This window comes from Cervus canadensis, chromosome 18 (assembly GCF_019320065.1).
Source record: "Cervus canadensis isolate Bull #8, Minnesota chromosome 18, ASM1932006v1, whole genome shotgun sequence".
Lineage (NCBI taxonomy): Eukaryota > Metazoa > Chordata > Mammalia > Artiodactyla > Cervidae > Cervus > Cervus canadensis.
The window spans coordinates 26,249,915-26,314,290 of record NC_057403.1 but is presented as its reverse complement, the minus strand read 5'-3'; the positions used below and the strand labels follow the sequence as shown (position 1 = coordinate 26,314,290).

Here is a 64,376-nt window from a genome sequence, read left to right as displayed (position 1 = left end):
AGCCCTGCCCCTCAGACAGTGATAGCTCAGGGCGATGAGAGACTTGGTGAGGAGGGAAGCCTAGGAGATGGAAGGAGCCCCCAGAAATGTGTCTGAGTCAGCCTAGGGTGTGGTCAGGGAGGGCCTCATGAAGGAGACGTGAGCTGAGAATGACATCTGAAGGAGATAATGGGGCAAAGAGCAGAAGGAAAGGTATTCTGGGCTTAGGGCCAACACAAACAAGGGCTTAGGACATGCAGGGCACTGGGGGCACTGCGGTAGAAGTGAGGCAGGAGGCGTGGGCAGGGTTCAGGACCCCCAGGCTGAGGAGCTCAGACTCTGGCCCGATGGTTTTGGGGAGTCATGGAGGAGTCTATGCAAGGGAGGGAGAGGGTCAGGTTTGGGTTTTAGGAAGATCTTTCTAGCTGTCAGGACGGTGGATCAGAGACAGAGACAGGCTGGGAGCCTGAGGAAAACCAAGTCAGGAACCTGGGTGGGTGAGGACAAGGCTGGACCAGGGGCAGGCGTGGGGGAAAGCAGCAGAGGGTGGGTGAGAACGACAGGAAGCTGAGTGGATCCGTTTTGGAGCTGAAGGGCTGTGGGGGAGGGAAGTGTCCAGGGGAAGGCCCAGGGCTCTGACCGGGGGAGGGACAGTGGATCTGCCCTGATACAGGACCAGGGAGGAGGGGCAGGTTTGAGGACGGTACTGAGGCCAGTGTGGGACTTGGTGGACATGGAAGGCAGCCATGCTCACCACTGTCCGACCGATGCCACTGGGACTTGTTGAATGTAGGGGTGGGGGCCCAGAGGGTGGGCATGCCATCAAGGGATGGCAGCCAGGAGACCACTAGACCCCTAGTCTAAGACCAGAGCTAGGGACAGAAATGGGGGCTCTGTCAGCGGGGATGGGTCATCAGACTCAGGTCATCAGACTCTCCATATTTAAGGGACAGGAAAATAAATACCTGGGCTGAAAAACAAAGACTGAACAGCAATAGGTGGAGGGACGGAGTGAAACAAACCAGGCAAATCAGAGCCAAGGACTCTTGTGTTTAATGATCTCAAGGCTGTGGTGACCTCAGCGAGAGCTGTGTAGGGGATTGGCTGGGCAGCTGCCAAAGCCAGCTGATTTGACAGTAGGAGGTAAGAAACTATAGACAGGGAGTATAGACCCTGTGGTCCTGTGGGCCTTGAGCCTAGTTCAGGTTGATTGGGGCCTTTCTGCCCCTGTGTCTCTCCAGGGTTTGTCCTCGTTCAGTCTAGATCTGCCCTAGGCCTCCCCTTGGATACCAGGCCTGGAGGTTTGCACGATCAAACCGTGGGTCTTAGAAGTGTCACTGGAGGCCCAGGAATGGATCAGCAGTAGGAGGACCAGCACTCCCTGACCTCAGACCACCACTGGTACCACCTCCAGAGGCAAGATATGGAGGGAACTCGGGTCCTGTCTTTCTTCCCTGCTGTGTGAGGGGTTTGATGAAGAGCCCAAGACTGGATTGGCCATGCTCATGATCTGGTGCACATGACTTGTCCTCGTGGAATAACATCCTAGATCCTGGCACACCTTTCTTGGTTGGGTGTAGGCCTTGGAAATGATCCTCCATTGACCAAGGGAACAGCCTGAGTCCCAAGGACCTGACCTGATCCCCCAAGTCCTCCAGCAGCATCACGAGGTCCTTCTTCTTGTTGTTTGTTACCCTCAGTGGCAGAGGTCAGGTGAAGCCATCAGGGAGAGTGAGGTGTTTTGGGGAAAGGGACCTAGAGAATGGGAGGATGGGATGGATACCTAGTGCCTGCATCAAAATACCACTTACTGCCATAAGGGGGAGCCAGAGCGTGCCATCCTGCAATCTTCCTTCTAAAATTTGAACAATTAATGCCTGTAGTACTAGAGCATTAATTAATGCAAAGTACTAGGGCTTCCCTTGTGGCTCAGTGGTAAAGAATCCCCCTGCCAATGCAGCAGACACAGGTTCAATACTTAGGTCCAGAAGATCCCCTAGAGGAAGAAATGGCAACCCACTCCAATAGTCTTGCCTGAGAACCCCATGGACAGAGGAGCACCGTGGGGCTACAGTCCATGGGGTCACAAAGTGTCCAGCATGACTCAGCAACTAAACAACAGCAACAAAAAGGGATTCGATACTGAACAAACATAGGCCCGTCCTGCCCTCCCATATCTCACCATTTGGTGAGGGAAACAAGCGTCAAATAAGCAAGTGGAGAGCATGTATGGTGACAAGGTGGGTCACGCAGGAGAGACCCTTGGAACTATGAGACCCTACAACCAGGGCGCTTGACCCAGGAAGAGAGTTTAGGGAGTCTTCCTGGAGGAAGTAACACCTGCTGAGATGCTCAAGCTAACTACTCAGTGGGTGGAAAGGATATTCCATATAGATGAAACAGCACTGCCGGAGGCTGCAGGGCTGGCATGGGTTGGAGGGGAGGAAAAAAACAGTGATCCTGTGTTTAGGTTGGAGAGCTGAAAGGGGCAGATGATGAAGGACCCTGTGGACAACTGGGAGGATCCCGGATTTTATTCTCAGTGGCATGAGAAGTCATTGGAGGGTTTTGACCCATAAGGAGAAGAGTCCTCCCTGATGTCTAGGAAGCTCCAGTGGGGGTTCTGTTTACATGCTCATGACAAAGCTGACGCAGGGAGACCAAGGAGGAGGCTACCGCGATGGTGCAGGCAGAAAAAGTGGCCGGACGAGGTTGGGAGCTGAAGTGAGTGGATTGAGAGATCTGAAATACTTTACCCAAGGCCTCCATCCTCTACACAGAAGGGGACAGTGGGGACCACTGTCCAGCTGCCCCATTCTCAGGCAAGATTGCAGAGACTGGGGAAGAAGAGTTGTGGGGCCTCTGTCTCTGATACCTGGGATCCACCCCTTAGATGAGGAAGGTGACTTCTCTATAGTACAGGAATTAAGGACCTCTTCCAGGTTCAAGAGCTAAGACTGAGGCTGTGGCCTGTGGGGCAGGGGAGAGGGGGATGTGAACCCAGGAAATTCAGTCCCAGAGACAGATGCACACCCACACAGGCAGAAGTAGTGAGGTGGGAGGAGGCACACGGGGGCAGGCTGGTTCCTCTAGCATGGTCCCCTTCTGCCTCCCCAGAAAGATACATGGACCATCCCCCAACCCCATGCAGAAACAATCCAACTCTGGGCAAATGATCATGTGTCTCTGTAGCTGAAAGTTAAAATGCCGCTTGTCCAACATTGCCTAGCTGGGTCCACCAGTTTTCTGAGCTCAGGGAGTGCTACTCTTTCCACTGTCCATCCCCCATCTGGCTTGGAGGATCCCCTGCACATTTTTGAGACCAGCTTTCCTGGCACCAAAGCTCCAGGCTTCTGGAGCATCTTCTTGAAGACACTGTAGTTCTGATACCAGGACTCTGTCCCCTGTCTGCCTCCTGCCAGATCCTGGGTGTGGCTAACCCATGGTTCCTGAGTGCCTGGACATAACTGTGATTAAATGAGAGGCATCGGCTAATGCCAAGACTTCATAATGCTACCTGGATGTGTATGTGGGAGAATCAGATGAAGGGTCCTCTGAAAGGGGATGTTTCTTTGCTAGACTGAACTTGGACATGGTTCCTTCCTGATCACACCTCACAAAAGCAAGGATAGGTATCAATGCTCAGTGTTGCTCTGACCTGTGCAGAATGATAGGGGCCTCCCTGCTGGCTCAGATGGTAAAGAATCTGCCTGCAGTGCAACAGACCCAGGCTCAACCCCTGGGTCAGGAAGATTTCCCCTGGAGAAGGGAATGGCTACCCACTCCAGTATTCTTGCCTGGAAAATTCTGTGGACAGAAGAGCCTGGCAGGCTATGGTTCATGGGGTGGCAAAGAGTCAGACATGACTGGGCAACTAACACTTTCACTTTTTCATGCACAGCGATACTGGGAACAGAGTGGTAACCAACAGCCCCAGACCCTTCCCTCATAGAGTTCAAGTCCGGTGGAGCAAATAAATACTCACCAAACAATGGCAGCCCAGAGTGGTCAAGGCTGGGATGGGAGAAGCACAGGCAAGAATGATTAGGGCCTGTTTAAGCTGAGGGGACTCTGGGAGCCCAGAAGAGGATCCTAACTGAGCCTGGGATGGGAGGTGGGGAGATTCCAAGATTCCCCGAAGGCAGGGCCAGCTTCATGGCAGTGTGATCTGCAGGGATGCCCAGCGCCCCTTGTTTAAAAGGACCCCATGCTGGTTGATGCCCCACTGTCACCATCGTGAAATTCTTAATGATTTTTGAACAAAGGACTCTACATTTTCATTTTGCACTGGGACCCCACCCCCACCCCACATACTTGAAGGATACACGGAGAAAGCTGGGAGAAGAGAGTTCTCCCAAGAAAGAAGAACACTGTATGCAAAAGAGAAGCAGGAGAGAGAGAGGATGGGCACTTGGAGAGCTGGCCAAAGTTCCCTGTAGCTGGAGAACAGAGTGGGAGAAGAGGGCGGGTGACGGGGAAACTTAAGAAGTGGGCGGATGCCTGCTGCCAGGCTGAGGAAGTCTAACTGCACACCAGAGGCACGGGAGCCATGGGAGGGGCAGGGTCTGGTATGGACTTTAGAAAGACCCGTGGTGAGGAGGGTTGCTAGGGGCACAGAGCAAAGAACAAGGTTGGGATTGGGGGCTCATTTGCCTTAGGAGGGCTTGGGACTGTCTGACTGCTGTGGGCAGGCTTATGAAGAGCCTTGAATGCATGGGTGACTGACACTCCGGTGTACCGGGAGACTGATCAAGGAGATTCCACGGCTGAACCCAGAGAACCTGAACCCATTTTCACTGTTGAGGGTGGGAGGGGAGTACACAAGGGTAGGTTCAAGGGTGTTCCTGGTAAGTATTTGAAAATCTTTTTATATGAGAACTCACATGGGTAGACTGATGGAGTTGAATGCAAAATTGACGAGACTTTAGAGTATAAAACGTGACACTTCAGAGGACTTTATTCTGGGTATATTCTGGCTTCAACTCTCTGTAGAATCCCTGGGGTACACTTGACTCTGGATAAAACATCAGTTCTTCGGGAACTTCCTCTTCATCCACAGCCCTGAATGCTGTGGTCCTCACCACCCTCCTGCTTCTCCACTTACCTCTTTCTGGGGCATCACCCCCAGCACACCCCAAAGCTTCTTTTTTCCTTCTTCACTGAGGACCTCCACACCTGTATCCCGGCCCTGGGCTCTCCCCTGAACCCTGGGCCTGGCTTTCCTTGGCTTCCTGAACATCCGCCTGGGGCCCCTCACACCCACGGGGTCCAACCCTAGCCTCAGCTTCTTCCCTAAACTGCCTCTTCCTGAGTCCTGTCTCAGGGCAACCCCCATTCAGCCTCCTGAGCAGCGCCCCCCACCTTCCTCCATTCTCTGGCCCCATTCTGTTCTAACTCTGGCCTCACCCACATGGGTCCCTGTACCTCCTCCCCCTGGGCTTCTGGCCTCAGTCTCACCCTCTGGTCCAGGGAATCTTCCTAAAGCCAAACCCGACCCTCCTCTGGGCTTCCCAACTGGCTCAGTGGTAAAGAATCCACCTGCCAATATAGGAGACACTGGTTCGATCCCTGGGTCTGAAAGGTTCCCCTTTCAGGAAATGTCAACCCACTCCAGTCCCACTCCAGTATTCTTGCCTGGAGAATCCACACAGACAGAGGAGCCTGGCGGGCTACAGTCCATGGGGTCACAAAGAGTCAGACGCGACTGAGCACCCATGCACCCTCCTCTGCATGGAAACTTCCATGGCTCTCCAGGGGGCCCGGGACAGAGTCCCAGTTCCTCAGCCCGGCAGCGGAGGCTTTGCCCCCTCCCCTGTTCCCAGGTCCAGCTCCATCTCTAGCACGTATGTTCCCCATCTCAGTCTGGAAGGAACTCATTGCTCCCGGAAAGACCCTCACCTTTGCACTCCCACACTTTGTTCCCTGTGCCCTCGGTGGAGCCCCCCTCACCTCCTCTGCTTGTGATGAAGAGCCCGGGGAGGGATCTTAAGCAGGTGAGAAATGAAGCTACTGAAAGTCGGTTCCTTCTTGAATTCTCCTCCTCCTCCTCCCACCCAAAGCAAGGGTTCTGGGCGGAAAGAGGCTAGGGGGTGCACATTCCTGGGACCTGGGAGAACGGAGGGGCTGGAAACTATATCCAAGGTCTCTTGCTTCTCCCTGTCTAGAGCCCCAGCCTTGTCTTTCCTCCCAGATCCTCCCTCCATGGACGGTGAGGCTCCACTGTTCTCTGGTTCAGGACGTTCTAGGAGGATGAGAGCAACCGGAAGCCATTGTCTTCCCATGGGAGCTCCACCGTCAGATCCTCCAGACCTCCACGTGGTGCATGTGTTGCCCTCTCCAGTCACTTTCACGACCTGGAGCCCAGCCTCCACCTTCCCCAGGAGTTCAGGTCCCCGGTCCTCCTCCCTCAGACTCAGGAAATCCAGTCTCCATGCTCGCTCTTCTGCAGAATCCAGGTGTCCAGGCACCTGGCACCCTCCTTTCCAGGACCCCAAAAGTTCAAGCCTGAAGCCTCTCCTTCCTCACTCCTCAGCAGGCTCAGGAACCCTGACCCTGTTTTCTTAGGATCCATGATATTCTCTCTCTCTCTTTTTTATTTTTTTTGCCACACTGCGTGCTAGTTCCATGACCAGGGGTTGAACCCATGCCCCCTGCAGTGTAAGCGCAGAGTCTTAACCACTGGACCACCAAGGAAGTCCCAACCATGGTATGCTAGTCTTACCCACTTCAACCCCCTGATTTGTAATTTTCTGTCTTAAACTTGGGAGACTTCACCCCTCCAAACACTTGAGGGCCCTCTGAAGGAATATCTTTCTTGTCTGTCTTTGGGTCTTCACATCTCTCCACCACTCAGCTCTCTCTATCTCTCTGACTCTGCCTGTCTCACTCCCCACACCCATCTCTCCATCTCACTGCAATTTTCTTGTATGTTTTCCTCTCCCTCTCTCGGTGTCTCTGCTCAGCTCTGTCTCCCCCGTCTCCCCTCCCTGTCCTTTCCCCTCCCCTGTCTGTCCATCTGCCCCTTTTCCTTGACCCTGCCTGCATAATGAGGCCTCATTACTATCGATGGCAACAGGTCAGGCTGGAGCCAGTGCTAATGGGGACCTCAGTGTGCTAACCCAGGGAGAGTGCTGAGGGCCAGGTCCAAGCATGTGTGTGTTAGTTGCTTAGTCATGTCTGACTCTTTGAGACCCCATGGACCATAGCCCACAAGCTCCTCTGTCCATGGAATTCTCCAGGCAAGAATACTGGAGCAGGTTGCCATTTCCTCCTCCAGGGGATCTTCCTGACCCAGGGATTGAACCTGAGTCTCCGGCATTGCAGGCAAATTCTTTACCATCTGAGTCACCAGGGAAGCCCAGGCATTTGGAACCATAAATGCCCCCACAATGTGCCTGGCCTCATTTCGGCTCCTTGCAGGTAAGCCCCCATCTTACCTTATTCCCTGGGCTCCGAGGACTGCGTTCTTCTCTGGGATTCCTCTTGCATCCCCTCTGTTCCTGCGGTAGGAGGCCTGGAGGGCAGACTGGCAAGAGAGACTGCGGTGACTAACCGGGATCCACCCACTCCCTCTCCAGCCACGGGCGCCCTCTCACCTGCCCCACTGTGCCGCGGCGCCCTGAGCTTCCAGTGGGGTGAGTGACCCGTGGGAGACCCAGAAGGCGGGTGAGTTGGTCTGAATCAGCATCAGAGAACTGGCAGTGCCAGCTGGGGCTCCTGGGCTGCCTGGCAAGTTCTGTGACAGGGGATTGGCCATAGTGGAGTTTCTTGGGGCAGGGCCCTGGCCAACTGGGGCAAAGGACTATTTGGGCAGGGTCTGTAGCAAGGGATTTGGCCAAACTGCTTGTGAGAAGGGGACCAGTCGGGCCTTTCTGGGATGACCGCCCAGTGGAAGCAACTTTATTCTAAGTTAATGTTTATGTACCAGACATTGTTCTGTGCCCTTTACATACATTATCTCATGTAATCTTCCCATACCCCTGGGCTAACACCCTCTCTTACATATGAGTCAACTGAGGCCCAAAGAAGTGAAATACCTTGCCCACGCTCACATGGCCAGGGATTAGGTGGCGACAGGATTAGAACATTATGTGTTTGGCCTCGAAATCCACCAGATAATACTGATTCCTTCCTGTCCCCTCCCAGTTCCCTCTGGCCGGGTGACTGCATGTGTGGGTTTCCAGGGATGTTACTACATCAGGATTTCTTGGAGGACTGGTACTGAGAAGCCCAATTTCCGGCTGTACCTGTCGCCACCGCCCAAGGGGCCCCTGACCACAGTGCTGGTGAGGGCGCACTGGTGGACTCTGTGGGCGCGCTTGTGCTGCGCTGTGTAGCTGCGGGGCCCTCGGAGGGCGGTGGGTGGCCAGGTGCACGTAGGGGCGTCCAGGCCGATGGGAGTGACAGTGATGACCCTGGGTGGGCACGCCTCCCTGGACCCGACGCTGGCTCTATCGCGCCACCTGCTGGGTACTCGCCCCGTGATGGTGACGCCGTCGCCGCAGCCCCACGACCCGCACAAGGAGTTTGCCGCGGTGGCCCGAGCCTCACACCTGCCGGGCGGTCCTGCTGGACGGCGTCGAGCACGCGGCCCGCCGGCCCCTCCTCGCACGCCTTGAGCCTTTCCAGGTATTGCAGGTGCAGAGCTCAGGAGACCTGTCGGCACCGGGGTGGTGGCCACTCATCCCGTCCTGCATGCGGGAGACAAGGCCTGCGACCACGTGTCCAAAATGCTGTCCCAGGGTCTCTGAGGACCTGTCTACGCCGTGCCTCCGTTCGTGCTGGCGAATCCCTGGCACCGAGACCTCGTGTACTTGGCGGCAGGCAGCACCCGCAGCCGACGCTTGTAGGAGAGGCGGCGCCCAAGGGGTGCGCAGGCTGTGCCCCCCCGGCTCCTGGCTGCGATTCGACACGGACCTGGGGCTCCCGCTTGTGCTGCCCGCGGCCCGCCTGCACGTGTTTTTTCTGGCCGGGGACGCGGCCCGGGGCGGGGGCGTCGTCTATGATCCTTCCTTTTCTCTCGTGCTGCGCAGCCTCGCTTAGCGCCCGTGGAGCTGCCAGGCTTTTCCAATCCGCGGCCGCTGCTCAGCTTGCACTGGAGCCTCGGCCCCTCCGGTCCGGGGCCGCATCGCTAGCAGCATTCTGACCACAGCCAAGCCCCTGCCCAGGGCTTCACCTGGACGGAGCTGGCCTGTGGACCCCGGCGCTGTGCCGTCCACAGTCTGGAGATGCGCCACGCCTCCTGGACCCGAGCACAATCCCTGGATTGGGAAGACCCCCTGGAGAAGGGAATGGCAACCCACTCCAGTATTCTTGCCTGGAGAAGCCCATGGACAGAGGAGCCTGGCGGGCTACATACAGTCCATAGGGTCTCAAAGAGACACACAACTGAATGACTAACATTTGTTTTAAAAATGTAATCCTCAGACACCGTGGAGGCAGATCTTTTTATTATCCCTATTTTATAGAGGAAGCAGTTGAAGGTTAAAGTCAAGAAATCACCAACCAAATCTGCACATGGAACAGGTGGCAGCTGTGACCCTAAAATCCGCTCAGGCCACTAGGGAAGAGGCCCTCCGTGCAGACTCGGTGTAAACTGGATGCTGACCATAGTCCTAAATTATGTTATGGGACTGGTTTCCCAGAACCTTGGAATAAAGGGCTCCCATTCAGTCTCTGTGCTTCCTGGTGCCTCAGTGGTAAAGAATCTGCCAGCCAAGCAGGATACCCAGGTTTGATCCCTGGGTTGGGAAGATTCCCAGGAGAAGGAAATGGCAACCCACTCCAGTATGCTTGCATGGAAAATCCCATGGACAGAGGACCCTGGAGGGCTACAGTCCACGGAGTCGCAAAGAGTTGGACACAACTGAAATAACTGAGCATGCACATACACAATGCTGTTTTTAGATGAAACTTGTGTTCACCAGCTCATCAAAGTCCTATTCTACACCCAGGCTGTGCTGATTGTTTCTGTACTTTCCCTCAGCCCCATCATTCTCTTTCTGCTGATATGGGCCCCAATTCATTTTATTTTTTCCTGATTTTTTTTTTTTTTTGGCTGCACTGGGTCTTTGTTGCTGCAAGACGGCTTTCTCTAGTTGTGGCAATCAGGGGATTCTCTAGTTACAGTGCGTGGGCTTCTCATTGTGGCACTCAAACTCTAGGCATACAGGCTTCAGTAGTTGTGGCACATGGGCTTAGTTGCTCTGTGGTATGTGGAATCTTCCCGGACCAAAGAGTGAACCCATGTCTTCTGCATTGGCAGGCGGATTCCTAACCAGTGGACCACCAGGGAAGTCCTCCAATTCATTTTATATCGGGAACTGTGTTAGCTTCTGAATGCTGACGCTTCCATACCAGAGACCCTGGGTGTCTAGGGTGTGGAGGGATGAGATTAATGTCAGGATTCAGTTCTGATGCATCCTCTCCTCATCTCATCTGCAGATGTTCTGACTGAGGAAGCTGTGGACCCTCCCATGGAATCTCATTCCCTCCTAGCATCTTCCTTGACGATGCCACTCCAGTGCCCAGTCTCCTGTAATGACAATGCTTCCTTTAACAGGACCACATATCACCTTTGCGAAGCACAAGACTGTGTGTGCCCAGCACGCAAGCCACATTTAAGTCCAAGACCATGTCCAGTTCCAAAATGCTACCTCTGAGGGACTCCAGAGCAGTGTCCAGCTCTCAAACTATGGTAATGGCCAATCCAGGATCAGAAAGCACACTTGAAACTGAACCAAGGCTTTTACCTGTGGCCACAGCTTAGTTGGGGCTTGCCAAGGGGCTGTGAAGGGACCCTGGCCTGAATCTGTACCTGTGGTTGAATTGGCACCTGCACCTGTCTCCCTGCTGATGCTCATAGCTGACCCAGAGTCCAGATCCAATGACAGTGTCATGGTCTGGGTCAGCAACTGCCTGAGTGGCCAAGCCAGGGTCCTGGGTGGTGGCAGTACTGAACCAAGCTTAGAGGCTGTGACTGGGAAAACCAGGAGTTGAAACTGTATCTGAGTCTAAAACGATGTCTGTGACCAAATCAGAGATAGAAGCTGTCTCTGGTAATGGGCAGGGGGCCATCTGCCGCTGGGTTACCACACATCTATACTTTTTGGCCGCACCATGCAGCATGTAGGATCCTAACTGCCCAGCCAGGGATCGAACCTGTGCCCCCTACAATGGAAGATGAGCTTTAACCACTAGACTGCCATGGAACCTATACATTTGATGGTTATGCTTTCCCCACACCTGGGAGCTGCCACCTACATGCTAAGCCTTTGCCCTCAGACTCTACACAGAGGCCTCCCTTCCTTTCAATTGTGGGTCACCTGCTCTGGGGAGAGACAGTCCGTGCTTGTCACAATGCACGTCTTTGGCATCGTCATCACTGCTATCAAACATGAGCTCAGCTTTGTTCATGTGAGAATCACACTGTATGGAATACTGGGGAACTCCCTCCTTCTCCATCCCTCATTTTTGTCATCTCTAAAATGGAGGCAATTAGATAGGTCCACAGTCCCTTATCTAAAATGATTGGGGGGACTTCCCTGGTGGTCCAAGGGTTAAGATCTTGCTTTCTAACGCAGGTGGTGCAGATTCAATCCTTGGTCAGGGAGCTAAGACCCCACATGCCTCTTGGCCAAAAAAAACAAAACATAAAAAATAGAAGCACTATCATGACAAATTCAATAAAGACTTTAAAAATGATCCACATCAAAAAAATCTTTTTAAAAAAGTGACATTTTAAAGGATATGTTTTTATTTATTTGGCTGTTGGATCTCAGTTGAGGCATGCAAGATCTTTATTGAGTCATGTGGAATCTTGTGTTGGGGCACACAGACTCTAGTTATGGCACACGGCTCTGCAGCATGTGGGACCATAGTTCCCTGACCAAGGATCGAAGCCATGTCTCCTGCCTTGCAAGGTGAATTCTTAACCACTGGACCACCAGGGAAGTCCCAACAGTAACAATATTTTTTTTAATAAATAAATAAAAAATAGGGCTTCCTTGGTAGCTCAATGTAAAGAATCTACCTGTCAATGCAGGAGAGTTGGGTTCGATCCCTGATCTGGGAAGACCCCACATACCACGGATCAGCTAAGCCTGTGGACCCCAACTACTAAAGCCCGTGTGCCCTAGAGCCTGTGCTCCACAACCGTTGAGGCCACTGAAATGAGAAGCCCGCACACAACTAGAGAAAAACCTGCACAGCAAAGAAGACCCAGCACAGACAAAAATAAATTAATTAAATAAATAAATTTTTAAAATAATAAATAAGTAAATAAAATTATTATGGCCCAGTGCATTTCAGATTTTAGAATTTCAAAGGGTCATCCCATGCAAATACCACATATCATATAATACTCCTAGTGGGTGTTACAAAACCACAAATATGAATGTTTCTGCAGTGACATTTCTGAATATGCATACCAATTGGGATAAATTACAACTGTAAGCAGCCACATGTGAGTTCAGGTCAGCTTTTGCTGCTGACTTAGTTTTAACGTCAAACACATAACACATCTCTCAGTCTTCAGACCACTTTTGCATCAGGGAATTGTAGATAAGGGACTGTGGACCTCTAGCAGCTACTTCGTCAGGCCCTTGTGAAGTGCGAACAAGTTAACGTAGGGAAAGCACTTGGAACCAAGTCCAGCTCATGCTGAGCGTCACTGAGGAATGTTTCGGCTATTTCTATTTCCCCCTAACACTGGCATCTGGAACCTCCAAATTCTCTGAGCTCTGGCCATATCCCAGGGCCACATGCAACCACTGACATGTCCCAAATTTTTCCTCAGGGAAGGTTTCCAGACATTTCTCTGGTTGGAAAGTTGTGGGGGCTAGACAATATATTTAATCAGGGGCAAAGTGTTGGATGTTATGGGTGTACAAAGCTACCTTTCTGCACTATAAAAAGACAATGGACTCTGGAGCCAGATGGTTTGGGCTCAAATCCCAACTTGACCACTCGTTATTTATATGACCTTGGGCAAATTATTTAACCTCTCTGGGTCTCGGCTTCTTCATCTGTGAAATTCGGATGATATAAAGATCAAACCAGTCAATCCTGAAGGAAATCAACCCTGAATATTCATTGGAAGGACTGATGCAGAAGCTCCAATGCTTTGGTCACCTGATGCCAAGAGGCAACTCATTGGAAAAGACCCTGATGCTGGGAAAGATTGCGGACACACAGGAGGAGAAGGAGGCAACAGAGGATGAGGTGGTTGGATAGTATCATTAACTCAACAGACATGAGTCTGAGCAAACTGCAGGCTATAGTGAGGGACAGGGAAGCCTGGTGTTCTGCAGTCCATGGGGTCACAAAGAGTCAGACACATCTTAACAACAACAAGTGAGCAACAAGAACAACCCATAGGGCTGTAGTGAGGATTAAATGAGATAATATAAGGAAAGCTCAGAAAGTATATGATGCTAAGACCTGATACGTGAACCCATGATGGTCCATATTCCCCTCCACAACCCTTGAGAGCTCACCCTGCCACTCAGGAGTCAGGAGTTCCCCAAGTGCCCTCATGGCTCCCCAGCATCCAGCAGTCTCCATTCCAGGTATCCAGCACCCTCAAATTCTCAGAGCTCCAGAGATTTATTCTCATGACTTGGGCCCTCATCTCCTAGGGACCTGACTCCTGAGTTCCTTCTTTGATTAAGGAATGTTTTATTATTAGGTACAAGACCTTGTTCAAGAAACTGAGGATGTATCAGCAACCAAGACAGAAAAAAAACCCTTGTTCTTGGGACTTCCCTGGTGGTCTAGTGTCTAAGACTCTGTGCTCCCAGTGCAGGGAACCTGGGTTTGACCCCTGGTCAGTGAACTAGATCCAGCATGCCACAACGAAGAGTTTGCATGCTGCAATGAAGATCAAAGATACCATGTACCACAACTGAGACCCAGAGCAGCCAAATAAATAATTAAAAAAAAAAAACACCTTGTTCTCATGGTGCTTATATTCTACTGGAGAGATATAAACAATAACTGTTTAGTTAATAATAGAGTATATTAGAAGACGTGTGTGTGTGTGTGTGTGTGTGCATGTGCTGTGTGTGTGCTCAGTCGCTCAGTTGTGTCTGACTCTTTGCATCCCCATGGACTGTAGTCTGCCAGGTTCCTCTGTCCACAGAATTTTCCAGGCAAGAATACTGGAGTGGGTTGCCATTCTCTTCTCCAGGGGACCTTCCTGACCCAGGGATCAAACCTTTGTCTCCTGCATCTCCTGCATTGGCAGGCAGATTCTTTACCACTAAGCCACCTGGGAAGCCCATGTTAGGAGATGATACATGTTAAAGAGAAAAAATAGAGCAACGAAAGTGTGATCAGGATTTCTGAGAGTACAGTTTTAAATAGGAGGGATGTAACTTAAGCCAAATCTCAAAGGAAGTGAGGGAGAGAGCCATGTGGATATCTGAGAAAAGAGCATTCCAGAGCGAACAGCAAGTGCCTAAAGTGAAAATCTGCCACCCATGTGAGAGGAACAGCAAGAAGTCCAGGCTGAAGCAGAGGGATCGTGGTACCCAGTAAAGGAGGAGATCATGGGAGTCGGATTGTGGACGGCCATGTGGGCTCTTGCAGTAACTTCGGCCTTGATACTGTGTAAGGTCGGGGCCAAGGACAGATTTTGTGCAGAGGAGGGTTGAGACATCCCTTGCATGTAAATAAGATCCTTGTGGCGCCATGTAGGGAACAGTCTATGGGGCTGATGGAGGAATTGCTGGGAGAGCAATGAGGAGGTCACTGAAGTTGTCCGGGTAGGAGATGATGAGGGCTGGACCAGAAAGGAGACAGTGAAGGAGAGTACAAGGTGACCTGGGAAGCTTCTGGGGGATGAGGTGGAGGACAAAAAAAAGAGGGGAATCATAGATTGGGAGAAAGGAGACACTCCGATCTGGAAGGTCTTGGTGGAGGCTCTTGATAACTGGAGGAAAGACATTTAGGTCCTGGCTGAAGGCTCTCCTATTAACTGGAGGAGGTGGGCGCTCCTAGCTCTTTAGTGAAACAACTTACCTGGTTTCCTCAGAGGAGGGTTTCTGAGTTTTGCATGAGGACGGAACTGGGTATTGAAAACAAGACTCCTGGTTAATAGATGAGAGACCTCCCAAAGCCCTAGTACCCCAACATTCAACCCCCCACAAACTTCCATCCCTCACCCCTCCTCAGATGCTGGGGAATGCAGCCTTTCTGGCGACCCTATGCTTGGGTCGCCTCGCAGGTGGACCAGCAGCAGCTGTGATTGCCTTGACCCTCAGTATCAGGAAGCTGGATTGTATTTCTGCAGCTCCTGACTAGAGGCAGAGGCAGGTCTGAAGCAGGAGCTGCCTGCACGGCACCTCCTTGCATAATTGGACCCTGCAGCCACCTGATGCGGGCCAGGCCCCCTAGGCTGTGCCCTGAGCCAGGCCTGGGTCCCCACTGGAGCCCCTGGGACCCTGTCCTGCCTAGGTGGCTCTGAACGGGCCCTTTAGCTGCTGCCATGACCTGATGCCGCCTCGACCCTTCGAGACCAGCGGCAGTGCTTGGATGTGTCTCTTCTCTGATTACCGATTTGTGCTTTGCGTGGCCCTCCATGTCTGTGGGCTGGCCTGTCAGCGCCTGGGTGTCAGTGTCAACCTGTCGAGATTCCAGGTTGGCTCTAGTGAGAGAACCTTAGGAAGGAAGGGGTTCTGGAATTTAAAGGCAATACTCCTTCATACTGGGGCCTTTCCTGGAGGCTCAGATGGTAAAGAATCTGCCTGCAATGCAGGAGACCCAGGTTCGATCCTTGGGTTAGGAAGATCCCCTGGAGAAGGGAATGGCTACCCACTTCAGTATTCTTGCCTGGAGAATTTCATGGACAGAGGAGCCTGGTGGGCTATAGTCTAGGGGATCACAAAGAGTCGGACACAACTGAGCGACTAACCTTCTCCTTGATACTGGAGTCAGCTGCTGGGGCAAGACTCCAGGGTTCTAGGAATGGGACAGCCTCTGGGTCCTAGGAGTGGGACTGCTGAGGCTCCGGAGGCTGGGCTCCTTGGGTCTGAGATGGAGACTCCTCCCCACTGGGGGTGCGGGATTTCTGGGTTCTGAGGGTTGAAATAGGTCTTGGGTTTGGCATCTGTGTGCCCTGAGGGTGAAGACTTCTGGTTCCTGGGGTGCAGAACTATTCAGGCCTAAAAGGCAAGACTCCTGGATTTGGTGGATGGAAAGGTCCTCTAGGCAGCTGGAGTGAGAGTTCCGCATCCCATGGCCTGAATTTTACTTACCCTTTGGTTTCTAGAGATCGAAACTTGACACTGTGGGGTGGAGATTACCAGAGTTAGGGGCTGGAAAGCTTCCATTCTAGGGGGCATCAAGCTGCCTGAGGATGCACTGGCCTGGGCCTTAAGTCATAGCTTCTGGGTGGTTTTTCTGGCTGGGTGCCTGGATGCTGCTGGCAAGGTGCTGCTTCCATCCTGTGTCACCCTGCCAATCACCAGCACCCCAGCACACTTTGCACACACATATGACATCCTCTTGGCCCCTCTGGGGCCCTTCCACCCAGGCCATGAGCTTCCTACACCAAACCCAAGATTGAACTGTGGACATATGCCTGGGCACTGGACCCTGCCCAATGCGAAGTGTCTACTGTGAAACTGGCCCATTGCTGGGTGGCCAAGTCTTCTCCTGGCAGGAACTGAGTCTATGCAGTGAGGGTCCAAGGCCTCAGCCCAGCCTCTTCATCTTCTCTCATCGGTAGGGCTTGGCCCCACTCCTGACCCTGGCAGGGCAACTTCAGCTCCCTGTTGCCCATCTCAGGATGCATCTCAGGATGCCAGCCCCTTCCTGCACAATGTAGTCCCTGAGACCTTGCGCTTCCCACTGCCAGCCTCCAGCCACCCCCACCTCCCCATCATGATCCAGACCCTCAACCTTGCCCATCCTAAAGTGTCAGCCCAATTCTGACAGAAGTCCAGCCACTAGCTCTCATCCTTCGCACTTCTCAGCCCTGATTGTGGTCTAGTTACTCAACTCTTACCTCTTCAGGAACTCAGACCTGGTCATGGTCCAGCCCCCAAGGCCTTTCCCATCCTAAGCTCTTACAGAGGCTGTGCCTCTGATCCATGGCTGGTCTACCTAGCATTTATCTCTTTGAGGGTTCACTTCGGCTCTGCCCAAGTGAAGTTTTCCAGCCCTTACCTCCACAGGGCCCCAGATGCCCTATTCCAGCCCCAGAAGTTGGGAGTGAGACTCCAGCAGCCACTTGCCACCAAGTAACCCTCCATTGGTACTCTTTCCCCAGGCTCGCTGTACCTGCAGCCTCACACTATTCCTATGCACTCTGGACAGTTGCGTGAGGCTGGAGCTGCAGCTGCATGGCATGCCTGCATCCCTGCCCAGACGCCAGCAGCCACCGAGGCCAGGAGCGCAGACATAGCAGCTACAGCCTCCTGTATGATCCCAGAGGCCTGCTGGCACCCTGCCACCCATAGTTGCCACCAGAGTTCTTCCTGGCCTGTGTGGCCGACAAGGGTTGTGGCCGACAAGGGTCATGCCCATGGGAACCACCAAGTGCTCCGTGCCTGCCCACAGGCCCCCACGGCTGCTTGCCAAATGTTTGGTGTCTGTGTGCGGCCCTGAAGGACACTTGGCTTTTGCTGTGAGCCATCACCAGGGGGGTCGGCGGTGCAAGACCAGGTCTGGTCTTCCATCATCCTGCAGATGGTAGCGAGAGCCACCATGTACCAGGCTCACGAATGAAATACAGTGCCAAATAGGACAGAATTCTGCCCACACTCTCCTTGGGAAAATGGATCTGATTTTCTCTCATGGCTGCATTTACAAAGCACCCGTTCTGGTTCTCAAATTACTGTCCCTAGACCACCAGCAGCAGCAACACAGGGCTTGTCTACAATGCAGACTGCCCCAGACTTATTACTGACTCAGAAATGCTGGGATGGGACCCAGCATCCTTTTGTAACAAGCCCTTCAGGAGATCAGATGCAAGGCTGAGTCTCAGAACTTCTGTTTGACCTGTTCCAAATCAGCTCACTGCACCTTTGAACCGCACTAGGAGATAAGGTCAATCGTCATCTCCTTTCTCTGGTGAGGAAACTGAGGCACAGAGAAGCTGAGTGCTTCCCCAGATCTCAGCCGTAAGCAGCAGAACTGGCCTTTCTGCCTGACTCCAGAATCCTCCTGAACCCTCTATGTTTTAGTATCTTTCTAACAATAATGTAAAAATAGTTCCAGTAGTAACATGAAAAGGGGACTGACTGTATAGAGTGCTTGCCCAGCGCTAAGCCTTCTATTGGGCTTCCATGGTGTTTCAGATGGTAAAGAATCCACCTGCCAATGCAGGAGATGCAGGTTCTATCCCTGAGTCGGGAAGATCCCCTGGATAAGAGAAAGGCAACCCACTCCAGTATTCTTGTTTGGAGAATCCCATGGACAGAAGAGCCTCAAGGGCTAAGGTTCACGGGGGTCACAAAGAGTCAGATATGACTAAGTGACTAAAACACACACACACACACACACACACACACACAAGCCTTCTATTACCTTAATTAATTCTCCCAACAGTCCCATCAGGCAGGTGCATGTTATGGATGAGGGAAACCAAGGCATTGATGGTTAAGGAATTTGCCCAGTGTTTTACACCTAGAAAATGACTTAGCTGGGCTTCCCTGGTGGTTCAGTGATAAAGACTCTGCCTGCCAATGCAGAAGACATGGGTTCAACCCCTGGTCAGGGAAGATCCCACGTGCCACAGAGTGATTAACCCATGCACGACAGTTGTTGAACCTGTGCTCTATAGCCCAGGAGCTGCAACTACTGAAGCCCTTGTGCTCTAGAGCCAGTGCTCCACAAAAGGAGAAATGCAAGCACTGCAACCAAAGAATAGAGTAGCCACTATTCCCCACAACTAGAGAAAAGCCCAAAAGCAACAAAGGCCCAGGGTGGCCAAAAATAAATAAATAAATCTTTTTTTTTTTTTGAGAAAATGAATTAGTTGGCATCTGAACATTTGTTCACTTATTGAACAGACTCTCATCAACTTTGAGTCTGTATGTCCACATTTCTCCTCCACATTCCTCATGGTCTCTTGGCTTCATCCTGACTTTCTGTGTCAGCGTCCATCCCTGTCTGACCCCTTACTGCCTCTAGTTCAAATGCACCCTGGGGGGAACTTGTTTGGCTTGCTTTTTAGTTACAGATTGATGACCACCCTTACCTCTGTCAACCATGGTCATTTGTCCAGCCTTGGCCCAACCAGCTGTGGCAGAGATGGAGTCATGGGGACATGAAGTGGCCAATATGTCAGGCAGGCCTCTTACTGGCAATGTCAGAGTCCTAAACTAGGGAAATTAAAAAAAAAAAAAAAAAGGATTTGAAGCACATATAGCTGCAAAGACAGACGGTATTTCTATCTTCAGGCTTAGCTAGATTAAGAATTTTCGATTGCAGTTAGAAGAAACCTGTTTCTCTCTTTCTCTCTCTTCTTTGTCCTGGTTTTCCCTTCCTTTCTCTGTGTGTGTGTGAGTCACTCAGTTGTGTCCGACTCTTTGCAACCTCATGGACTATAGCCTGCCAGGCTCCTTTGTCCATGGAATTTTCCAGGCAAGGATACTGGAGTGGGTTGCCATTTCCTTCTCCAGGGGATCTTCCCGACCCACGGATCGAACCTGGGTCTCCTGAATTGCAGGCGGATGCTTTACCATCTGAGCTACTAGGGGAGAACCTCCTCTCTCTGTGTTAGCTTTATTCTCAAGCAAATTCTTCCCCTGTGGTAGCAGCAAGGCTTCTGCAACAACAGGAGGACAATTCTAACAGCTTTATAGCCCTCTCACAAAATGTAACACCTTTTTCCCACTAGTTGCCAAAGTCCTAGAGTCCCCACTCATAGATTTTGCTTGACCAACTACTGGGGCCCAGAGGAGGGAGGAATAGTCTGATTAGCCAGCCCTGATTCCTGTACCCATCTCTGGAGCCTGGATGTGGAGTCATCTCAATCTGCATGTTGGAAATAAGGATGGGTGACTGCCAAAAAGGAGGTAGAGGTGTCATTGTCAGAAGGGTGGGAGGGGACTTCCCTGGTGATCCAGTGGCTAACAAGCTGCACTCCCAATGCAGGGGGCCCAGGTTCGATCCCTGGCCAGGGAACTAGATACCACATGCCGCAACTAAGAGTTCACATGCTGAAACTAAAGATCCTGCATGCAACAATGAAGATCAAAGATCCTGAGTGCTGCAGCTAAGACCTGCTGCAGCCAAATAAATAGATGTTTTCATTTGGGGTTTTATTTATTTTATTTTTTTTAAAGATGGGAGGACAGAAAAGACAGCCACCACTAGAGTCTACTGCCAGGTTCCCCACAGGCCCAAACAGGCAGATAAGAGGTAGAATCATTTGATGATTCAAGGGATGGTCACCCCTTTCAGTAGAGACTGGGGGTGAGTGGTGGGCCAAAAATCCTCAAAGACAAAGAACAGAGAAGCTGCTTCAGTCATATCTGCTGCTGCTGCTGCTAAGTCCCTTCAGTCGTGTCTGACTCTGTGCGACCCCACAGACAGAAGCCCACCAGGCTCCCCCATCCCTGGGACTCTCCAGGCAAGAACGCTGGAGTGGGTTGCCATTTCCTTCTCCAATGCATGAAAGTGAAAAGTGAAAGGGAAGTCGCTCAGTCGTGTCCAACTCCTAGCGACCCCGTGGACTACAACCCACCAGGCTCCTCCATCCATGGGATTTTCCAGGCACGAGTACTGGATTGGGGTGCCATTGCCTTCTCCACCAGTCATATCTAGGACCCATTAAAGTAGATAGCACATGACAGGATATGTAGACACTGCTCAGTCATTGCTGGTTATTTTTGCTGTATGATTAATCCAAGGGGAGTTGCCAACAGAACAATGCAGCCTCGGGGTGCTGGTTGGATGGAGGGTAAGCCTCTGGCTTGTCTGAGCCTGACAAGCCTGTCTCCCCAGCCATGCAGCCTCCCCCACCCCTGCCCCACCCTCAAAGAGCCTCTGCATCTTGTGTGGATCCCCTGCCCTGTGGCCTGTCTGAGTGTTTAGGAGGTGGTGCAGCTTCCCACAACCTGGGATGAGGGCTCTGAGTGTGAGGATGGATTCTTCCAGGTAGGGGGTGACTGCATCCCTGTGGACCACTGTTCTTGCCTCCACAATGGCCAGAACTTCCCTGTGAGCATCCTCTTGGGTCCTTGTTAGAGTTTCACTTGGAGCCTTCCACTTTGCCTCTAATCTCCATGCACTTTCTTTTTTTTTTTTCCATGCACTTTCTTGAATGGATCTCATGTCAGAACCTCTAGGCATACCTTCCCTTTAGTACCACATCCCCTTTCACTCTCCTCCCTTCCTCCACAGCCTGGCCAGACTGTCCTGTTAAAGAATTGCTCCTCTTAGAGGAATTCCTTGGAGATCTAGTGGTTAGGACTCCACACTCCCACTGCGGGGGGCATGGGTTTGATCCCTGGTTGGGGAACTAGGATCCTTCAAGCTGCATGTGTGGCCAGAAAACATCAACAATGAAACTATGTTGGAACTGAATTTTGGGACTTCCCTGGTGGTCCAGTGGTTAAGACTTCACCTTCCAATGCAGTGGGTAAGGGTTTGATACCTGGTCGGGGAGCTGAAATCCCACTTGCCTCCTGGCCAAGAAAACAAAACATCAAACAGAGGCAATGCTGTAAGAAGTTCAATGAAGACTTTAAAAACGGTCCACATCAAAAAAAAAAAAGAAAAGTCTTTGGGACTTCCCTGGTGGTACAGTGGATAAGAATCTGCCTGCCAACAGAGGGGACACAGGTTCAATCCCTGGTCAGGGAAGATGTCACATGCCTTGGAGAGCTAAGCCTGTGCACCACAATGAAAACTACTGAGCCCGTGCCCTATAGCCTGTGCTCTGCAACAAGAGAAACCACTGCAATGAGAAGCCTGTTCACTGCAACTACTGATGAGCCCCCGCTCGCCGTAACTAGAGAAAGCCTGTGCACAGCAGTGAAGACCCAGCGCAGCCAAACATAAATAAATTTAAATATTTTTTTAATTTTTTTTAAATTAAAAAAGAAAGAATTGCTCTTCCTATACCTGCCAACTAGGGGAGGGTGTTACCTGGGACCCCTGAAGCTGCCCTACAAAAGAGGTCTGTGGCATCACAGATGGACTCTTAGGCTGTCAATTGCAAGGTGACCAGGGCTGTGGCCTGAGGGGTCAGAGATGAGCGCATGACTTCTGGGTGTTGGCAAAGAGCAGACTGTGGCTCAGACTCCTGGGACTCATGGGTCCCTAACCTCCACATCCACTTGGCTCCTGCTCTGAGCCCCATGGCCTCACTGCTGATTTCCCACTCCACAGCCCACCTAACACCAGCTTTGTGCCATGTGGCACAGTCTAACCAACCATATGCACCAGCCCCGCAGCCGCAGAGCACTGGAGCTGCCCCCATGATCCTATCTGCCGGTGCCCACTTGGTCATCTTCTGCTGGAGGGCTGACGCATGCCCCATGCCCACTGCTCCTGCTTCCTCTGCCGAGGTTGCGCTTTCTGGACAGACAACTGTATTCAGCGTGGCTACCACCTGGCCACTGGTGCCCTGTGAGCAGCATGCCCCAGTGCTGGCCTGAGAAGTGCTATGATCACTGCAAGGCTGCCACAGGTGGCTGGTACCACTGCCTGTTAGCCTAGTCCCCACCCAGCCCCACTGCCCTGGAGGAGCCACTGGTCTGCCCTGCCATGGGAGACTTCCACTTCAACACATTGGAAGGAGCCCACTGTGAATTCCCTGCTTCCTCTGTCTACCGCCTGGTGCGTCTCTGTGACACAGCCCATGACAACTTCAGTCTGGGTTTGATGCCACTTCTGCAGCACGAGGCTGCACCAAGGGTCTGACCCTTAGCCTGTGTTCTGACACCAGACATGAGTCTGAACGATCTCAACCACAGCGGGCTGAGGTTCCAAAGGTCCACACTGGCCCCCACCCCCTACTGTCCTCACTACCCCCAAAATCCTGTTTTCTGCTGTTGTCCCTTTATTGACTCTCCCACTAGTCTTCAAAGATGTCCACTCTGATTCCCCAGGGGCCCCATTCACCGCCCCCCCCACAATGGCTACTGACCCCCCTCCTCACTGATTTGCTTGTGGACTCCTTCGCACTAACTCTCACTTGTTTTTATTTACTACCCTTGAGACTCCTATCACTCTCTAATTAACTCTCTTTTGAGTCTTTGATCATTTACACCCCTGTGGCTCTTCCCATTGATCTTCCTATTGATATTGACTCTTGCATTGAATTCTCACTTCTTTCTGGTATCCTAATTGAGCCTCTTTGATGCAGTATCTTATTCACTGAAGGCTTCCCAGTGGTGCTAGTGGTAAAGAACATACCTGTCAATGCAAGAGACAGAAGAGATGGGGGTTGGATTCCTGGCTTGGGAAGATCCCCTGGAGAAAAGCCTGGCAGCCCGCTCCAGTATTCTTGCTTGGAGAATCCCCATGGAAGAGGAGCCTGGTGGGCTCCATTGAGCCTTTCATAGTGTCACATTAATTCATCAGTTTACTTTCTGAATCTACCCCAACGTACCCACGAGCTAAGTCCTCCCATTGCCACCCAAAGCCACCTAAGTCTTCTCCTGATCCTCAGTGATGCATGGATCTGTCCTTCCACTGCCTCTATTTATCCTCTTTGTGATCCTCCCCTTGCTCCCTCACTGACCCCTCCCCACCAACTCCTTAATTATTCTTTTTCCCCCTCATTGGTCTTCCACTGACTCCTCATTAATTCTGACCACTCTACCATTGATCCTTCATTGGATCCTTTATTGACCCTCCATTTCACCTCCAACTGACCTCCCATTGAATTCTCCTTTGATATCTAATGATTAAATGCCCCTTAAGGAACCACCACTGTTCTCCTTAGTCCCTCTCTGATCCTTCAGTGACATTTCCAGAAGAGTCTGCTGACCGCCACTACACCCTTGCCTGGCTGCTCTCCCCTCCCACGTTCCCTCTCTGTAGGTGAAGGGAATTCTGGAATCACTGCCCTTCATTCAGAACTGCAGCCTCCTCACCTACTGCCAAGGCTGCCTGCCCTGCATAGACACTCACTTCAGCCTTTCTCTGACCTAAGATTGGGATACCCTGGTGCACGTGACACTGCTGAAGCCCTACAGGATCCTACCTATGCTGACCTCATGACCCAGGCAGCCCAAGCGGCCCCTCAGCACCCTTGCTCAACACCTGGAAGTTGGCAGAGATGCCAGGCTGTGGCCTAGTCTGCAGGCTCCTCTGCCCTGGCCTGTGTGGTCACTCGCATGCGAAAGAGAAGTTTAGGCCTTGGTGGGCGGGGCTAGGTGAGGAAGGGTGGGACTTGAAAAAGAGCAATGACTAAATTTGAAGAAGTGGCCAGATCTGGAGGGACAGCAGTTTAACAAAGTCTTTATGGGTGTTTTTGTTACTGTTTTGTTTTTAGTATTTATTTGGCTGTGCCTCTTAGTTGAGGCAACAAAGTTGCATCTTTGTTGCTTCATGCAAAATCTTTAGTTGGGGCATAGGGGCTCTTAGTTGTGCTGTGTGGAATCTAGTTCCCTGACCAAGGATAGAACCTGGGCCCCCTGTATTGAGAGCACAGAGTCTTAGCCACTGGACTGCCAACACAGTCCCAAGGTCTGTCTTTCTTTTGTGCCTGTCTCTTTTCCTCACCATCTGTCTCCTCTTTGCATCACAGCCTACACTGCAGGGTCATCTGGAGGCTGGGGTCCCCATGATGTCCTGGAGGCACCCCCAACTTTGCTGTGAGTGCTCTGGCTGGGCCTGGGATGCATGCTAGGCAAGTTGTGGGCCAGCAGGAAGAGTCTCTGAAGGAGAAGACAGACAGAGCTGGGCTCCATCTTAGGCCAGGCTGCGAACATTAGGCTACATGCATGGTCACCGTCCCAATGGACTCTGAACTTTGTGCCCGGTGTCTACAGAAATGGCATACCAATGGAAAACCAGATCCCTGGATAAAAGAGCCTCAGGACTTGTACTTGGGCTCTCCGTTGACTAAAAGAATATGCTAATTATCTCTGTAACAGAACAAAGTGCTAAATTCCATTATGTTTATCGGGATATGACCACAGGCCTATTGATAAATATCCACTGTTTATCTAGTCTTGTGACACATGAATCATGGTTTAAGTTTGATCGTATCTCTCTTTTACCTTGTCCAGACTACTTTCAAGGAATTTGGGGAGGTGGGTTTGAGCAAGTACACTTAGGGTATATAAGGTTTTCACAAAAACTGGTCGGGGTCCTTGGCTAAGAGGAGACTCTGCCTTAGGCCTGCTGGTGTAATAAACTGCACTCCACTATCTGCATTGTCCTTCTGAGTGAGTTTGTTTCCCGGAACGCATGGCTACATCTCCTCTCCTGATGGAGATCAGAGAAGACCTGACATTGATGGAACTGGCTGAGGAGAGTGTGTAGGAGGGACATGCAAGGGAAAGGGAACTATAATTACAAAGTTGTGGAGGTTGGAAAACATCACTAGGAAGCTAGCCTGACTCGGGGTAGGAGGCAGTAGGACTGGAAAAGGAAACTTGGGAGTCCAAGCACTCACCTTTGCCATCCACCTGCAGTCCTCACTTGTCCACCTGAAGCCACTGTGCATGGACCTGTCATGGGGTCCATGTCCTGCCTCTCAGCCTGTTACCGAGTCCAAGCTCACTCTGCTTGCTGCACGACAGGCCAATAAGTCCAAGAGACAAGGTGTTGAGGCAAGGAATATAACTTTATTCAAAAAAGCCAGCTAACGGAGAAGATGGCAGACTAATGTCTCAGAGTAACCATCTTGTTGGAATCTGGATGCCAGGTTCTTTTACAGAGCCAGAGAGAGGGGTGATGAGGAAGGAAAGTCAAAAGGCAGAATAGAGAGGGAGAGGCTGTGGGGAAGTAAAGTGAAAGACTCTTTAGTCTTGCAAAACATCTCCAGGAATGGCCAACCTTTGGAAGGGGTGTGTTAATCTCTTCTTTTTATTGTAGCTATTCACAGGTGGGTAAGGTTAGATTATCTCTCTATAAACTGAACAAAAGCACTTTAATTTACAGTCAGGAAGAGGGGAAGCGTCTTCTGAGGCAGGCTTGTTGTTGTTCAGTGGTTCAGTCATGTCCAACTCTTTGCGACCCCATGGACTGCAGCATGCCAGGCTTCCCTGTCCTTCACTATCTCCCAGAGTTTACAAAATAACAAAAGCAACAAAAAGCAAGTCAAAGAAACAGTTTCCAATATGCAGTCAGAATTGGCTTCTCTGCAACAAGCCCTGCTCACTGTTTTGATGCCATGAGGGCTGTGAGTGTGACCCTGGCGTCATCTTTGATGTCACAGATTGTGTGTCCCAAGACCACTGGGGCTGCTTCCACAATGGATGTGACATCCCTGTAAGACAGGTCCCCAGGCCTGGGTGGGTGGGCACAGAGTCTCCCATATCTTATAAAAATATTCCCTTCAGGACACCTTATCAATAAGACTTTCAGTTGTAACCGACAGAAAATGATGCCAACTATCTTAAATACAACAGGAAATATATCTACTTTTCTTTGGGTAAAGTTGAGGTGTTCAGACAGGGCTGGATTTGGGGACTCAAATGATGTCACTAGGACTCAAGTTTCCATCTTTCATCCCTGCCTTTTCCTTTTTCTGTGTTAGCATAACAGGAGGGAAAAGGGCAGGACACAACTTTTGAAAGAAAGACATCGCCCAAAGACACAACATAAACTGATTAGAATCAAATGGGACCAAGATGGCAGACAAGACTAGACCATCATCCTCAATCAGCAAGTGAAATGACACACCCAGAGGCACCATGACAGTTCCAAGGCACTGTCAAAAGACCAAGAAATTGGGCCACTGCAAAGAATTGTGCATCAGAACAGTAAGCAGTGGAAATCTCCACCTCTTCTCCAAAATGGATGGAATAATTCTCCCACTCATTAGCATATGAAATTACCCAACCTATAAAAACTAATCATGCCACATATCGCAGGCACACTCATTGGCCCTCTGTGATGTCCCATACTCTGTGGAGTGTGCTTCTCCCTAAATCTGAATAAATCCACTTCTTACCTATCACTTTGTTTCTCACTGAATTCTTTCTGTGATGAGGCATCAAGAACCTGAGCTTCATTACGTCCTGGAACCGGGTACCATGGGTTTTGACTGGGTTTGAGTTCCAGCCACATGGGTTAGATTCCCAAGCAGGGTTTTGGCTGGGCTCAAGGCCCAGCCACTTGGGTTCAAGTCCCAGCACATGGGATCAAGTGCCAATCTGAGGTAAATGGTTTCATTAGCATCTACATTAATTAGACTTTTGGGGCCAAGAGCTATCACAGAGGCTCAACATTACAGTGACTTAAACTTGATAAAAGCGTATTGCTCTCTCATGAACAGCCCAAGTAAAACCAGCTCATTTCCTCCAACTCAGAAACACAGGCTCCTTCTATCACACAACACAGCAGGAGGCAGCTCTTAGACTACAGGGCTGAGGAATGAGACAGCTGGAGGTAGCAAGCATAGACACCTCTCTTGACAAGGTATTCATGCAGAAAAGGGAGAATAAAGATCAGCTAGGGGACTTCCCCTGAGCTCCAGTGGTTAAGACTCCACATTCCCAATGCAGGAGGCACAGATGTGATCCTTGTTTGGGCAACTAAGATCCTGCATGCCCCACGGCATGGAACAAATAATAATAAGATCAGCTAGGAAGAGCCAGAGGGCAAGGATATCTTAGAACTAATTTTTATCAGTATTATTTTGAGATGGGAGAAACTCAGGGGTGTTTCAGTGCTGATGGGCAGAAGCCAGACAAGGAGAGGTTGGAAATCCAGCAGGAAGGGATGCCAGGATAGAGGATGCACGGCTCCCTTGAAAGCAGGAGAGCAACAGCAGAGCTGGGATCTGGGAAGGCAAAATGGATAGTTTTGGGAGTTCTTTTGGTGGTTGTTTTTATTTTTTTTAGCCATACCTCACAGCATGTGGCATCTTAGTTCCCCGACCAGGGTTCAAACCCAAGTCCCCTGCATTGGAAGGTGGTTCTTAACCACTGGACCGCTGGTGAAGTCCCAGAATGCTATTTATTAGTAAGGGGAAAACAAACCTGAAATCTCATGATGAGAAATAGAATCATCTGTGAGTTCAGGGTTACCTGTAGGGGTGGGAGGATGGGAGAGAACAGCTTGAACATATACCACAACTGTCAAGTAAGCTAAGCCAGACAGGTAAGCTTGACCCTTTGGTTCAAGGGTCAAGAGCCTCCTGACTGCATCTCCTAAACATCTAGTGTAGCTTTGGGTAAGTGACTCAGCCCCTCCCTATGCCTGTTTGCTCATCCACAAAAAGTAGTGATAAGAACAGTACTCACCATACAGGGTAGCTGTGAAGATATATATAAAGTGCTTGGCATAAGTGCTCAGTAAGTATGAGCTGTGATTGCTCTTGTAACCATTTTTATATTATCTTTGGAGAGGCAGTATGTATATGCATGATAAGTTGCTTCAGTTGTGTCTGACTCTTTGCAACCCTCTGGACCGTAACCTGCCAAGCTCCTCTGTCCATGGGATTCTGCAGGCAAGAACACTGCAGTGAGCTGCCACTCCCTCCTCCATGGGATCCTCCTAACCCAGGGATCAAACCCACTTCTCCTGTGTCTCTGACACTGGCAGATGGATTCCTTCCCTCTAGCACCAGCTGGGAAGCCTTCAGTATGTAGAGCAGAGTTGTTAAAACTAGAGGTCACAAAATCTGATCCCTGAGGTTCAAAACCTGACTTTGCCACTTACCAGCTATGTGAAGCTGGGCAGGCTATGTTACTTCTCTGGCCTCGGTTTCACAAGAGTCATATGGTACAGATCGTCTCATTGGAGTGTTGATGAGGATTTAACATCACTTAAAACATTAAATGTTTAATAACCTTTTAAATATTTACTATTTTCAAATAAATGGATTACATAAAATAATATAAATTAGGTGACAATATATTAAAATGCCAATTGCATCATATTATATTACACATTTTATTAACCTACTCTGCTATACATTATAAGTAAAATATTAAAGCACTTGAAAGAGTGCCTGGCACAGAGAATGTGCTCAGTTAACTGTTACTAGATTATGAAGACACAGATGAGAGATGTGACAGGTTCCAGAGGCTTTTTTTTTTTCCTCTCTCTCTAAAGTTCCCTTCTGAGACAGTGTTTATTATGGAAAATTTCAAGCATCACAAAAGAATAGTGTTTGAAACCCCATTACAGTTACAAATATTTTGCCATGCTTGCTTTCATCTTTTCCTCCCACTCTTTGTTTTGTTTGTGCTGTAGGATTTTAAAGCAAATCCCAGACCTTATTCCTCTAGCAAAGAACCTGGTATGTGTTTCTGACAGAGACACCAGCAGGAATCACAGCAGTTTCAGATCTCCCTATTGACTCCCAGGGCTTGCCTTGTAGCTCAGCTGGTAAAGAATCTGCCTGCAATGCATGAGACCTGGGTTTAATCCCTGGGTTAAGAAGATCTCCTGGAGAAGGGAATGTCAATCCACTCCAGTATTGTGGCCTGGAGAATTGCATGGACTTGGCTCCAAAATCACTGCAGATGGTGACTGCAGCCATGAAATTAAGACACTTGCTCCTTGGAAGAAAAGCTATGACCAACCTAGACACCACAGTAAGCAGAGACATTACTTTGCTGACAACGGTCCATCTAACCAAAGCTATGGTTTTTCCAGTAGTCATGTATGGATGTGAGAGTTGGACTATAAAGAAAGCTGAGCGCCAAAGAATTGAACTGTGGTGATGGAGAAGACTCTTGAGAGTCCCTTGGACTGCAAGGAAGTCAAACCAATCAATCCTAAAGGTAATCGGTCCTGAATATTCATTGGAAGGACTGATGCGGAAGCTGAAACTCCAATACTTTGGCCACCTGATGCGAAGAGCTGACTCATTAGAAAAAACCCTGATGCTGGGAAAGATTGAAGGCAGGAGGAGACGGGGAGGACAGAGAATGAGATGGCTGGATGGCATCATCTACTCGATGGACAGGAGTTTGAGCAAGCTCCTGGAGTTGGTGATGGACAGGGAAGCCTGGTGTGCTGCAGTCCATGGGGTGGCAAAGAGTCGGAGACGACTGAGCAACTGAATTGAACTGAACTGATAGACTCCCAAACTTAGGCCCTCTTCCCAGCCCCTGACCTGCCTAGCCTCTTGCGGAAGAATGCATGCCCAGATGTGCGGGGCCGTGGTCGCACTCTGGGCGGAGGGATCCAGGGTTATCGTTTCCCGGTCCCCCACACTCCGCATGCTGGTAGGTGCTGGTAGGGTGCTGAGCAGGTCGTGGCCTTGCGGGCCTCCCAGCGCTACGGGGACGCCTCCGGATAGCCTGCGGGAACTATAACGGAGTTGCGGCTGACTACCTGATACTTCCTGAGGTCTGCGAAGTGCCAACATAGTCGAAGAGTTCCGTGTGGGCTGGACTCGGCTTCATCAGCTAGGGAGGCCCCTCCCTCTCCTACCCGCAGATCCGACTCTCAACGGCAGAGAGCGCTGCCGGCCCAAACAGGCTGCGTTTGGGGGCTTATAGCGCACGGCATATTCCCAGCACCGAGAGACTGGTTCTACCGGCTGTGACCCAACACTTTACCGCGTATTCTCGTCCCCAAGGGTTGGGACCCTCGATGTACACTTGCTCTGGGAGTGGGGACGCACGGAGCTTCCCAGGGTTGCTTTAATAAATGAGGATAAACCCACGTGTGTGCCCGTCTTCCCTCTCCCAGTGCCCCCAGCGCCCTGGGGAACACAAGGACCCTACCCTCTAGCTCTCTCCACTCGCAGGACCTAGGATCCCCTGGTCTCTTCCGACCCCAAACCTAAGGGTCTCAGCGTCTAGCGTCCTCCTCCTCCAGGTCCTCAAGCGTCCTCTCAAGGACACTGATGTCCAGTGGGCCGGGCCAGTGAACCATTAGCTCCGCCCCTTACTCACAACATTGTGACGTAGCAGCAGCGACAACCTATGAGGCGCGACGGCGCCGCAAAACTGGGAACGGGAGGCGGAAGTGCCTGTGGCGGTGTTTCACCGCTTCTCCAGACTGTGCTGGCGCGCGGTTCCGTGCCCCGCGCCCCAGCTACTACCATGAGCCGGCACAGCCGGTTGCAGAGGCAAGTTCTGAGCCTGTACCGCGAGCTGTTGCGCGCCGGGCGCGGGAAGCCGGGCGCCGAGGCACGGGTGCGGGCCGAGTTCCGGCAGCACGCTTGCCTGCCACGCTCCGACGTACTGCGCATCGAGTACCTGTACCGCCGCGGTCGGCGCCAGCTCCAGATGCTACGCTCGGGCCACGCCACGGCCCTGGGTGCCTTCGTGCGTACGCGGGGCCCGACCGAGGAGTCCACCGGCGCGGGGGCCCCAGGGACCCTGTCTGATGAAGGTGACGACCCGAGGAGACCGCTAGACAGCGTGAGGACACAAAAGACCCCGCTGGATGGACGGTGACCGGCTGAAGGGCTCGGCAAATGGCTCAGGGGGACTGGCGGACCGGGGAGCCCCCGGATGGAAACTGAGAGGTCTTGAGAAGCTAGATGGACAGATTGAGGGAGATGAAGAGCCCTCCTGGGACGTGGGGTTCGATGGCGAGAAATGCCCGGCTTTACTTGCTGTATGGTACCGGGTCAAACTTAACCAGTGAGGCTTGGGGCGGACTGTCAAACTGAGAGCTACTTACCCTAAGGCCTGGGGAGCCAAGACACCCCGCTGTTGGACAGAAAGAGACTGAGACGCTCTTGTCTAGAACCCTGAGAAATACCACTGCTGACTCCTCAGAGACTCCCCTCTCCTGTATTTAACTCTGAGAAGAGCAGACTTTTTCGTTGAGGAGTTTGGGATGATGCCCTGATGGACGGTGAGAAGCCTGGAAACCCCCTCAGAAAAATCTTTCCTCCATTGAGACCAACTGGGATTGGTGAGGAAGGGGGTAAGGAGCCTCTCACCCCCGCTAATCAGTTAAAGACCCCCTCAAGCCCTCTACATGATGGTTCTGAGGGGGAAACCTCCCGCCTCCCCGATTCCTGCCCCTTACCCTGCTCAGGACTGTTGGACAAAAAGGCAATAAAATGGGGTGTGCTTACTTACCTGTTGGTGGTGGTAAAGATTTGATGTGTTTGGGGATTTTGAGGGTTATCAAGAAGTGACCCTCTGGCAAGGGATGGGTGTGGGGAACCCTCTAGAATGGCAGATTGGTTGGAGCAGCATAGTTCTTTCTCCTGGGCAAATCCATGGAGGGAACCCACCCTGGTTTGACCCCCAAGGAAGCCCCTGTTGACCCCTTAATGGAAGGTAGTGAGGCGGAAGAGGAATGGTGGAGCTGAGGGGGCCTGGCTGGTAACCCTTGCGGTAGTAGTGGGACCCTCAAACCTCTGGCTAAGGAGTCCAGCCTCAGCTACAAGCTGGAATTGTTGTTAGCAAGGCCTAGGGGTAGGAAAGGAGAGATGCACCCCTAGGCCACAGACATACCTCTTCCCATGTCTCCACAGGGACATGCCCTAGACATTCCCTGAGGTGTTGCATTTTGTAGCCCTCAGCTGTATTTGCACCCATTAAATAAGTAGAAAGCAGTTAAGAGGAGGACCTCAGGAAAGGAACTCAGCGCTCAGATCAAAGGTAGGATGCCATGGCATGCCTGCTGCTCAGTCGTGTCTGACTGTAACCCCATGGACTGTAGCCTGCGAGGCTCCTCTGTCCATAGAATTTTTTCCAGGCAGGAATACTGGAGTGGATTGCTATTTCCTACTCCAGGGGATCTTCTCAACCCAGGGTCTCCCGCATTGGCAGGCAGATTCTTTACCCCTGCACCACCTGGGAAGCCCCAAAGGTAGGATGGACCAAAGAAAAACACAGTCTCTGCCCCAATCCCAGTGCGGGAGGCAGATACTCAAATAGTTATAAAATGAGGTTGAAATCTGAAGAATTACGAGGTGTTTGCCAGGATATAGGGATAGGCTTCTAAGCAGGGGGACCATGTGGGTAAAGGCCTGGAGAGGGTGAAGGGGAGAAATGCTGGGGCCTGGAGAGCCCCAGAGCACAGGCTGTGCGGTTCATGCAAGTGGCTTCTACTTCAGCTTTGTCTCTGGTTGGTACTCAGCCTCCATGTCCATGTTCATCTGTCCGCCTCAGTTTCTTCCACCAGGGTGTTGCTATTAATCCTGGCCTGGCTGCATTTCATAGTATAAATCGAAATCTTGAAAGTGGCTAGTGGTGTTAAGTCCTACCCATCCAGCCCACATTAGGGCTCCACCTGCATCTCCCTCCTCTTCCTCCTGCTCATTCCTGGCTCCAAGAGCTTGAGCCCTAATAAGTTCCAGGATGGGAGCTTCTGGCAGGGTCACAGGCAGTGATCGAGTTCTCACTGGGGCTGGGTGTCCTGGTCAGAAGGGAGTTACAGGGTGAATGTCGGGTGAGTAAGAGCTTGGACCCTGGAACTGGATGCTTAGGTTTGAATCGCAGTTCTAACACTTACTGATTACGTGATCAGAGGCAAGTGATTTAACCTCCTTGTGCCTCAACACGCTTATCTACCAAATGGGCACACTAACTACAATAGTGTCTCCCTCATGCAGCTGTTATGGTATGTTTTTGTTCAGTCGCTAAGTTGTGTCTGACTCTTTGCAACCCCATGAACTGCAGCACACCAGGCTTCCCTGTCCTTTACCATCTCCCTGAGTTTGCTCAAACTCATCTCCATTGTGTTGGTGATGCCATCCAACCATCTCATCCTCTGTCGTCCCTTTTTCCTCCTGCCTTCAGTCTTTCCCAGCATCAGGGTCTTTGCGTCAGGTGGCCAAAGTATTGGAGCATTAGCATCTGTCCTTCCAATGAATATTCAGGATTGATTTTCTTTAGGATTGACTGGTTTGATCTCCTTGCTGTCCAAGAGACTCAAGAGTCTTCTCCAACATCACACTTTGAAAACATCCATTCTTTGGCACTCAGCCTTTTTTATAGTCCAAACTCTCACGTGACTACTGGAAAAACCATAGCTTTGACTATATAGACCTTTGTCGGCAAAGTGATGTCTCTGCTTTTGAAAACACGGTCAGGTTGGTCATAGCATTTCTTCCAAGGAGCAAGCATCTTTTAATTTCATGGTGCAGTCACCATTATGATACAGTGAATTAAATACCTGCGGCAGCAGAGAGTGATGTCCCAACCCCATAACCCTCCTGTCTACTTGAGTTCACCTGTAGCTGCAGAGGAGGGCTCCCAAGAGACTGCCAGCTTCCTGCTCTGAGCCCCTGCATCTCTGCTCTTCTGCTTGAGGGCTTTCTAGGAATTCTGAGAGGTGGGTTAATGCCCTCAGGAGCAAACTGCAGCCTGTGGGGGACAGCAGTCACTGGCTAAGTGCCCCAGTTGCCTGTTGTCTGGTGGGACTGAGCCCCAGGTACTCACAGTGGCTCCCGCACCATAAGCATCTGTTTTGCCTCTGCCCTGTTCATTCTGTCTCTCCTCATTCCCTGCCTCCTGCCTCCTGGGATCACATCACAAATATACCACCTCACTCAAGCCCTTATCTCAGAATGTACTGATGTTAAAGCACCCCCAATGGTCCTGTCTGTGTCTGCTGCTGTTTTCTCTCTTCTCAGGGACAGGGTTACTGCATCTCAACCTGTCAAAGAATCTCCTGATATAAGAAAATTGCTATAAAGGACTTAGGGGGTTAGAATAATTTGGAATATGCATTGTGGGTTAATAATAAAATGGAACTGAGTGTTGAAATTTCCTGAATCCAGTAACTGTACTCTAATTGTGTAAGACAGTGTCTATGACATTAAAAACTATACACTGAAGTATTTAGGAGTAAAGAGCATCATGTCTACAACTTACTCTCAAATGGTTCCAAAATATGTGCATAGATATATTACTGAGAGTGTGAATGGTGAAGCCCATGGGGTTAAATGTTAACAGCTGATGAAGGTGGATAAAGGGTATGTGAGAGTTTCTTGTTACTAGTCTTAAAGCTTTTCAGGAATTTGAAACAAAACAAAAAGTTACCAAAAAGACAATGTCATATATATAATGACAATATCAGTGTCTTACTGGTCATTTGTCTTTGGACACCAGGTATCTTCACACACAGGGTACATTTTTACAAGAGATTTGAGAAAAGCAAAGCCTGTATTTTCTGAGACTTGGATAGATCTCTCATACATAACTTTCTCACAGATTTAGCAATCAATTTAAATTCCTGACCTTCAAAATAGTACCATCTGCTCTCCCTCACAGGTTCTGATCTCCACCCTGTCGGAGTGACAGGTCACTAGAATATGTTCTTGTCTTGGGTCACAAGCTCCACTCTCCCAAAAGGGCGACCAGGTGCATGAGGTGGTCCAGGGGGCCCTGGGGAATTCTGGGAAACTCATCATACTGGACGAGGAGCCACAGGTCACCTGCAAGATCCCACCAATCCCGTTCGTCTCTCTCTCTCCTTAGAATGTCAGCTCCATAGGGACCAGGATTTTAGCCTGTCTTGTTCACGGTCATAATCCTGCTCTTTGACCTGGTTCATAGCAGACACTCAGTGAGTAGTAAATGACTGAGTGAATGACATGGATTTGTTCCATTACTCAATCGGTTGGGACAATGCTGCCAAGACTCTGCACATCCATCCAGTTTGCTAGTGACCCCAAGGATACCATGCCTCCTCCTCAGCTGGGGACAGGACCTGGTCTGGCAGTTGAAAGATAACAGACCCAGGTTTGCACAGACTTCTCCCTGAATGTGGAATTACTCTGAGGATCTGCTGCTTCCTGCCCTCCATCCCCCAGGGTCCATTCCCCCTTCTGGTAACAGCTCCCTGATTTTTTTTTTTTGAGAACTACTCCCCTCTACCCATTTTAGTATGAGCAAGGCTGACTGCAGCCCCCAGTGAAGCATGTGGCACTAACCAGAGGAGCTGGCTTCAGGACTTAGACAGTGAAGAATCTGCCAGCAATGCAGGAGTCCTGGGTTTGATCCCTGGGTTGGGAAGATCCCCTGGAGAAGGGAATGGCTACCCATTCCAGTATTCTTGACTGGAGAATTCCATGGACAGAGGAGCCTGGTGGGCTACAGTCCATGGGGTCACAAAGAGTCGGACACAACTAAGAGACTTTCACTTCACTGCAACTCTTCTATTGGGCTTCCCAGGTGGTGCTAGTGGTAAAGGACCCGCCTACCAATGCAGGAGACATAAGAGACTTGGGTTCGATCCCTGGGTTGGGAAGATTCCCTGGAGGGCAGGATGCAAACACATTCCAGTATTCTTGCCTGGAGAATCCCATGGACTGAAGCGACTAAGCACACACACACCTCTCTATTGACTGCTAAATTGGTGGGATGTAGGCTTGGCGGTTTCGAGGGGCACTCCCCACCATTTGGATAAGACTGAAGCCAGAACAGGAAAGAACTGAGCCCCTGGATCCAGCGTGCTTGCAGTCCTGAACTTTTTGAGTTACCTACTTAATTAATTATTTATTAATTAATATTATAAATTATAAAATTAAAATTATATATTAAAATTATAAAATAATTATTAATTAATTATTAATTCTCAATTTTTAAAAAAGAAATTACTGTTGTTTTTGTTTGCTTTAACTATTTATTTGGCTGCGCCGGGTCGTAGTTGTGGCATGCAGAATCTTTAGTTGCATCATGCGGGCACTTTTTATTTTTTTAGTTGTAGCGCTCCGACTCTTAGTTTCAGCACATGGTAGCTTCAGTCTGCATTGCAGCATGTGGGATCTTTAGTTACAACATTCAAACTCTTAGTTTCGGCCTGTGGGATCTAGTTCCCTAACCAGGAGAGGAACCTGGGCCTCCTGCATAGGGTGCTCACTATCTTAGCCTTAAATCAATGGAGACTGGGTTTCACTCACTTGCTTCATGTGTGGCCTCAGGCTAGTGGCTTCCCCTCTAGAGCCTCAGTTTCCCATTTCTGTTAAGCAGGGACACATCATTGGGTGGTTGTGAGAATTAAAGGAGGTGTCTGTCTTAAGTGCGCATCCAGGAGACTAGCATGGGGCTCCTGCCTCTTGTTCTTGAGTCTGGTTCTGCTCCACCTCTTGTCCTGATACTTTAAGCTCTGGGAGAGGATAAGCTTAGACACCTGAGGCTGGGGACTGGACTCCAGGACTGAGCCCCGGCAGTTCAGCTTGGTGACCTGGGAGAAGGCTTTCACAGTCCAGTCAGTGATGGCCAGCCTGGGAGCCCACCGTGTAGAGTGTTTGAACACAGCACCTGGATGAATGCAGATCAGGGGCTAAAGCAAGTGCTGTCAGCAACCCACCAACATCCCTCTACCCCTCCTGTACACCTGCACCCCCTAGTAGCCTGTGGAAAGCACCTGTGCCTCTTTGCCTGAGGGTCTTTTTTTCTTTTTTTTAATTAGTTGGAGGCTAATTACTTCACAACATTTCAGTGGATTTTGTCATACATTGATGCCTGAGGGTCTTTACAGGCAGGAGAGGCTGGAAGTGCTGGGGAGTTAACATCTCCAGGATTAATCCTGAGTCAATGAGAGATGAGAGCTGGTACATTGCCACAAGTCCTTCACCTCTAGTGTGTCCCACAATCTCCCAGAGGTCCCTAGGGGGATGGCACGCCAATGCCCAGAGAAGCAACCAGCTCATTGACTCCCTTCCCTGGCTCACTTCCCACTCCCCTGTCAATTTGCCTAGGATCACCCCATCAAAAAAACTACCTGTGCTTGAGGGACTTCCCTTGTGGTCAAGTAGCTAAGACTCTGCTCTCCCAATGCAGGGGGCCCAGGTTTGATCCCTGGTCAGGGAACTAGATCCCACATGCCACAACTAAGAGTTCAAATGACACAACTAAAGATCCCTCATGCTGCAACTAAGACCCAGCACAGACAAATAAATAATAATTAAATAAAAATACATTATATATATAATATATATATATATTATATATATATATATACACACACACACACCATGTTTTAAAAAACAAAAAACTACCTGTGCTTGAATCTTTGTCTGATGGTCTGGGGGAACCCAGCCCAAGATGGGCTGATTCAATTCTATATTCTGTGCTCAAGGCAAAGGGCTCTGTGGAGGGGGTTATCTAGAGGTACCAGGGTCATACAAAGATTGTCAATATTCAAGCATCCAGTGTCCTCACACATCCTGCTATAGAATGAAGGTTTGTGTCCCCTCAACACTCATAACCCTCAATGTGAGGAGGTGTGGGGCCTTTAGGAGCTGATCAGGTCATGAGGGTGAAGGTCTCATGAAAGGGATTAGTGCCCTTCTAAGAGACCCTAAAGAGGGACTTCCCTAGTGGTCCAATGATTGACTCCATGCTTCCAATGCAGGGGGTGTGAGTTCAATCCCTGGTCAGGGAACTAAGATCCCACATGCCACGTGGCCAAAAACAAAACAAGAGAGAGAGAGACCTCAGAGAGTTCCCTGGCCCTTCTTTGATGTGAGGACACAGGAAGAAGATGGCTATCGATGAACCAGGAACTGGATCCTCATTAGACAATCTATCAGCACCTTGATCTTGGACTTTTCAGCACCCAGAACTGTGAGAAACCAACTTTTGTTTCTAAGCCACTCAGTCTATGTTATTCGGTTACAGCAGCCCAAACAGACTAAGACATGTCCTTTAACAGTGACTATTTATTACATATGTCTGGACTGCATTCTCACATTGGAGGGGGACCATTGACATAGCTGAGTTCCAGGTAAGGTGTCCTGATCAGTTGGGCAGGAGAGCAGCAGGAACCCCCTGACGTGGGCAGGAACAATGTGATACCCACCAGGAAAAGGAAGAGGAGGAGGAGATGGAAGAAGGTCAGAGGTCGCCTGGATGCAGGAGTGGGCACTCTGTGAAGGGAAATACAGTGTTCAATGTACCAGTGGGTGCCACCATGAGCCCTGTTCCCCAACCCCCGGATTCCTCTCCCAGACGTCTTACCCAGGGTCCGCCTCCAGCATCACATCTTGGAGACTGGAAGATGCTTGCCTCATCCTGTCCTAAACGTAGAGAGCCGCCAGCAGCAGAATGGGTGAATGTGACATTTAATGTGCTCTTTACCTTACTACCATGGACAGGCAGAACTGGGCTTATTTCTCCTCCTTTCCTAGCACCCCTTCCATCCTCAAGCCCCCATGGGGACTTGGAATAGCTCCAAATGTAGTGGAGGTCTGTCTGTGCCTGCCCTCCATGCAGTCCCCCTTTTCCTGTTAACGGTGGTTCAACTTGGAGAGGAAGGTATCATAACTCCCCACTTTTCTGAATTCACAGTTCTACTGCCATGACTAGGCATGTGACCAGATCTGGCCAATCAGAGCCCTCCGTCAGCTTGGCTACTGTGATTGGTGGCGAAGCGGGAGTCTGACCTAGAACTTTTGCTGCCGTTAAGTCCGGAGCATTCTCTCCTGGGGTGAGTGAGCCAGTGGGAAGTGAATGTGTAGCTGCTGGGGCAGCCGTGTTGCTGAGAAGAAATCCACCGTGAAGTAGAGCCCAAGACAAGGAGGGACTGTGCCCTGGCAGTATTTGAGGTCTGAAATTCAACAGCGCCTGGACTTGTCAGTTAAGCGGGGGAGAAAAACAACAACCCAGCATCCCCGTTTTTTGTGTAATTCAGTCAGGGTTGGGTTGCTGTCACTTGCTATCGAGATTCCTGAGTGATACACCTGGCTGAGGACCAACTCACTCGAGACTTCCGGAGCAGGGGTTGTCTTTGGTGACCTGCTATGTGTTTCCGGTGGCTGACGCCCGACATGAGCGTGTCCTGTGGGGAGAGAGAGGTGTGGGGTCCTTGGAGAATCAATGACAGACACAAAGTTGAGGAAGGGCCACGATGGCAGTATGGTGTCATATAGATGAGATTCTGGGGGAAGAGCGAGATCTCAGGGAGAGATGAAGAGAGGACCAGAGCCCCATAACAGCAACAACAAAAAACCCGAGAAGAGAGACATTATTTATTCATTCACTCAACAAATATTTAATGAGAGTCTGTTACACTCCAGGTACTGTTCTAGGAGTTGAGGACACAGTGGGCATAGAAGCAGGCAAAATGCTGGCATACATGGAGTTTATATTCTAGCAGGAGAGAGAGAGAGATTGTAATTTAATAAATATATAAGTCAAGATGTGGTAAGTACTGTTAGGTGCTAACTTTTCGCTCAGTCGTGTCCGACTCTTTGTGACCCCATGGACTACACAGTCTATGGAATTCTCCAGGCCAGAATACTAGAATACTGGAGTGGGTAGCCACTCCCTTCTCCAGGGAATCTTCCAACCCAGGGATCAAACCCAGGTCTCCCACAATGTAGGCAGATTCTTTACCAGCTGAGCCACCAGGGAAGCCCAAGTAAGAGGATAAGGAGTGATAATGTTCTGAGTCAGGTCTCTCTGGGGTGATATTTGAGGAGAGACTGGAGTGAAGGAGGAGGTGAGCTGGGGGTTTGGAGATGGGAGTGTATTTGAAATGTCTGAAGAGCCAGGAGGGTAGTGTGGTTGCGGTGGGGTGAGTGAGGGGGAGAGTGAGAGGAAATGAGGGAATGTAGATACAACAGAGAGACCCGGAAGGAGAACACCAAGACACCAAAAGAGAAAGAGACACTGAGAAAGACAGAGCCAGAGGTTCGAAGGCCTTCTCGAAAGGCAAGGACCCTGTGAGGAGACACACAGAGGGTCCCATGGTTGCTTTGGGGGAGGAGGTCACCCCACCTGCTCTCACCTCCAGACTTTGTCCTCTGCTCTGGGGGCCCCTGTGGCCACACAGCTCACACGGAGCCCCTGGCATCCGGGCTGTCCTTCGCCCCAAAGGCTCAAGGTCCCCAACGTCCCCCGCCGGGTCCCATTCCAACTCTGCTGGTGTGGGGAGGCTACTGGGTGCCCAGGGCCCCCAGACCCCACCAGGGCCCGGCCCATCTGAGTCCCCCTCGACCTCCAAGTCCTGTTCCAGTGTGCTGGCCTCCTCCAACACCTGCTCAGAGGACAGAGGTCATGAGGGTTGAGACTGGCACCCGCACCAGGGACCGCCAGGGTGGGCCATACCAGGCTGGTGCTGACCAGCTGGGCCTGCAGCCGCCACAGATGCTGGAAGATGCTGTTTTGGTGGGCTCTGAAGGCCCTCAGGACCTGCTCCAGGGCTGCCCGGGCCTGAGGCTCACTGCGCTGCGCCAGCCCCTCACCGAATACCAGCAGTGCATCTAAACGCTCAGCTGCCCCACGTAGGTCTGCCTGTAGCGCCTGGGTACACACAGTTGAACATCATCAATACAGCCCACCCCACCGCCTACACACACACACACACACACACACACTGGGTACACATGGTTGGACATCATCAATACAGCCCACCCCACCGCCTACACACACACACATACACAGAGGCACCAGAAAACCAGAGACCTAGGACTGGAGTTACTACCCCCACCCTCTTCCCATCCAGACATGGGGAACATGGAAGAGATCCATTTCCAGGGGAAGCTGGTCCCCATCCTGAGGCCCTTACCCACCTGCAGCTGGACCATCCTGCTCTGGGCTGACACGCAGGGCCCCAGGCCTCGCTCCAAGTCCTGCAGCCAGAGGCTCAGCCCCAGAAGACAAAGATGCAGACTGTCCTGCTCAGCCTCCAATACCTCCCGGCCAGAGATGGGGTGCTGGGGAACACAGGGCTGAGTCAGCGCCGGTGAGCCAACTGGGACCTTGCCCCCACTCCCATTGCACCCAGGCTTCTGCCTTCTGGATGCTTCTCTGCAGCAGAGTCCATCTGTGGGTGTGCCCCAAGGCCACTCCAACCTAGAGAAACTTCCCAGTGGAGTCAGGCCGGAGAACCTCTAGTTCAAATTCTCCAGGTTTTCAAGGCTTCTAGAAACTTGTCCATATAGGGCCTGGGGGTCTTGAAGAGGCAGGGGTAATGGAACCGAATTACTCCCACAGGGAATGGGGCTACACCAGGGCCAGTGATGAGATAATTCTTGGACTTCCCCGGTGGTCCAGTGGTTAGGAACCCACCTGCCAATGCAGGGCACATGAGTTCGATCCCTGGTCCAAAGACATGCTGTGTGGCAACTAAGCCCGCACCACACCTCAACTACTGAGCCCATGCACCACATCTAGAAAGCATCCCCACTACAGAGTCAGACACATTGGAGCAACTGAACAATAATAACAACTCTCCACAACTAAAGATAGCCCACATGCAACAATGAAGACCCAGCACAGCCATAAATAAGTAAATAAAATATTAACATATAATTCTCTCTCAGTTTATAAAATATGAAGTAGTAAACAGGTCAAGAATCATTGTCTAGAGCATCCCACCCCCACACAGTTGGCCAACACTTTTCCGGAATCATCGCCTCATCCCTGGTGTGGAGGCCAGACTCTGGGAGACAGACAGGAGGTGGGGGCTGGCCCAGGGGCCCAGGTCACCTCAGCTCACCTCTAGGTGTTTGGCTCCAGCTGACTCCTCAAGAGAAGAGGGCGCTGGAAACCTGGGGAGGTCAGCAACAGGCTCTGGGCCCCTCGGCCCACCCCGGAACTGCTCTGGAGGGTCCAAGGAGTCCTGCCCCAGCTTCTTGGCCTGTTCTGACCTGGGAGGTAGAGGACAGTGACAGGCCCCTGGGTGAGTCTAAGTGAAAGTGAAGTCGTGTCCAACTCCTTGCAACCCCATGGACCGTAGCCTACCAGGCTCCTCTGTCCAAGGGATTTTCCAGGCAAGGGTACTGGAGTGTGTTGCCATTTCCTTCTCCAGGGGATCTTCCCAACCCAGGGATCGAAACTGGGTCTCCAGTAAAGCAGGCAGACGCTTTACCATCTGAGCCAGCAGGTGAGTCTAGGTGCGCATTATTCACTCTACCCCACCCGTGTCCCGGGTTACCTCTCCCATGTCCCCAGGGGGTCTTAGCCACAATACCTCCTACCCTTCAAGGGCCCCTGCTAATGCCCCTGCCACTTTGGACCCCAGTTTCTAAAGCCCCAGCCCCTACCTGATGCTCTCCTCTCCAGATGCAATGCAAATTGCGTCTCCAGTAGCGTCCAGTTCCCTAGGGGCTCCGGGGGGGTGACTAAAGGGCTCTGAGGGAGATCTAGGGCCCAGAGGTGGGGGCCGGGCCATATTTGGGAGCCTGGGGACAGAGAGTCAGTAAGGACCCCCAGCAGGAGCCCTTTTCCTAGCCCCCGTCTCCTAGAAGACTTCCTCAGTAGGACTCACCCAGGCCTGAGGCAGCCAGAAGCCCAGGGGCAGGTTCAGCTCCACCTCCTTCCAGGTGGAACCTGGACCCAGGTAATTTGATGCCCAGCTCAGGTGACCCTAGCTCCATTTAACTCCTTCCTCCCTGGCATACCAGTAGCTGACTCTCAAGTTCACCCCACCCAACTAAGGGGTTTCCAGATATGACCCTGCCGGCTCAAGAGCTCCAAGTTTTGAGCCACTCTGAGACCCAGACCTCTCACCCTGGGAACCCATGTCTGCATGTGCATGCATATTGAGTGGTGTGGGAGTCTTTGCCAACCCCATGAACTGTGGCCTGCCAGGATCCTCTGTCCATGGGATTTCCCAGGCAAGAATACTGGAGTGGGTTGCCATTTCCTACTTTAAGGGATCTTCCCCACTCAGGGATTGAACCTGTGTCTCCTGCATTAGCAGGCGGACTCTTTATCACAGAGCCACCTGGGAAGCCCCCCTGGGAGCCCACACCATCCATCCAAGGTCGCAGACACAGCGTCCCTCAGGAACCCAAACATCTGCCCCCCGCCCCACCTCCAAATGTCCAAAACCAGAGTAAGACTTTGTTGTTGGTTTATTTGGAATGGGGCCTTTTCCTGCGGTTTCCACGCAGGTACTGGAAAATAACCCGAGAGGAGCCGCCTCTGCCCCAGAGATCCAAGGTCACAGGGCGGTAGCAGTCCAGAGCGGGAGAGAGCTCAGGAATCCGAGCGGGTCCTGGGTCCTGGGGTCACTTGCTGAGCAGGAGGCCAGCGCGCAGCACGCGGGGGACGCGGCGGATGGTCAACGAGACGCGGGTGCCGCGCACCAGGCGGGCTCCCGGCTGCGCCGAGGGGCAGGCGGCGGCGTTGGGCGGCAGGGAGTCTGCGTCGAGCGCGTCTACGCGGGCTGCCGCGATGCCGTGGAGCAGGCGCGTGTAGGCGGTGCCACGGAGCACCAGCAGGCTGCGCGGTTCAAGCAGCAGCGAGGTGGCCGGCCGGGGTGGGGGCCGGGGCTGCGGGGAGGGTTGAAGGTTAGCGGGTCCCCAGAAGTCGGCGGTGGGGGCAGACGAGAGATCAGCAGGTTTGGGGGTTCAGGGGGTTCAGGGGCGAGGGTCAGCGAGTCCCAGGGGCAAAGGCTGAGGCGCAAGTGTGCTCCTAAGGATCGAGGCTTTGGAATGAAAATCCCAAGGGCGACAGGGCCAGGGCCTGGAGGGGAGGGGCGCCGGGGAGGGAAGGGGGAGTGGTCGGCAGTCTTTTGGGAAGGAGTAGGAACTAGGCTGCAGATGGGGGTGTCTATGTATCTAAGGAATCTGCAAGGAGCTGGGACTGCGGGATCAGTGGTCCCAGTAAGCTAGGTGGAACTGGATGAAGACTTGGCTGAAGCCAGGAAGTGAGGGAGAAAGGAGCAGGTGTGGTCTAGGCAGATGTGGGGGGTCTCAGGATGCTTTGAGGACCCCAGCAGAGTGGGAGGGGCAGGCTCCATGTAGGATTGACAAAGGGAGCCTCTGGACTTCCCTGGAGGTCCCGTGGTTAACACTGTGGTTCCACTGCAGGAGATGAAGGTTCCATTCCTGGCCAGGGAGCTAAGGTCCTACATTGCAGGTGGTGTGGCCAAATAAATAGAAGTTGGTGGGTTTTTTTTAAGGGAGAACCCTAAGGAGCAGCTGTGCTCAGGGTGTCCAGGGTAGTTTCTGTGAACACTGGGGCGTCAGACACGCATCAGAGAAAGAGGTCAGGGAAATTGTCATGAGCAACCCTCACAGAAGGAAAGGGGCTTGAGCAGCGAGTCCTGGGTTGAGGTGCCAAGGTGCCAAGGAGGTGTCCTGCGTGACACATCACATTATTGGAGTGGGAGGGAGGAGGTCAGTATTGGGGTGCCTATGCAGTTGGCCACTGAGAGTCAGGGTGTCTGGGAGGATGTCAGAGACACCCCTGAGGGGATGGTGTGGGCTATCAGGGTATCAGTGTCTGTTGGAGAACTGGGGAGCCCTGCCTGCAGTACTGGAGCTCTCCCTCTAAATATGCTGAGCCAGAACATCTGTAAGATGTCAGAACAGTCACTCAACAGGTGGGGGTATTGGGGTATCTGTGAAGATCATGATTTCTAGGGCACCCTGCAGGTAGATGGGTCAGGTCTCTGGGAGGCTGTGGGTGCCCTTCATGAAGGGGCAGAGGTAGATGGGTATCAGGGCTACCTCACAGGCAGGTGGAACTGGGGTCTCTTGGAGGATATGGGAGGTCGGAGTGCCCACAAGTGGCTGGGGCAGCATCTCAGGGCCCACCTGCTCTGTCGGATCATCGTCTTCTGGCTGCCGAGGCTCGTAGAGGTCCAGCACGGTGTGAGAGCCCAAACTGATAGTGCTGACGGTCGGGTAGTACAGTGGCCCGTCCTCGTGGGGCTGAGGAGTGGGTACCAGGGCTGGACGGGGCAGGAGTCCACACCCCCCCTCCCACCCTCCGGGGTGAAAGGGGGTCTCCCCAGCTGGGGACAGGGAGGCAAATGCTTGGTCGGGCTATGTGAACTGCTTAATGAGAGTGGACGTGGGTCAACATGATGCCCTGCCCCGTGGTGGGTCCGAGGTCTGGGGGGCGGGGTGAGAGTGTGGTTACCATGATGCCCTCCCCAGGCAGATACTGGTTTACAAGGACATGGTTGGCTGGGAGACCCCCAAAAAGGCTGAGGTCAGACACTTTGTCCACGTAGCGCTGGAGCCATGGTGGCAGTCGCTCAGGAACCATCCCTCGGGGATGGGGGAGCCCACCTGGGGGAGGGTAATGGGGCACTGAGGGCACCCAACCAAGGAGCTCTGGCACCAAGGAGCCCCTGTTAGGAATATCCCAGTGGTTGGTAGCACTCTGACCTCCTCAGGGACCCCTAACTCTTTGGAGATCCCCACTCCACTCTTCAAAGCTTTCCTGCTTCTCCAAAACCTAGAGATACTCCCCAACCCATTGGGAAATTCTAATCCCTCAAGACCTCTACTGACCCCTCAGAATCCTCCTGGCCCTTGGGACCCCTTGAACCCTCAGGGACCCCCCCACCTTGGCCTCAATGTCCTGAGACTATCCAACCTGACATGCCTACCCCAGCCCACAACCCTAAATCACCTATGCTCACAGTCAGGGACACTTACCCCAGTTCTGTAACTTCCTCCCAGAGAGCTGGGTCCACTTTGGCTTTGGGGCATTGAAGACCTGGGAGATGGAAGGGGGTCAGTCCTTTTTCAAGGACCACCCTCTCTGATTCTCCCACCCAGGCCAACAAAGGGGTTTTTAACTGGGGTGGAAATGGGTCATCCCAGTGTCTGTGGGATCATTCTCTGGGACAGTGTTCCCAGGATTTTGTTGTTTGCCTTTTCCCCCTGTGGAGACCACAGGCCTCAAAGCTAACCTGTGTCTACCAGGATTGAGGAAGGGCTACACAATCAGGGTCTGAATCTACCCAGAGCTCTGGGCTGGATGGGGCTCTTTCAGCCCAGCAAACAGTCTGCACTCTACTTTTCTGATCCCTGGGCTATCTCAGGACAGTCTGAGTTCTGGAACCTCCTTGTTCCTGTTGCCTGGGGGAGAAAAGGTGCTAAACTGGGTTATTCAGTACAGTCAAGAGAATACTTTGAAAATTCTCCACGGCCAAGACCCCAGGGGTCTAGAAAGGGTTGTTTCAAAGAAGTCTAAGAAGGGGCTTCCTGGATGGTTCAGTGGCTGACTCCACACTCCCAATTCAGGGAGCCTGGGTTTGATCCCTGGTCAGGGAACTATTAATATATCCCACATGCTGCAACTAAGAACCCGCATGCCGCAACAAAGTTTGAAGATCCTTAATGCCACAACGAAGACCCAGCACAGCCAAACAAATACTAAAAAATTAAAAGTTGGACTTCCTTGGTGGTCCAGTGGCTAAGAATACACCTGCCACTGCAGGGGACATGGGTTCGACCCCTGGTTTGGGAAGATCCCACATGCCACAGGGCACCTAAACCTGTGTACACAACTACTGAGCCCACACACCCTACAGCCTGTGCTCTAAAACAAGAGGAGCCACTTCAATAAGAAACCCTTGCACCACGACAGAGGGTAGCCCCTACTTGCCGCAACTAGAGAAAGCTTGCGCACAGCAAGGAAGACCCAGAGCAGCCAAAAATTAATTAATTAATTAAAAAGCATCTTTAAAAAAATAAACCTAAGAAATCTCCTTATTTCCTTCATGGTAATGGGGCTGGGATGGGTTGTCTCAGTAGGAGAGTCTGAGCCCTCAAGCTAACTCATTCCTAGGAGTTAGTTGAGACTGCACAGGGCAAGTTCAGGCTCTATAACCAGGGCTCTGGGGCTGCAAAGGGCTATCCCAGTGCATGGATTCTGAACTTTGAAAAACTCTTCTTTCTGCAAACCTTAAGAATAGAATACAGATTATACTATCTAACACATGTGGTCTGGGCTTGATAAACTTGTTCCCAAGGCTCTGGATCTATACTGAGCTATCAGTGGAGGGAAGCATTTACTGTTAACATTCTGAGGCCTGAACTATCTCAGCACAGAAATCTGAACACTATAAATTCTTCATTCCCCAAATCTCAAGGGCCTGAACTGGGCTCTTTCAACCTGTGTTGTAACCTCCTTTTCCCTATAACAGTAGTAGGATTGGGTTGTCTTAGCACAGGCAGCCTAAACTCCATAATAACCATCACCTTTCTAGGAATCAGTTTGGGAAGTTCCCTGGTGGTCTAGTGGTTAGGATTCAGCGCTTTTATTGCTGTGACCTGGGTTCAGTCCCTGGTCGGGGAATGAGATCCTGCAAGATGTATAATTTGGCAAAAAAAAAAAAAATCAGTTTGGTTCCTCTAAGCTTCCTGGCAAAAGCTCTTTCGCCAGGCCCCAGCAGGTGATGAGAAAGAAATAGGGAAGGTGAGGGATGGGTGCTGGGTGGCACTCTCCTTTCTGCCAGGATCTTCACTGTGGCCTTGTGGGCTGTCACATGAGAGCTGGGGGTTGGAGAGGGATCTGGGAAGAGGAGAAAAACAGACCAGAAGGGTGTTGAGGTCACCTGTCGAAGCAAATACTCCTCCTCTTCCTTGGAGATGAAGTCAGGGATGTAGTAGATTACAGGTGGTGCCTAGGACAGAGAGATCCCCCTGAAGGTGTGGCCCTTTCAGCCGCAGTCTAGTGCTAGTACCCATGCGCAGCCCCTTCTCTGGAGCGTAGCTCAGGATGTCCCCAGACAGGCCAGGGCCTTAAGTCAAGGGACCAATGACTATTTGGGGGATGAGGAGGTGGGGGTGAGGCTAGGGCTGGACCCTGAGGGGAAGAATGGAGAGGGAGGGGGCAGTCCCAGTCCACAAGCCCAGGAGTTAGCCTCCCTATCCACCTCCACTCTATCTCCCGCCCTCTAGTCCCCACCTTAACCCTCTGCACCCCCAGTCCTGACAACCTGCTCCACCCTGAATGGTTCCAGGGCTGGGACCCTGGCATCCTGATCCTCCATCGACAGCAACTCCAGGTACCCGGTCAGACCTGTGGGGAGGGGAGAACATGCTGAAGTAACCAAGCCTGCCGCCCTCAGACTATGATCCAGCTTTCTGCTCTTACCATGGGCCACAGCCTCAGCTCAGACCTCTAGGGAAACTCTCTTAGTTTCTAAAACCTGTCTTCAGTATCTCAAAAGCCACTCAGTGCACATCCCTCACACTTGCCCGGACACAGTGAGCACCCAGAATACTCCCCCAAACTCCATCCATCAAAGGTCCATCAAACTACACATTTGCTTTCTCAAGCTCCCACAGAGAACAGCCTCTGACTCCATCCGCCACCTTTCCCAAGAGCTCCACCACATATCCCCCAAAGCTACACACCAGAGTCCCTTTAAACACCTTGATTTGAGACCTTATCCTAAAAATTGCCATGCCCTGACTAAGCACAGCACAGCACAGCTGTGCCTAAAAACTGCATGCCTAAAAACTGCAATCCTGGCTCTCTAACAGTGTTCAAGGTCTTCATAGATCCTCCTCCTTCCTCAAGCCCTTTCAGACGCTCCATTCTGAGCACCCTTGTGCCCCCAATCTAAGCCTCCTCAGACATACCCATTTTCAGTCTCCTCGGATCCCCCTATTCTAGACTCCCTTCAGATTTCTCTTCCGGAGCGCCCCTTCACTCCAGCACCCTTGGACCTGTGATCCTGAGTCTGACTCCTTTCACCCCCGAACCGTCTGGATCCCCCGACTCTGTCTTCTAGAACCCCACATTCTGAGCTTCCTCAGACTCTCATATGCGCTTCCCTGGGTCCCCACTCTTAGCTCTCTTGGACCGCCATCTCCACCCTCGGCCACCCCGCAAACTGACCGTCCACCAGTGACCCCTCCAACATCCAAATTCAACATCCAAATTCCCTTCCCAGCTACTTCCGCCCCCATGCCTGACGCAGGCATCCTCAGACCAATGGGAATTCTCAATGGCTCTAAGGCTCCGCCTTCCACCCAATAGGCGCTCTCACAGAGTGTCGCCCCGCCCCCTCATTCTAGTTCGGTGATAGGCTATGCCTCCTGGCCTTTGAGCCACTGGACCCTTCAGAGACCGATCTTCGTCTGGACCGACCAATCAGAGCTTCAGAACGGAACCCGTCCACACTGCGGAGCGAGCCCATAGTGGAGGGGTAGCCTTGGCGGCCCACAGGGAAAACGCGAGTGCTGGAAAGACACCCCCGCAGGTTAGGCCATCCTATATACGAGCCGTAGGGAGACGAGACTGAGGGAAGGACTTCTCTGCCATGCTTCCCCAGTAAGGGTATAAAGGCACGGCCGTTAACTCCCTAAACACCGACCCGCACACAGAAAGCCATAGAAACGTCTTTATTGAAGGGGATAGGGGTCATGCTGAGTCTGGGGACATGCAGTGAAGGGGCAGTCGTGAGCTGTTCTTGGTTTTCAGGGCCCCAGGTCTGCCCTGGACACCCTGGGCCTTCAGGGTCTCCGTCGGCTTTTGCTGGTCTGTCCAGGGTGCGCTGAGGTCCTCCAGGGCCAGTAACTTAGATTTGGCGTTTTGGACCTGTGACCAGAAGGTAGATTGAAATGGGGGCTCCAGGATTTGGGATCCCCTCAAGGCCTCGATGCTCCTCGTCTATTAGAGAGGGAAGCTTGAGGATTTGGGGTTCCCTTGGGACTGGGGCTCTTGGAATTTGGGTTTCTTGAGATCCATGGACTCGGGGCATTGAAGTCCTCTGGTTTCCAGGGATTAGAATTTCTGTTTGGGGTCTCCTGGTGCCTAGGATGCATATCCTGACTACAGTCTCCTCCATCTCAGGCATAGGGACTTCCATGGTTGAAGGTTTCCTGGGGGCTTGGAATCAGATTTTTAAAGTTTGGGATTCCCTGGGGATTTGGGGTTCCATGATTTGGGGGTCCTGGGAGTTAGGGTTTGGAGCTTTCCTAGGGGCTGTCAGAATTAGGGGCAGAGGGAAGTTTGGGACATGTACTCTGGGGGTTGGGATCCTGAGTCCCAGAATGGGGCCTCCAAATTTTGGGGTCCCCCAAAGGGGGAAATCATTACTTAAAAAATAGAGAATTTTCTGGGAGCCTGGCCAGCACAGGTGCTGTGGGCCACATGGGGTGGGCTTCATACAAGGCACTGGGGGTTTCTTGAGGGTGCAGAGGATAGGAAGACTTGGGGGTCCTGTAATTAGCACTTCCAGGACTGTTTTGGCATCTGTAAATTGGGGGTGACAGTGGGCTGGTTAATGTGGGTCTCTTCTTGAGGGGTAAGAGTAGAGGCTTTTGTTAATGGAGGGAGTCTCTGATTGCAGTCTAAGGGTTTTGGGGTGACCATGGGAGTCACAACATCTTGACAGGATTGATATTAAATGTGGGTCTGTTATTCTTCTCTGGAGATGTTTCTTTCAAGGGGGTTTGATGCTGGGAGGGTCTTTGTTAATAGGGAATGGTTTTGCTCCAGTGACTAGTGACTCAGGAATGTTCTACTGTGGAGCATTATGTAGAGAAGTCACCATCATTTGGGGTGAGATGGAAATCTGTTAATTGGGGGGTCTGATCTGAGGGGTGGGACTAGCCTGAAGGTACTACACTCAGGGAATCTCTTTCTGGGTAACATAGGGTCTGTATTTGGGGGGTCATCATGGGGGAATCTGTTAATAGGGCCTCAGTGATCGAGGGCTGGCTAATGGGGGTCTCTATTCTGGATGTGTTACTGGGAATCTCTATCTCAGGGTGACTTGGGGGCTCTTTGTGTCAGGAGACGCTAGAGGGGGCTCTGTGTCTCTGTCGGATGTCCAGAGCCTCTAAGACTGCATCTCCGCCCTCAGCATCCAAGGAAACCAGCAGCAGAAGAGCAACCTGGGGAAAAGAACTGTGTCACACCCCAGTGCAGGGTGCGGGAGCATCTGGACCCATCCCCACCCAGCTCCTCCCCAAGGGTCTGGGATTTGGCCTTTCTGGGTTCTGCCTCCACCTCTCTGGCTTTCTCAGGCTCCTCTGGAGCAGAGGGTGTTCTGTCTCCCTTGTTTTTGTTCAGTCGCTAGTTGTGTCTGACTCTTTGCAACCCCATGGACTGTAGCCCACTCCTCTGTCCATGGGATTTCCCAGGCAAGAATATTGGAGTGCATTGCTATTTCTTTCTCCAGGGATCTTTCTGACCCAGGGACTGAACCCCTGTCTCTTGCTTGGCAGGCAGATTCTTTACCACTGAGCCACCAGGGAAGGTCTTACCTGCCTCTTAAAAATTGAATTCACCAGAATTCATGGTGGGGCCTCACTCTCTAAAGACTGTTTCCAGTTAAGCTAACTTAAGTCCTAAGTTTTCCTAACCTCTATTTCCAGCCCCAACCAGAACTCCAGACCCCTCTGTCCAGTGGCCTGGTGGATGCCTTTCCCCGAATTTTCCCACAGGAAAGGGGACCAAGGGTTGCTACGCACCTGGAGATGGAGTTCTCTGATGCGATGTCCTTTGGGGTCCGGACTGTTGTGAAAGTGCGTTTGGGCTGCGTCACTGAAGAGAAGGGCAAGGTCTCAGGTGATGGGATGACAGACTCACCTCTGTCCTCGATATCCACCCAGACTCTTTGTCATTAATATTTATCTACATCCCAAATATCCTACACTCCCAACAGCCATCTGGACTCTCTTGTCAATAATATTCCCTGTGTCCTCTGAGACCTACCCATGTCCCCAGTGCCTGCTCAGAGCCTTGTTAACATCCTCTTCTCCATAACACCCACCCTTTTGGGGGTCTGAATCATCATTTTCCTGGATCCCCAATTAAATACTGGAGATTCTGTCACCAGCATATACCTAAGGACCCATGACCTTACTGCCTACTCCCAAACCACATTCCTCCTCACACCCAGCCCGCAACTCACTTGTCACTTGATGCACTTTTTTGGCTCCGACATTGTCCCCAGGAGGGTCAGTGGATCCACCAATCCTAGGGAGACATGAGAAGTGGGAGGAGTCAGAGCCACAAGAGGCCAGGGTCTGGCAGGAGCTGAGCCGCAGGAGGCCTACAAGGAAAGTGCTAGGGTATGGGGGTGGGTGTCCACTCTGTCCTCCTGGTCCAAGAGGAGGAGACATCTAAGGCGGGTATCAGGGCTCTGGGTAGTACCCTGGGTGATGATCAGAGTCTGGGGCTCACCTCTGAATTCGAGATGCTGGTGCAAAGACGCCATGCTTCGGTGGGCAGGTGAAGTACCGGACACCGAAGACAGAGCCGTCGTGCTTGCCAGTGGGCTGGTCTAGCTCGATGCCATACCAGTACCCTGCAACAGGAGGGTGTCAGGATGCCTTGAGGCCCTGTCTGCCCCCCAGCCCAGATAGTGATCCTCACCTGGGGCGAAGTCTGTCTTCCCATAGAAGCGCACAATCCCTTGCTTCTGGCCAGCGACAAGGACTTGGTCTCCAACCTCAGCCTTGGCTCCTTCGCGTTGCTGCAGGCTGCCCAGAGACGGGGATGATGAGGGCTTCTTTTTACCTGGGAGTGGAGGGGAACAAGGGGTGAGGGTGAGACCTCCAGACACCAGCCCAGGGGATGCTGTGCCACCTGGAAAGCCACAAGGTAGGAACTCTGTCCGGGCTCAAATGAGATGAACTGCAGAGCCTTTCTCTGAAATAGGAGTGGGGGGTTGGGGAGCTTGAAAGAAGACAACCCCAGCTGTCAGAGAACTGGGGTTGGGAGCTTTAGGCGTGAGAGAGAAAAGTGAGTCAAGAACCTAGAGAACCCCAAAACTCTTTCTCAGAGTTAAGGATACGGAGGCCAAAGGAAAATCTGAGTGTCAAAAGTCAGAAATTATCCTTTTAAAATGAAGGAGAGGGGGAACTTCCCTGGTGGTACAGTGGCTAAGACTCCACACTCCCAATGCAGGGGGCCCACATTTAATCCCTGGTCAGGGAACTAGATTCTGCATGCCATAACTAAAGATCCCGCATGCTACAAGAAAGACGGACGATCCCATGTGCTACAACTAACACCCAGCACAGCAAATAAATAAGCAAATAAAGAAATATTTTTAAAATAAAAATATGAAGAAGGGAAAATAAATAAAATGAAGGAGGGAGTTGGGTCTGAGGATAAATCAAGTCACTAAAGCCAGGAACCCCACAGAGTCTTCCCTAAAACTGGGAGAAAGCCTTTGGGTCTAAGGGGAAGCTAAGTCACAGGGGGCAGGGAATACATACAGGTCCTTCCAAGAACTGGGTGGGACCAGTACTGAATCAAAGGAGAAACTCAGGTACAAAAGTCAGGGACTCAGAGTTTGTCCTCTAAAATGGGAGTTTGGGCCTGAGGAAAAACTGAGTCACAGAAGCTGGGCTACCCACAGAATATCCTCAAGACTGGCTCCTGTCACCCCACGGGCTCCACCTGACCTTTGTGTTCCCTGCGGCCCTTGCCAGTGACACGGGAGAAGTCCATTCGGGGAGTCCGAGGTGTGGAGGTGACGGATGAAGGAGGTGCGTCCACTGCCTTGGAGATCTTGGACACAGAGGCAAAAAGACCTGGGGGGACAGAGCCTGGGCTGGGAGTTGTCCAAGCCTCTGCCCCCTGCCCCATCATCACCCCTGACCCCACCAGTCAGCAGCATCACTACTGAATGGACCCCAGTGGGACTGACCCTGCTTGGGAGGGCAGATGAAGTACCGGACGCCCCCAACACTGCCGTCATTCTTGCCCTCGGGTTCATCCAGCTCCACGCCCACCCACTGGCCACTGGCGAATTCCGTGGTCCCGCAGAACCGCAGCGTGCCCGTCTGGAGAAAACAAGGGAGGATATGTCTTGGGTGGGCCTTGGGAGGCCATAATAAGATCACTGGCACGGGGAATTCCCTGGTGGTCCAGTGGTTAAGAGTCAGCACTTTCACTGCTGAGGGCTCAGTGAACTCCAGGGCTCCAGTCCCTGGAGATCTTGCAAGCTGCATAGAGTGGCCGAAAAAAAAAAAAAATCACTGGCACACAAGCAGCATGGTGGAGTGTATGAGGGAGCCCCAGGCTCAAATCTCAGCATCTCAGCTTGGACATCACCATTCACTGGCTATGTGACTTAACTATACTGTGCCTCAGTGTCCTCATCTGCGAAATGGGAGCAGAAATTGCACCCACCTTACAGGATTGTTACAGAGCTGCCCTGTCCAATGTACTAAATAGCCACTAGCCACATAATGACAATTTAACTGAAATCAGGACCTCCCCCATGGTCCAGTGGTTAACATTCCATGCTTCCACTGTAAGGGCTATGGGTTTGATCCCTGGTCAGGAAAGTTCCACATTCTGAGTAAAGTGACCAAAAAAAAAAACTAAAATTAAAATATTTCCCCAATTGCAGTAGCCACATTCCAAGTTCTTAAAACCACATGTGGCTTGTGGCTACTTCACTGGACTATAAATACACAGAACATTTTCAATCTCACAAAGTCTACTGGACATGAGTGCTACAGAGACAGAAAAGCCCCCAGTACAGGGCTTGGTGCTGAGTAAGGGATCATTAAGTGTTGACTATTAGTATACCGTCACTTTCATAAAGGGACTGCATGGGCCTCAGTGTCACCTGTAAAATGAGGATAACAGTCCACCTCAGAGGCTGGTTATCTGGTGGAAACATTTTCAATACATGTGACATTGCTTAGCTGCAGTGAATGTGGTTATTGTATCATTTGTGTGAGGTTCCTTCACTGCTCTAAGCCTCAGTTCCTTGTCTATAAAATGGGCTAAATAATAGTGCCTCCTTTGGAGAGCTGGTGTGGGGATCAGAACAATGGCTGGCACACAAAGAGCACTTGGTGTACACCAAGCCCTGTTCTAAGGGCTTTACTCATTTTAACTAATTTAAACCTGGAAAAGAATCTAAAAGAGAATGGATATGTGTGTATGTGTAACTGATTCACTTTGCTGTACAATGAAGCAAACTAACACAATATTGTAAAATACAAATTCATTTTTAAAATAAACCTCATACAACCCCTTGAAACGGGTATTATTAGTTTCATTTTACAGATGAAGAAACTGATGCCCAGAGAGGTGAAATCACTGGCCCCACAGCTGGCAAGGGGCAAAGCTGAGATGTGCTTGAGCACATCTTAAGCCTGATTTTGTAACCACTGTGCTATGCTGCTTCTCTCCAGGCAGAGACTGTTATTACATGTCTCCAGACAAAGGTTTCACCACCCTGGATTTCTTACAGTCTTCTATGTTGTAAAATGGAGAGTCAACCCCTCCTGCTTTCAAAACTGGCACATTGATTTGATTAGATCATGTATAAGAACTTTCCAAAGGGGGCTGATGCATGCAAAACTCTTGATTAGGAAACAAAGTGTGACTTTATGGCTTCTCACTGTACAAAAAAACAAAATTAAAAGTCACTGCAGTGGCCTGCAGCTCTAGTGTGATCCAGCCCCTGCTAACCTTGCCACTTCACTCTGCCTAGGTAACTCCCCTCCATGCACACTCCTCTGAGCCTTTGTACCTGTGGTTTCCTTTGTCTTGTATTTTTGCAAGGTGAGCTCCTTCCCATCTCAGCCTATATATCACCTCCTCAGAGACGCCTTCTCAGAAGACCCTAGCTAAAACCACCTCTGCCCTCGGCCAGGGTTAATTTATTAAATGTTTTCAAAGCCCTTGCTACTGGAAATTATCTTAACTGTGAGTTGACTTTATTGACTGGCTCTTATTCAATAGAAATGGAGTTCTATGAGAGCAAGGCTGAGGCTGACACAGGTCTTTACCCCCAAGGACAGGCTGGGTCCAGCATGGAGTCTGAAGAACATCAGGTAAATGAATTCAATTTGGAATGCCTGGATGAATGAAGATGTTCTCTGTCCTCTGGGACTTTATCCCTGCTCCCTCTCCCTAAGAACCCCCTTTCTCCTTTTCTTCTCCTGGCTCACTCCTCCACATCTTCAAGTGGGTGCAGTCCCCATCACACCCTGATCTCTCTGATCAGTACTTTTTTCCCAAGCAAAGGAGTGATCACTCTGGGAACACAGGTAGCCCCTGAATGGGGACCACAAGGCCCAGGGGGACCCAAATGGGGCCGACCTATGCTGATCACTCTGCCTGTGCTTCCTCATGAGAGCCACAACTGCTCTGGGCTGTCACTGTCAGGAGATGGAACTGTTGTCCCCCTTGGACTAAGAGCTCAGCCCAGGGTGGGGCAAAATGGGAGGCACTAGCAGAACAACTGTTGGATGAAATAAACACTGTGTGCATGCCTGGGAGGGTGGACAGACAAGAGGGGGCGAGTCTGGACTCTGCCCAAGGCCCCAGCTTTGAGCACTGAGTCCTGCCCTCCCATCCCTGCTCCAGTTCCTGACCTTCTGGCCATCCAGTAGCACGCGGTCTCCCAGGCGCAGGCCCAGTGCGCTGAGCATGAGATTGCCTGGGACGTTGTCATAGTTGGGTAGTGTGACCTTGGGGAGGGCGCAGGAGAGCGGCACGGCCTCCTCCAGCAGTGTCCTCAGCTCCTTGGCCACCAGTGCCGCCTCTGCCTTGTCCAGGGACATGTCCATGGGGTCTGGGACCACCTCTGCTGGCACTTGTCCCTTTCGGTTCTGTGGACCAACAGGAGAAAACTCAGTGGCAGTAGGCTGCCCTCCCACTGAGGCCACGCCTCCAGAGACCCTTGGTCAAGGTGAAGCAAGGTCATGCCCTGGGCCAACATGGCAACAGGAAGGGATGGGGCATTAAGGTTCAGGCCACAGTCCCCAGGGAAGTCCACCCCTGAGACCTCAGCCTGGGGATGTCAAGTATGGAGCCAACGGGGAATGAAGGTCCCACTTCAGTGCTGTAGGTCATGCCTTCAGGGCCAAGACCCCAAGCGCAGAAATGGGGCCATGGAAGGACAAACACAGAAAATGGGCTCCTGTGGTACCAGGTCAAGGGTCCAACTGGGCCAATGGGGAATGAGAGCTTCAAGAAAGGCAAGTGGTCCTGCCCCCCTCCCATCCTCTGTAGAGGCCTGCTGGCTGGAAAGGGATTGGGAAGGAAGGAAAAGGAAGGTAACAGGACTGGGCCAGGGTGGCAGTACCCGAAGCGCCGGGTTGGCACCGTGTTCCAGCAAACACTTGGCCGCGCCCAGGCACAGGTTGGAGGCAGCGATGTGCAGGGCTGAGCCGTGGTTGAAGTCACTGCACGTGGAGTTCACCACTGGGAAGAGGGTGAGAGGAGGGCTCCGGGTGAGCGCCCTCGGCACCGCCTTCCAGTCTCCGGAAGTCCATCTCTCCATCTCTCTCTTAACCCGCAGGCTTCTGTGCCTCCCGCAGCCTCGGACAGAGCCCCGCCCCTCCTCGGCCACACCCTTCCCGACTAGCTCCTGCCAGGTCCCAGCGGCGTTAAGGACCACTGAGCCCCATATCCCTCACCTCCCGCCTCCCATCCTGCCCTCCCAAGCCAGGCCCATTAATCGTCTTCCCACCCTTCTTCACTACCTACTGAGCACCCTCCTCCTGCTTCCAGACCTCCTTCCTCGTCTGGGTCCTACCCGCTCCCAGCCCGGCCCCTCCTCCTCACCTCGCGGCCGCGCACCCTTCAGCAGCACGCGCACGAGATCGGGCACGTCGAAATAGGCGGCGTAGTGAAGCGCGTTCATGTTAGTCCAGCGGCTACGCAGGGTCACGTCTGCGCCCAGAGCCAGCAACTGCTGCGAGAGGCGCACCGCCGCCGCGGGGTCCCCTGCGCAACAGCCCAGGTCAGCTCGGGTCCCCTCCTCCAGAGAGTGGGGCCAGAGCCATGGGGCAGGCCCTGGGCCTCAGGGACTGCACTTTGGGATCCTAGGCTGTGGGCTCAGGATGGAGGTCGGAGGGCTGGAGTTCTGAGAGTGTCGGGCGTGGGAGCCTAGGTTTGGGGGTTCATGGTTGGGGGCTAGGACCCTCACCGACTCCGTGGGCCCCAGCCTTGCACGCATAATGGAGCAGTGTCATGTCGGTCAGCCCATCACGGTCATTCACATGGCAGCCTCGCCGCAGAATCTGAGAGTACCGGGGACCAGGGAGGGTTACCCAAACATGTGAGAGACCCCTTCCTCTCCTCCCTCGCTTCACCAGTGTCCTTACCTCATTGCCAATGACGTCGATCTTGTGTTGGACTTGGGGCACCCATTGACGCACGATGGCGAACAGTTCGGGGATGGTGGTCTGGGGGTCAAACAGAATCTCCTGGCAGGCAGGGTCGTTGGGGTCGAAGAAGGTGAAGGCTGGGGTGGTGAGAGGTCCAAGGTCACCCCCAGGCAACCTGACCCCTCCTCCTTCCACCCTGAGATAGAGGAGCTCTAGGTCTTTGTCTTTAAGACCTTCTAAGGCAGGGTCTCACACTGGTGGCCTGTGGGCCCTGGGCATTTTCTGTGTGGCCAGCATGAGGTTTCAAAATGAAAAGGTTTCACATAAAAATTAGGATGTCCTCTGTGTTTTGAAAAATTAAAGATCAGGCAATTCGTGTATAACAGCCAACTCTACCTCATGAAACAAGAGTGTGACAAGGAGTCTGCATGCCCAAAGGGATTGCTACTGTTCTGCCCCATGGTTCCCTGCCAGTCTGGGCACTATTAGGCCGAATCTCCAGAGTAAAGAAAAAAATTTTTAATATTGATTTATTTATTTGGCTGCACCGGGTCTTCACTGCAGCATGTGGGATCTTTGTTGTAGCAGGCAGTGTCTAGATCTAGTTCTCTGACCAAGGATCGAACCCAGGCACCCAGCATTGGGAGCATAAAGTCTTAATCACTGGATGACTAGGGAAGTCCCAGAGTAAAGAAAAGTTAAAAGCCCGAAATCAGTTTTTAAGAAAAATCTCCCCAATTTTTCAGCTACGGTGCAGTCCACATAAAATGTATCCACGGGCAGGATCCAACCTGTGGCCAGCCAGGGAGAAACCCAGAGGAACTTCCATCTCGCTGCTTTAGACTCTGAGGATTGCCCGCTAGTAACGTTCAGCACCCAGCACAGGGCTGGCGCGCGGTGGGAACTCAGTGCCTGTTGAATGGATGAGCAGATGAATGACCAGCTGATACAGAGCCCAGGGGAGTACCGTATAGTCTCCAGCAGGCAGCCTGTATACTCCTTTAAAACCCCAGCCCTTCTTGGCTGAGATCCCTGCCCTGGCTCCCATCACACTCACTCTGGCCCACAGGCCCTGCACCACCTGGCCTTGTCTGTTCTTTGCTCTCTCCCCCTCACTCGTTCCCCTCCAGTCACACTGGCCTCCTTCCACCCTTTCAATTTGCCAGGCAAATTGCTGTCTCAGGACTTTGTGCTTGCTGTTTTTCTGGCCAGGGCCAGTCTTCCCTCAGATCTTTTTAAGGCTCCAGAGAGGCCTCCCCAGACCGTCCTGGCTAAGTGAGCACCTCTGCCCTTCTCCATCTCTTGCCCCACCCCACCCCCTTTTTTTTTAATTTGGCTGCAAGGCAGGGCACCTGGGATCTTAGTTCCCCAACCAGGGGTCGAAGCCACACCCCCTTCATTGGAAGCATGGAGTCTTAACCATTGAGCTGCCAGGGAAGTCCCTCTTGCCTTTTGAATACCACTACTTGGGTACTTCCCCAGCCATCTGCTGGTTAAGACTGCAGAGACCCAGGTTCAATCCCTGGTCAAGGAACTAAGATCCTGCATGCCTCATGATGTGGCAAAAAAAAACCAAAAACCACCCACTACTTGTTTATTCCTCCCTCCCTCCTCTTTTCCTCTCTTTCTCTTCTTCCCTCTTTTTCTTCTCTCTCTCTTTCTCACTTGTCCCCCTCACTAGGACATTTCTATTCTTCCTTATCCCCAAGGCCCTGGCATCCAGGAGATGCTCAGTCTCTGCTGAATTAATGTACACATTTAATAAACACATACATGAGTTTCTCTTGGAGTCCACCTTAGCCCTCTCTCTGGCCTCAACCACATTTTTCAGATTCCTTCACCTTCTGTGACCAAACCCTCCTTGTTTTACAAGCAACAGGGTTCCTGGGGGTGGGGAACAGACACCCTAGGCTCTTTGACATCCCAGCAGGCCACAGGCCACAGCCACATTTCCAAAGGAAATTTTCCAGTTTTCCGGAATGGATACCCCACCCTGGACACCCAGACAATGTTATTTTTCCATCAGACTGAGGGCAACCTGTAGCCTCTCTGATCCCTCTAGTGAGTGACACAGAGGCCATCCCACTTGCCCTATCCTGCTGGTGCCTACTCTCTGAACTTGGAACCTAGCTGAACGTACAGCTACTGAGGATTCCCAGCCAACATCCAAAAGCCTCCTCCTATACCCAGTTCTGGCTGAGCTCCACTCTGTCTATGCAGTAACCAGAGGGAGCTTTTAAAAATATAAATCAGACCTGCCACTCCCCTGCTTTTAAATACACATGCCCCCGCCCCCAACTGCTCTCCCCGCCATCACATTTAGAATATACCCGAAGTCCTCACAGTAGCCTTGAAGGCCCTTCCCAGATCTAGCCCTTGCCAACCTCTCACTTCAACTCTGATCTAACTGCAGCACCATGATTTTCTTTTTGTTCCAAGCTCAGTCCTGCCTCAGGGCTTTTGCAACTTGCTGGTTACAGCCTGGAACTCTCTTTTTCCAGCTCTCCTATGGTTGATTCCTCCTCTTGCTCAGTTGTTGTTTAGTCACTAAGTCGCGTCCCAACTCTGTGACCCTGTGGACTGTAGCCCACCAGGCTCCTCTGTCCATGGGGTTTCCCAGGCAAGAATCCTGGGGTGAGTGAGTGAGTGAGAGTCGCTCAGTCGTGTCTGAGTCTTTGCGACCCCAGGGACTGGAGCCCACCAGGCTCCTCTGTCCATGGAATTCTCCAGGTAAGAATACTGGAGTGGGCTGCCATTTCCTTCTCCAGGAGATCTCCCTGACCCAGGGATTGAACCCACATCTCCTAATTGGCAGGTGGATTCTTTACCACTGAGCCACCAGGGAAGCCCCCCTCATGCTCAGGGTTTCCACCTAAATGCTTCCTCGTCAGAAAGACCCATCCTGACTGCTCTATCTCAAGGTGCTGCCCCCTAGCCATTCTCTATTATTACATCTCCATCTTTTATTTCTTTCACAGCATTCACGCCAATCTGAACTTATCTGATTTTTTTTTTCCTGACCATGCCTCATGGCATGTGAGAGTTACCAGACCGGGGATCGAACTCATGCCCTCTGAAGTAGAAGTGCCAAGTCCTAACCACTGGACCCCCAGGGAAGCCCCTGAACTTGTCTGATTTGTATATCTGTTACTTGTTTAGTCTTGCCTTCTCTCCTGAGAGCGGAGATCATGCCTGGACTGCTCACCGTTAAATCTTCACCTCCCAGCACGAGGCTTGTCACCGAGTATAGTACTGCTGAATGAGTAGACACTTTCTATTTCTCTAAGAGGCCACCTCCCTCTCAGCTCCACAGCTTCCTACCTCAGGACCTTCACTCCTGTGGTCACCTCTCCTGGGAGCCCCTTCCCCTTGTTAACCCTCAATCCATCCTTGGGTCTCCCTTGAATGTTATTTCTTCAGGAAAACTGTATCTTAAAAGGCTCTTGCAGATTCCTCTTCTTGGCAAACACAATTCTCATCATGTCTTTAATTATGTACTTGTATTTTTGTACTTATCTGTGTGCCCATTATTGAGGCCTGTGAATTTTCTTAGGCAAAGACTAGATCTGTCTGCCCCCACCTCCTAGGTCCATAGCAGGCTTTCCAAACATGCTTGTTGAATGACTAAAGGACTGAATGATGTGTCATGAATCAAATATTAGGATTATCCCAATTCCATTCTTCAGTGGGTGAATGAATGAATGAATGAAGGGGGGTGGGGATGCAAGGGCCATGACTTCTCCAGACCACCTTCAAATCCTCGGGAGTCCTCCCACCATCTCCATCAGCGGAGATTTCAGCCAGACCTCCCTGGCCACCCAAGGCTCCAGGCCATATTGCAGGATGGGGAGGGGGATTACCGTAGTCCTTGGGGAGGGGAGCTGGTGCCGAGGGGTGCACAACAGGCTTCTGCCGGCGCTCCTGGGTGGGGCTGGGGGGCTCTGGGACAGGCTCATCCTCCTCCTCCTCTTCTTCTTCCTCCGCCCTGAGCGGCGGGGCCATGGGGGCAGGATCTGTCTTAGTCATGGTCCTCGGTGGCCCTCGGGGGGCAGGTACAGAGTTGGGGGTGGGCTTCAGGCAAATCCTGGGGGCAGAGGTAAACTAGAGAGGGTGCTCCACAGTCTCCAGAATCTGAGCCCCCCAAACACTCCCAGGGCTCCGGATGGCTCTCACGCCCCCAGCACTGGATTTTGGGCAACCATAGAGGTGTCAGTCACCCATCAGAGGACCCTGGTTTGTGGGCCTACGGTCTACCATTTCCCCCAGGCCAGTCCCCCATTCTTCTCCTACCGCGTCAGGCCCCTCAGTCTAGGCCGCCCCCTCCCCGGGTTTGTTTATCTCAGGATGCAGGATGCTTTTCCCCTCCCCTTCTCCGCGGGCCTCCCCTCTACCCGTCTTACCTCGAGTGGATGGGGCTGAAGACCCAAGCTGAAACCAGGGAAACTGGAGTAATGGGGTGTCAATGTCTGGAGAAGTGATGGGGGAGAAGGAGACAGAGAGAAGGGGATGAGGCCCAGACGCCGATGGGGGGGATGGGGGTGGAGAGGGAGGGGCGCTGACGGCGCATGCGCCGTGTCACCCCCAACCAGGCGCGGGGGCGGAGACAGCGCGAGGCTGTTTGCATTGATGAAAAGGCTGCAGGCAGCGATGGGAAGGGAAGAGACGCCGAGGATGGGAAGAAGAAATGGCCACCAAGAAAATGTGAGGCTTGGAGACAGAAGGAGAGCGATGAAGCAATTGTTCAGTCGTTGAGTCCTGGGAAAACGGGCACAGTCCTTCCCGCTGTGATAGCGCCTTCCCCGCAGGCCTGCAAACCAGGCCAATTAGGGCGGGGGTCTCTGTGGTGTTTTCTCTCTCTGACGTGTCAGACTTGACCTCTTCTCCATGTTCGCCCTAGACAAGTGATGTCTCAGAGGGATGGTTTTGTAGAGACTCCTATAGTCATTGTTATGGTAATTGTCAGAGTGCTCGCCCAGCACTTACCAGACCCGGAGAAGTTAAGCCACTTGTCCAAGGGCATAGAGCAAGTAGGTAAAATGGAGCTAAGACTTGAATCCAAGTAGCCCGGCTTAATCACCATGCTACCTTACTTTGGCACTGTAGGGTACACATCTGCCAATAGACCCCTCCCCAGAAAGGCCTCCAGGAGCCAGCCCAGGATGGCTCCATCACAGTGGCTTGCCTGTCACACCTGACTGGGGCCTGCCCTGTCCACTCTGATCTCAACAGAACTGGCTGACTTTGCCTTCCACCCCTCATCCTTCTAATGGGCCAGCCCAGTAGCTCCATTCAAGGTATTTCCAAGGTATTTCATCCCTCACCCTCATCCCAGGCCCTGGCCCTGGTCCATCCTTCATCCTCTCCCACCTGGACTATGGCAGCAGCCTCTTCCCTGTTCTCCCTACTCCCCCTAACACCGCAAGATGCTGCCACAGGGACCTCTTGATACCTATCACATCAGGACCTTCCTGAAGGCATCTGCTTACTGCACCTCACCCCAGATAAAAGTCAGTGTCTCAACCACAGCCCACAAGTCCCATCCTCTCGCCAATCTCACCTCCTCTCACTCTCCCCATCACTCACTCCACTCTAACCACACTGGCCTCCTTGTCCCTCTTCACCCCTGGACCTTCGC

General features: G+C 51.8%; 4 protein-coding genes across 7 annotated transcripts; 1 reads left to right on the top strand and 3 right to left on the bottom strand.

Annotated features, from left to right (window-relative positions):
• Positions 1-31,010: 31,010 nt before the first annotated feature.
• SDHAF1 (succinate dehydrogenase complex assembly factor 1) lies at positions 31,011-32,113 on the top strand. The gene has a single exon (XM_043437509.1). It carries the CDS (start codon positions 31,122-31,124, stop codon positions 31,476-31,478), a length of 357 nt encoding a protein of 118 aa, XP_043293444.1. The 5' UTR covers positions 31,011-31,121; the 3' UTR covers positions 31,479-32,113.
• Positions 32,114-38,662: 6,549 nt separating this feature from the next.
• SYNE4 (spectrin repeat containing nuclear envelope family member 4) lies at positions 38,663-43,243 on the bottom strand. 2 transcript variants are annotated; one of them, XM_043437458.1, is made up of 9 exons: positions 43,210-43,243; positions 42,986-43,123; positions 42,439-42,589; positions 41,510-41,653; positions 41,046-41,240; positions 40,726-40,974; positions 39,697-39,774; positions 38,955-39,013; positions 38,663-38,863 (listed from the first exon to the last, which is right to left on the bottom strand). In XM_043437458.1, exons 2-9 carry the CDS (start codon positions 43,111-43,113, stop codon positions 38,683-38,685), a joined length of 1,185 nt encoding a protein of 394 aa, XP_043293393.1. In that variant the 5' UTR covers positions 43,114-43,123; positions 43,210-43,243; the 3' UTR covers positions 38,663-38,682. The 2 variants fall into 2 exon arrangements, with proteins under 2 accessions (XP_043293393.1, XP_043293394.1); XM_043437459.1 differs by lacking the exon at positions 43,210-43,243 and having other exon boundaries at positions 41,061-41,240; positions 42,986-43,203.
• A 537-nt stretch (positions 43,244-43,780) lies between these two features.
• Positions 43,781-49,632, bottom strand: ALKBH6 (alkB homolog 6). 3 transcript variants are annotated; one of them, XM_043437491.1, is made up of 7 exons: positions 49,539-49,632; positions 48,631-48,713; positions 48,247-48,315; positions 46,340-46,400; positions 45,816-45,967; positions 45,488-45,604; positions 43,781-44,218 (listed from the first exon to the last, which is right to left on the bottom strand). In XM_043437491.1, exons 1-7 carry the CDS (start codon positions 49,561-49,563, stop codon positions 43,955-43,957), a joined length of 771 nt encoding a protein of 256 aa, XP_043293426.1. In that variant the 5' UTR covers positions 49,564-49,632; the 3' UTR covers positions 43,781-43,954. The 3 variants fall into 3 exon arrangements, with proteins under 3 accessions (XP_043293426.1, XP_043293427.1, XP_043293429.1); XM_043437492.1 differs by lacking the exon at positions 49,539-49,632 and adding an exon at positions 49,280-49,520; XM_043437494.1 differs by lacking the exons at positions 43,781-44,218; positions 49,539-49,632 and having other exon boundaries at positions 45,501-45,566; positions 48,631-48,693.
• Positions 49,633-50,029: 397 nt separating this feature from the next.
• Positions 50,030-63,302, bottom strand: CLIP3 (CAP-Gly domain containing linker protein 3). Its single transcript, XM_043437385.1, has 14 exons — positions 63,142-63,302; positions 62,602-62,825; positions 58,739-58,878; positions 58,561-58,654; positions 58,197-58,358; positions 57,715-57,833; positions 57,002-57,238; positions 54,310-54,445; positions 54,065-54,193; positions 53,028-53,171; positions 52,836-52,959; positions 52,564-52,628; positions 52,121-52,193; positions 50,030-51,541 (listed from the first exon to the last, which is right to left on the bottom strand). Exons 2-14 carry the CDS (start codon positions 62,765-62,767, stop codon positions 51,487-51,489), a joined length of 1,644 nt encoding a protein of 547 aa, XP_043293320.1. The 5' UTR covers positions 62,768-62,825; positions 63,142-63,302; the 3' UTR covers positions 50,030-51,486.
• Between the last annotated feature and the right edge of the window lie 1,074 nt (positions 63,303-64,376).

Bases quoted from the DNA above. Each gene is read 5' to 3' on its own strand.
- SYNE4 (XM_043437458.1), bottom strand. From the start codon at position 43,113: ATGGCCCGGCCCCCACCTCTGGGCCCTAGATCTCCCTCAGAGCCCTTT. The intron at 42,590-42,985 runs GTAGGGGCTGGG...TCTACCTCCCAG, and splicing joins TCTGGAGAGGAGAGCATCAG to GTCAGAACAGGCCAAGAAGC. The intron at 38,864-38,954 runs GTAAGACGTCTG...TTCCCTTCACAG, and splicing joins ATGCTGGAGGCGGACCCTGG to AGTGCCCACTCCTGCATCCA.
- SDHAF1 (XM_043437509.1), top strand. From the start codon at position 31,122: ATGAGCCGGCACAGCCGGTTGCAGAGGCAAGTTCTGAGCCTGTACCGC.
- CLIP3 (XM_043437385.1), bottom strand. From the start codon at position 62,767: ATGACTAAGACAGATCCTGCCCCCATGGCCCCGCCGCTCAGGGCGGAG. The intron at 57,239-57,714 runs GTACTGCCACCC...GTTGGTCCACAG, and splicing joins GTGCCAACCCGGCGCTTCGG to AACCGAAAGGGACAAGTGCC. The intron at 54,194-54,309 runs GTCAGTCCCACT...CTGTCCCCCCAG, and splicing joins CATCTGCCCTCCCAAGCAGG to GTCTTTTTGCCTCTGTGTCC.
- ALKBH6 (XM_043437491.1), bottom strand. From the start codon at position 49,563: ATGTTGGAGGGGTCACTGGTGGACG. The intron at 45,605-45,815 runs GTAACCACACTC...CCCACTCCTCAG, and splicing joins TGCCTGGGGAGGGCATCATG to CCCCACGAGGACGGGCCACT. The intron at 44,219-45,487 runs GTGGGCCCTGAG...CCCTCCCCGCAG, and splicing joins ACGATGATCCGACAGAGCAG to CCCCGGCCCCCACCCCGGCC.